The following is a 71,225-nucleotide window of genomic DNA, read 5'->3' on the forward strand; positions in this document are numbered from 1 at the left end:
AAATGAGAGTTTACCAAAAAAGATCTGAAATGAGATTAAACCAATCGACCCGCAGGTAGTAGTCCCATATAAAATTAAGATCAAAATCAACAAGTGCATCTATAGGATCATTGAACCAAACATATTCTAATCTGGCTTCTCTGCTAGCTAGTGTATAGGCATTGGAACGAAGCAGTTAGAATAGAGTATGGTGGTCATTTGTTAGTCTCCTCCTGCTGTCCCTTCACTCATGCTTCTTTAAAAACACAGATTTTCTTTGTGAATCCTTACCCTCAAGTCTCATCTCACTTCAAATCCAATTGGGGTCAGGGAACCTAGGGAACCTGTGCATGAGAGAACTGTAAAGAAAGTTTATTATTGCCCTCCTATCTTTAAAACTTCAAAGTTAGCTTTGAGTCTATGGGTTTCAATTCTGGCCATCCCATCAGATTCAGAAAGGCAGATGAAATTTCATCCTATTAATTTGACAAGAGTGTTGGTGGGTCCAAGTTCTTTACATCAATCATAATATATATTATTCTATCAATATCAAAGTAACAAAGTATACATTATAAAATTCACAATGGTAATGATATGCTGGATTTAAATATTCATTTTAGTAATCCACCGAAAAGGCTAACTGTACAAGTGAGAATGTGAGATTGTTCACCTCTTTTAAGACTACAAGGACCAACACCTCGCACCAAGTTCATCAAAAACCCAGTTCTTATCTCCTTCAATAAGTGATGTTTGTAAGTAAAAGATGCAAATAAAAACCAACTTGAAACCCTATTACTGTTGTATTTCATCATAATTTGGTGAAAATCAATATTTTCCGTGAAAGGGGAAAAAGGAAAGAGATATATATGCACTTATGCAGAGAGAATGGAGCTTCATGCCTTCATCGTCCATGTAGCCTTATCTCCTAAATCCCTGTTTGGGTTCTTTGCCTTTTTTATAGGGTAAGATAAGAAGATTTTATATTTTAATTCCTGTGAAAGAGCGTCTTGTCTCTCACAGACGCCACGGATCCAGTCCCTGGTTTCCGGCAGACCTACGGAAGCGTAAGCACCACCACCACCACATCTGCAAGAAACTATGAGAGATCGGAAGCTTCTGAAGCACTTCTGATAAGCACTTACTCCTTATTTTGCTGCTGGGCTTGGTGAATAATGGAAGGATATAATAATAATAGTAGTAACAATCAAGTGAGTGATCAGAATAACGGTATGAGTTCAAGGGGGGGTTTTCTATATGGAGGAGCTCCTTCTGTTCTTGCACTGGATTCTTCAGTATATGGGAGAAGTAGAAGTTCTTCTCACGTGATAGATCACCAACAGCAGCAGCACTCACATGCCCAGCTACCGATGAACGCTTTCCATCTTCATCAATCTGCTGTGTGTTTTCCTTCCAACACTTCTCAGATCGTTAAAACCGAAGGTAGTGGCGAAGCTGAGGCAATTAAGGCTAAGATCGTTGCTCACCCTCAATATTCGAACTTATTGGAAGCTTACATGGAATGCCAAAAGGTACTTCTACTCCCTCTTATATGACCTTCTACCAAGCTTTTGCGTTCGGTTTGAAAATTTGGTTGTTCTTTGATCGGTAAAAACAGATAGGAGCTCCTCCAGAAGTGGTGGCTAGGCTTACTGATGTTCACCGGGAGTTCGAAACACGGCAAAGATCATTCGTTACTTGCAGAGAGTCTTCAACTGACCCTGAACTCGATCAATTCATGGTAATGTCTTTTGATTGAAAATAGTTGAAGAAGAAATAAAATTAAATTGGGTAATATCACATGATCATTGATTTATGCTTTTCTGTTTTCTTTTTTTGAGTTTTTGAGGTTCTTAACAGTAGTAAGTTGTAAACATTAAAGATGACCATTTTCGGGGTCTAACAAATGTTTCTGCGTTGGTAATATTGCAGGAAGCCTACTACGACATGCTGGTGAAGTATAGGGAGGAGCTGAGGAGGCCTATAGAAGAGGCCATGGAGTTCATGCAGAGGGTCGAGGCTCAACTTAGCTCTCTCACTCATGCCCCTGTACGGATAGCATCCACAGGTTCTCTCTCTCTCTCTCTCTATAAAAGATCTGACTACCTGAGCACAATCTGGTCATTGGGTAGAACCGTAGAAGTAGAACTGAAGGAAGAACTAGACTTGTGTGAGAGAGGGTCTAAAATCTCAGCCTCTCAGGTCTGAATTAACATGGTTACCAACCCCAAAAAAAGTCTAAATTAACATAATTGTTGCTGAAGATGGAAAGGTAAAGAAACGCGCCCGAAAGCACAGCGAGATGTGTGTCGTAAGTTTTGGGTTTTGCGTGGTTTATAGGGCAAGTCCACAAGCATGGAGACACGATCTGAGAGCTGTAGTCAGGGAAAGTGTCAGTGAGTAGAGAAGCCTTCAAGCTAAGCCCTAGTATTTATTTTCCAACCAAGTCTTTCAATTCTTTCCTTCAGAACTCAGAAAACCAGAAAAACAGAAAAGCTTAGAGAATCATCTAAGGCAAACACTCCGTTGAGACTTGAGAGAGAACCTTCTTTAAAGAAGGAAATAGTGAAAACACGTGTGAACATCACTCCAGTGCTTGATTAGTTCAGAGTTCGGTGCTGACAGGGCTCTGGCTCTTCTTAGGGTTCCAATGTTTCGGTGTTCTCTCTCTTTCTCACTCTGGTTGATCGTGTTTGGACTGTTTGTCGGTCGTCTGCCATGTCTGCTTCAAAACTTCTCACTGCTGCAAACGTAATTTACAGGGCTAGCTTGAGGGAATTTCCAGCTTCTCAAGGCCAAATAATGGTTAACAGCTAAAGAGAAAAGGAGAAAATAAGATCACTGGTTCTGGTTATTTCTCGATTTCTTCCAGTTTCTTTTTTTCTTTTAAATAAAATAACTACACTAGATTTATTGAAACCTAAAGTAATAAATAATTTAATTAACTAGAGCTACCTCGGGACCTTGGATGCTATTCAAATCAATGCTGTAACCCATGTAGCAGCTAGCTAGCCTGCTACACGTCCCGTCTCAGCTCTAATGGTTTCTTTTCAACTTCTGGTCCTCTTTTTTCTCCTGAATTCCCTCTCTATCCCTTTTTAAGGTTACTTCATTATTTTACCTTCGTTTCTTCATTTCTTCTTCTTCCTCAGTATAACCCTTTCCGGTGATTACAGTAGAATCCTTTCATCTTTTCAGTATGGCTTGTTTGTTGATTCCACTTTGAGTTAAAGTATGAAACCCTACATCTCACGTGCATTGTGCTATAATGGGAAGCTGCTTTTAGGGCCCTTCATGTCTAGCTAGGTTTTTTTTTAGCTTCTCTTGATTTGATTTTTCTCATTTCTGGAAGTGCAAAAGTTACTTACAGGAAATTATATCTACCATTTAGAGACTCTCAGTATATCATGATATAATGTTGTCTCTTAAGTATTCTTTTAATGCTTGCTTCTTGTCTTCTTCTTTCTTTCTTTCTTCTTTTTTTTTTTTTTTCTTTCTGAAAAAGAAAAAAATTCTTTTTAAGTTTTAATATTTTTCGGGGAGGGATAGGGAGAAGCAAAGGAAGAAGAAATATCTATATGTTTTTATATGAAAAGAAATTGGCAGTAGGAAAGTTACAGTAGAATGTAGTGGATTCTTCTAGGTTTCTAGGGTTTGCGCGCACAAGGTCTTGGAACAAAGCAAAATCAATTCCTACGTTAACTGCATCTCTGGGTGAGCATAAGTCTTAGATATTTAAAAACGAAATAAAACCCTAATTAATGTCTCAAAGTCTCTAATCAGTCATTCGTATTGGCAGAGAGATTTTATAGACATTGAACCTTATCAAGGTAGGTTCCTTGGTACCAAAGACATTAACTATTATAACCAAATTAAAGGTGGAATGAGATCCCAGCATTTGCCTGGGCTGTATGCTCCCTTAGTAGCAATCTCCAGCAAGTCCAAATGTTGACTTCTTCAAGTTTCACTTTCCAAATATAGATATGGGTAGTGGAATTTCTTCATAATCTTCCAAATTCTGATAGATGTTGCTGAGATCAATTTGCACGCTTAAGAATAGGAAAGTTGTATTCCCCAAACAAAAGGAGTTAAAAACTAAGCTACTAATACTGAGTAATTGATCAACCTTTGAAAAATAATAATGGGGAAGACATAATATATTTCCAATAGGTCAAAGATTTGGATGAATCCTTGATGGGTTTTCCAATTTTAGAATGGGAAGATTGATGATATCCATAGCTCTCCTAATGGTGTAGAATCCCTCTGACTGATCGACATAATAATAATTGAAAGGATCTCCTGGACCTTGCAATCTTCTTGGAGCTTTTGTGAGTAATATACTGAATTGAATTCATATATAGTTTCCAAATATTACTTCATCATCAACTCAGGGGGGTCTTGAAGCATTTAATTTGTACGAGGATGCTAAATCTATTGATAAATTTCAGGATGGCTATCCATTCTATAAGATGAGAGGGAGATTTGGCTAGGTGTTACTTGCATTAGTGTATCTGGTATTCCAACTAGACATGAGGTCTGTGTTACCAACCAGGCTCAATGTTAGACGGCATCAAAATGTATTAGTGCCTTCGAATATGGATTTTAGTGCAATACCGAGATGTGATGAGCTATCATTAAGCTTTATGAACGTTTTTATGAAGATTCTAAGTACAAGAAGGTAAGCATGCCTATGATCAATAAGCCAAAAGGTTTAAGATTTCAAAGTTTACAAGCACTTTAAAATTTTAACTTGATTAGCTTATTTCCAGATTTAGGAGTGGTGGTGAACAAATAATGAGGTGATTAGCCATGATCGATGCTGCAATGGATGGTGATATTTTTGCTTGGAAATGATTTTCATGTTGATAAAGCTTTAGCGTGCAACGTGCACTATTTGTTTTATGGCTGTACTTCTTCAATTCAAGCAGGAGATAAACTTTGAGAATGGAGCATAAATTTTCTGTAGTTCCTTGGGTGTTTGTTCGTAGAGATTGTCTGTGGTGTTATAGTGTTTCCTTCAAAAACTGGCAGCAGATGGCCCACCATATTCAATCTTTTTTTTGATGAATATTTATATACACCCCGAAGCATATATCACTTACATTCAAACCTTAGATCTACTTATTGTCAAACTGCTTGATTTCAAGGATTATGAAGTGGGGAATTTTGATGAGAGGGAGAATCCCCAAAATGACTATATTTGGGATTAGTTGTTACAAGGACAGTGATAGATGATGATGATGCCCAGAGGATTAAAGTAGGGTGGATGAACTGAGAAGATGTGTCTGATGTTATGTATGATCGAGTGTCCCTTTAATCCTCAAAGAAAACTTTGTAGGATGATCGTTAAACCAATTATGGCTTACTTGCCAGGATGCTGGACTGTGATGAAGTTCCATGTAAATAAACTTTCTGTTGCATAGAATAGAAGAGGATGTTGAGATGGATGTGTGGGAAAATGAGGAAGTATACAAAATGAATGTATTCATGTTCAATGCAAGCCTTGACATAGAGCAGCTTGGAAGAGTGACCTGATCCAATTGAAGGGAACCAAAAGGTCCTGAGGCTGGCCTAGGATAGCCATAGAGTTGGTAAAGAGAGACATGCTTAGCTTAGGCTTTGCTCTTGATATGACATGATCTCAAATATGGATAATTGCAGAACAAAGATTAAGTGGTTGACCCTTTAGTTGGACTGATATTGAGATAATGTTTTTGTAATACACTCCATTCCTGGCTAGGAGAAGATTGTTAGCTAGTTATGAAGCAGTGTATTTAAACATTTGATGTCCTAGAGTTTGGGTTGATGGTGTCTTCCCCCGTGGCCCATGCTATACTTCTTTATTATTAATATATTGTCTTTTCTAGGGTCATGCATCCAACATCATTAAGTTGGGATGAGGTGAAGTAGTTGTGTTTTCTATGGAGTGGATGCGGATGTCTAAGGTGGCTGCACTAGGTAAACAATCCAAAATCTAAAGCTGTGGGAGAAGTAATGTCACATCCTCTCATGGGTTGGTTACTAGTCTTGAGCACCCATGAGCCCAAACTTATTATATACAACCCTACCAATGAATGACCCCTACAAAGGGGTTGTGTCCTCTCATGGGTTGGTTACCTGTCTTGAGCACCCACCACCCCACACTGTTTCTATGGGTCACTTGGTATTAATATCCCTGCCGATAGGGTAATAACATGACGGGGTGCCTAACCATGTTTCATCTAGACAACCTAAGGATGCCACCTATTCTATATGTTCCTTTTAAGGTTCATGGGGGTAATGGTTAACCCACAACCCCAAATCAATGTCCACTCTTATTCTGTCTCAACAATAACTCCTATAATTCAGCAAACAAACACAATTCCACAATTTCAGATCTTCACAAGAATATAAAAGTCTCCAATAGTTGTATATAAATCAATACACAAGTCCAATATCAATTTAGGAATTTAAGATAAGCATAAATATATGAATGTCCTTACCTTGTGAATGAGTTGTACTTCATCAAAAGAAACAAAATGTGCTTTATCACGTCCCAATTAATCCTATTTAAATTATGGTTTAAGGTTAGAAATAACCCTAGAAGTTCTATGTCAAAAAAGGAAACGAAAGACAAAACCACTGGGTATGGGCCTCTTGAATAGTAACAGGTATGGGTTGCTTGGGGATACCTGTGGTCAATCAAACTAGGGGGGTACGGGTTGCTCGGGGAGACCCATAGTCAATCAATGCTGGGGGTACGGGTTGCTCGAGGACACACATGGTCAATCAACCTAGGGGGTATGAGTTGTGTGAACAGTGCCTGGTAGGTGTTGATTGGGAAGACCCCTGTTGGGAGACCCATGGGGGATGTGGGTCTCTTGGACAATACCCTATATGGGTTGCTTGGGGAGGCCCATACCAAGAGACCCATGTTCGAGTAAGGACAAAATATGATTTCAGCACTTTGTTGGCTACAAACCCAACCCTATACATTCTAATCTACGCCCGTTACTACCCTGATCTTAATTTAGGGCCAAGGATTGTTGTCCTTGACCCTAAGCCCTACAAGGCCAAGCCATGCTCATTCCCGCCTTTATTGTCCCTGATTGGGCCTGGTCGGGACGGGTTGGTTCTGACTCTGGCTCAATTAGCCCTGATTGGCCCTGGCCGTGGCCCTAATTGGCCTAATACTTGACAAAATATGTTTTCATTCAATTGTTCTATAAATTAATATACCTATTTTTATTTTTATTTTTTAAAAAAAGTCCCTATTCAGAACCTTGTTAACAAATAAATCATGGTAATTTAGTCTTCAATAAGAAAAATATATTTTATTTGTAGTAAAAAAAAAATGTTAGTTTAGTTATAAACATAACTATCTGTCCTTGATAAGGTTTTTTTTTAAGATACTACATTGAAGGCAAATGAAAGATTTCAATATTTTTGGGAACTAAAAATGACTTAGGTCAAACCTCAAGGGGTCTAAATAAAAATTATCTTAAAAAATAATATAAAAAGTAAACTCATAGTCTAATATGATCAAAATGACTCAAGGTTAATATGAAGATTAAGGTAAAAATCAAGGTCAGGATTAGGGACAAAATTATGGCAAAAATCAGGCCCAAAATCAAGGCCAGGATTGTCACAGCCACCGAACCGTTATCCATTACTTGAATACTCGAGTGAGTGATCCAAAGTCATAAGATCCGGTTTCAAGTCACATCCATACCATTTCACACAATAACATAATTAAGAGCAAGAATAAATCAAGTGTCTAATATTAAAATAATATATATCAGGAGTAAATTCAACGGATCTTAGGACTACAAATCAATAAACGATAGCGAAGTTCAAATTTATAACACTACAGTTCCTCAAAGGGAAAACTAAACTAGAAAGGAAATAAATCAAACAAAATCTACTTTCTTCAATGTTTTGCCTTCTTTTCCAAGCATTTACACACTTGCAACTTCAGATCAATATCCAACTCATAAGCCCAACGGCAAACTAGTCAGGTTCTTGCATTGTTGATCGGAGCCGTAAGGGTACTCCATATCGGTATTCGAATCGTACCACGGGCCACAATTAGTTCTCATTGCTTCCTCAGCTATATAATCATAGGGAAATGACTCCGAACACGAATTCGAGGTCTCTTCTTCACCTATGAATACATCTAAGACAACAGTATGGGAGAATAGGAATGTAATAGAGGCCTCCCAATTTGAAAAGGCCCTATAGGAGGTGAATAGCATGAAGGGGATGAGAATCCTTCCCAAGTATGACAAACATCCACCTACCTGCCTCCATTATTGAATTGATAAGTCCATAACATAATAGTTATGCAAAATGCAAGTTTTCCCACTAAGCAGGGCTGCAAAAGGGCTGGGCTTTTGCAATCCCAAGCCCAACCCTATATATTCTAATCTAAGTCATTCCCGCTCTGATCCTAAGCCCTATAGGGCCAAACCAAGCCCATTCCCGCCCTGATTGTCCCTGATTGGGTTTGGTTGGACGGGTTGGCCTTGGGCCTAGCCTTGATTGGTCCTATCCCTGGCCTTATTCTTGACAAGTATGTTTTCATTTACAATTGTTCAATAAATTAAATCCTTATTCATATATAAAAAAATAAAAAATAAAAATAAAAAAATAAAAAAACCCGTATTCAAAAGCTTGTTAACAAATACATCAACGTAATAGTAAAAAAAAAGGTATTTTAGTTACAAACATAGCTATCTATCCTTGATAAGTTTTTTTGAGATACCACATTCGAGAAAATGAAAGATGCCAATATTTTTGGGGACTAAAAATGACATAGGTCGAACCGTCCAAATAAAAATAATGTTAAGAAATAATATAAAAAGTGAACTCATAATCTAATTTGATCAAAATGACTCAAGGTCAAAATCAAGGCTTATATCAAGGTTAATATGAAGATCAAGGTAAATATCAACGACAGGATCAAGGTCAAGATTGAGGACAAAATTAGCGTCAAGATTAGGGTCAGGATCAGGGCCAACATCAGGTTTAGAATCAGGGACAGGTCGGGACGGGCCCGATGGGTCAAAGAGTAATCCCAGGCACTAGTCAGGGCTAGAATATTTTGGCCCTGACCACCCTCTGGGCCAAAATCTTGAGCGCAAGCCCTATTCGGGTTCAAGGCGGGGGCTGTCAGGGCCAAATTTGCACCGCTACTACTCAGTCACATTAACTACTTCCATTGTCGAGATAATGGTTGAAGTTGCAATCAGAGAATGGGTGTTCTATCTATTCCATCTCAATCTAGCACAAGTCAAGACCTTGATTGACCTTGCCTGGTGTAAGCTGAGAAATGGAGGATATGCCAAATTTCTCACCAAGCATTGAAGCTGTGCTTTCAAATAATTCTTGGGAATAAAACAAGTCTGACCTAAGGATTTATGGCCACCTAGTATGAATGACCTCCCATATGGAGAAGAAGATTTCTGATCAGCACAATCTCCACAGCTACATTCGTCCCATTGGAATAGTGGTAGAGGGCTACATAAGCTGCAAGGAGGAGACTTTAAGGGCCATAACTAGTGCAACAATTGCCATCTACTTAGATAGAAGAAACTAATGCCCTTTGATCCGCCTGTATCCAAACTAGTAGACCCCCATTCCTGTTGAGAAGAATCTTGTGAAGATGCACCGTCTGCATCTTCTTCAATGCTTGAAACTATCACACCTTTTGCAAAGCACGAAAGCTTTACTATTTGCTTCCAAACTTTGATGCCTTGGAAGCTGCCTATTATACAGATCAGTCCTTTGTGAGATGATGATCGTACATCTAATTTAGGTTAGGACAGCCACCTTGATACATCCTTAACCCACCAAATGCTGAGGCCTCTTTCCACTAAAGATATACATGCTGAATTGCAAATGGTATGAAAGAACTCATCATTATTGCTTCCACTTCACAAAAACTCCATTTGATGGGTAATGGTCAAAAGCAATTGAAACACTCCTGACCAATAAATGTAAGAGGGTTGCATTAGTGATCGAATCGACTCTACTCTTCTAGCATACACTGAAGCTTAGCTTTCCATTGCTTGAGTTTCTTTGTTCTGCAAATAATCAATCATAGGGTACATTGGACTATTGGAGGGTCTCAATGTGCAGGAGAGTGGAAGACCCAAATACTGGATGGGGAGATGTACCAAGGCCACACCCATAATCCTGCTGAACTTGCTCTGCTTTGAATGTTCCACCCTTATCAAAAACCTTAAGGATTTCTTTTTATTGATCAAGAACCCAGATAAGGCCGAGAAGGATTTCACCAATTGACGTAACACGGGAAAGGAGACTGCTTGCCCGTGAACATAAAAGTTGTCATCAGCAACACAGGATGAGTCAGTATTACACTTGTGGGAAGGTCTCAATCTGATTCTACTTGAGTTGGATCTAAGGCTTCAGGATATGGAGTACTCCATGACAATAGAGAACAGTAATGGTGCTATGGAGCACGCTCGGCAAGTCTTTGACTGAATTAGAGACAAATCCTACTTTACTATAGCTGCTGGGGGTTGAGATCTTCTATTTGAGTCTCTAACTTCTTCAGAGCTTAAAAATGCTGTCTCTGATGCATCTTCCTTGGGAACGTTGATTACTTTTGCATATCCAAAGTGGCCACAACTGTAAGGGGCGCCAGTGGGTAATTACTCTAGAAGGCTTTGTTCAATTTGTCATGTTGAATTTACGTTGCTTTTTGGTGACTCAGGATTCAACTTACAATATTGATCTCTAAATAGCTGTATTTGGTGGAAGCAATGATTGAGCACAGTAATTCCCATGGGGAGTTTTCCTGTTAGAGAGAACCAACAAATCACAATTAAGAGGTCAAAACTCTCCTTTGGGCCTACCTATTAGAAATAAGAGAATGGGCACTGTCTGTGGGAACCTTTATGAGCTGAGAATATCTGCAATTATACTGCACCTATAGGTTTAGATACCTAGATAGAAATGAGCAATAAAGTGAATGTACATGTGAAATGCATAGGATAGAGACAACCTACCCACTAGCACTAACTAGAACACAATTAGTCATGAGGTTGCATTTTCTTGCCATTTGATTGAGTTGGATGGCCATAGGTGTTTCTGTGTGACCTGAAGCCCATCTCACTGGTCAAATTTCACCTTGGGCAAGCATAGCAGGTGGTTTAAAAGTGAGTTTCTAGAGTTCTATAAACTAACATGAATATTTGTTTTGAAGTAATGAAACTGCATTTTTATAATTTTGTCGTCTGATACTCACCTACAGCCCATTGAAATTTGATGAGTTTGACATGGATAGGACATCCTCCCTGGCATTGAGCCATCCCATTATTTCTGGTGTGGCATCTTTATTTTAATCACAATTTTGAATTGGTGCATGCAGATGAGAAATGTGAAGGCATGGCCTCATCTGAAGAAGAACAAGACAACAGTGGAGGAGAGATGGAAGGTCCTGAGATCGATCCACGTTCTGAAGATAGGGAATTAAAGAATCACCTTTTGAAGAAGTATAGTGGCTACTTAAGCAGCCTTAAGCAGGAGCTTTCCAAGAAAAAGAAGAAAGGGAAGCTCCCAAAGGATGCTAGGCAAAAGCTGCTCAGTTGGTGGGAGCTACATTACAAATGGCCATATCCATCGGTATGTCTTCTAGTAATTTCATGATTAAGCAGACAGATGAAAATTAAGTTCCAATTAAGTTCGATCTTGTTATATTTTTCTTCGTAAATTCACAATGCCACCTTAATAATAATGGAGCAGGAGACAGAGAAAGTTGCCTTGGCAGAATCAACTGGTTTGGATCAGAAGCAAATCAATAACTGGTTCATAAACCAAAGGAAACGACACTGGAAGCCATCTGAAGACATGCAATTTGTGGTTATGGACGGGTTACATACCCCGAATGCGGCTCTCTATATGGAGGGTCATTTTATGGGCGACGGTGGTTACCGTTTGGGTCCATGATCACCAGCTGAAGGGAAAATATAAAAATTCTTTACTCGTCTGTAGTAAATTTGAAGGCTTGTTTAGTTTCGAGTATTACTGTCTCTTGCAATGTATTGCATCCCTGCCTGGCTTCATTTAGATCTTATCGGAAAATTTTATTATGTTGTTATTTCTCAGGTGTATATTAGTTTTAAGTTTGCAATATCAGTTCATTTCCTGAATCGTAGAATCTTGAATGTTTGGTTTTCCAGCTGCTATACCTTTCATTGAGGGGATGCATGGTTTTTGGTCTGACTTGATTAAGAATTCAAAGGCGGGACTCCCTCCTAACATGCAGTGAAAATAGGGGAGGAGAGTATAAACCTCTACCAGTCAAGTCTGGATCGCCTCCTCGTCAAGGTAGGGGAGAACAATGTTTTCCCCAGACGCTTTTCAACCAGACAAAGACGGTGTAACCCATTAGGGATCTTATCTCTAATCCCATTTTGTTAGTATTTAGAGGTGGGTTTAACTCCTGTTAGGTGATTGAAAAATGTTAGGACAGCACATTGTTCTTTCCTGAAGAAGAGGTGATCCAACCTCGATCAATCTCTAGGGTTGAGAATCTTTACTACTTAGGCACAAGCTATGGTGGTCCTAAATGTACTACGGTTAAAAATTATATATCTTTTGTAGGGAAGGGCGCATTATGCTTGTAATGCATTTACCTGATTTGATTAAGAATTCAAAGGTGGGCCGGCCTCCTCTTAATATGTAATAAATAGAGGTGAGAGTATTAACCTCTATGTGTCAAGTCCAAATCACTTTTCCGTCAAGAAGTACAATGTGCTTCGGAACGTTTTTCAACAATACAATAGAGATGTTACCCATGGGGTTCCATTTCATATATGTAGAGAATATAACTTCTTAGACACAAACGATAGTGGTCCCACATCTAATACGATTAACAATTAATACAATATATCTCTCGTAGAAAAATTTTGGATGAAATTTTCTTTTGACCATTAAACAGGAGAATTATTTCTATCGAGAGTGTTGCTCCTGAAAACGGTCTCCTGACGCCCTAATGGGTTGAACTGAAGCGGTGTGTATATGCTTCCAGTCATTGTTGGACTTGTTTGTGGGCGGGCCTGTGGCCCATAAAGTAAAACTCGTTTCAAGTTTTGCTGGGGCAATGGGGTTCAGTAATCAGCAAATGGGTCATTTTTTGCACGAAGGATAGTGCTTCAGTGCTGCGCATTACAAGTCTAAAGTGATAGTCGAGATTTGATCTCGACCACCCGTTTGGTTTTTTGGTTTTTTGGTTTTTTTTTTTTTTCTTTTTGAACTACACCACTAAAACCCAAAAAAAAAAACGTAGATGTAATTGATTAAGCAGTAAAAGAATATTTGTAATATTAGAAACATACGGGTCTATATGTAATTGCCCTTATAAAAATGTAAAAACCTCTCAATTTTCTAGTGCAAGTAGGTCTTAAACTACAAAATTAACCATGACCTTTCAATAGGCAATGGTCTTCCTGTGGGTCCTTCCTGACCTCCTTGGTACTTCAATTTCACGACAATTTTGATTCAGAAATCTATTGCTTTAACAAAGCTAAAAACTATTCTTAAGTGTTAATTTACCCTACTTAAAGAAGTATTAATTAAGCTGGTCAATGATCCAAATGTTAGGTTATTCAATTTATTTAGTGTCTTTGCTTTGTCTTGGTCAGGGAACCAGACTAACCGACAGTGTAAGCAGTGTCATAGCACAGTGTCTCCAAGGTGTTTCAGAAATAATAGAAACAAAATGGAATAGTTTATGGTTAGCAGTTTACGTGTGGTTGCACGAGTGTGGGCATGGCCGCATGAGATCACTGATCACAGATCACCTTTTGTTTCTCATTTTACTTAAAGCAAATGAACCAACCCAGATCAGCCCACGCAAGAGGTGATGCAGATATTCATGTGAGGAGTTCAAGAGAGTAAAGGCAGACAAACAGATTTGCAGGCTTTGGGGTTTGGCCCTTGGCATGCATTTGTAAAAGCTAGCAACTAGGGTTGGAAACTCTTTCAAAAAGAGTAGAAAAGGAGAGGCAGAACAGACAGTGTTGACGATAATGATAAAGATGACAATACTACTTTCCAGGAAGGTTCCCTGTGATTTATTATAGTTGGGCTTTTCGTTTTCTCCCATCATTTTCTGCTTGAATGAAGTCACCACCATTCATTTCTATCTCTTTCTCTATTTCATGTTTCAGGAGATTCTATAGTTTCTCACCACATGGCCAACGCAACCCTAATCCAGTGCTTTCTCCGTCTGGATAAGCAAATTCCAACACCAACTGATCACTTTCAATGTTGTCGACCATAAAATGGAAAAGAAGAACTCAGATTATTAATTTCTTCAAGCTTTCATCATCTTTATATTGATGGGTTGTGGACCTAATCCCGTTTGGGAAGAAAATATTGCTTCTGCTCCCAATCCTAATGTAAACTTGAACTAATTAATACCCATTCCTTGTGGATTCGTAAATATACTTTTAAGATTTTTTGTTTTCTTATTCAAATACCTTTCAAGCCTTTAAGACTGCATTTACAAACTGGGGCACGACGAATATGGCTATAATCAAGAAGAGCCAAAATTTGTCTTACCATTGGTTCAATCAATTTCCGTTTTGCTTATCTATTTTTGAAGGGAAGTTTTCTCTGTCGGAAGGACTTTTCCCCGTACGTGTATACATATACTGGAAACATTAGTTGGATCGACATTTCCACATTTGATGAAGGATGACAAATAAAGAAAGCTTCCTTTCCCCTCTTGAGTTTGGACTCAAGGGCCATAATCTCCTACATAAATCATTTATATACCCTTTAGTCAAATTTTGATATACCCATTGATGTTTCTAGGGCTGTAAGTTTCGCCTTGGTGGCCTTAACATACTCTGAGCTCATTCAAGGCATGTAAGGGTTTAAATTGTGTACCAAAACCGTTCAACTGTACCGAACTGCGCCGTCTAAAATTATGCCATTCAAAATTCGGTATGGTACTGGCTTTGATGGAAACATACCGCGGTATGTCCCGAAATCGTATCAAATTTGCATAAAATTGTGTGGTACCGTATAAAACCATATGTCGTATCAAACAGAGGCTATATATGTAAATTCGCACTTAGAAAATACATTTCTACTCTGTGAGAGAATCATCTAGTGTTTAAAGTCTACATTAAATATTCTTTGTTTGGTGTTTCAAGTCTAATTAGCCCCTTGACGCTTAAAGTACATGCTGTTGAAGGTTCCTTGGTGTATAAACTCTAATTCTCCAAGTCTACTGTGAAACCACTCTTCCACTTCAAACTACAAACTGCTACATTAAAGATCATATCTACGATAACCCAATAAAAATCATACTCTGAATTATGCTCTTCTTAGATGATACAGGTAAAAAAACGTTGAATTATCTTCATGATCTTACAATCATAAGCACATATATTGCCACTTTGGACAATAAGGACTTTCCTTTAGAGCATAGGATCTTAATAAACCAATAATAAAAGTGGAATGGGTTCTTTGTTACCAAAATTATACCGCATTATATACCGTGTAAAAACCGTTTTCATACTAGTACCATACCATATCGTTTTTGCAAATACCAAAACCATACTATACTGTGTAAATTCGGTACTGTATGGTTTCAATTTTCGGTATTCAAAGTTGTTACCGTTCCGATTGACACCCTTAAAGGCATGGACTTAAGATGTTGGCCCTGAGGGTAGTTCAGAGTCAAGAGCAAGCCTGAGATTAGTGTTTGGCCCACCCAACCCGTTCCTAATTTTTATGTCTTGGACCCAATGAGTACATCAACTTGCAAAGAGATCGAGAAAGGAAATATTGCCGAATTGTTTTTTTTTTATTGTTAATTTTATCTATATTTCTTTTTTCTTTTTCTTTTTTTCCCTAGGTTTTCTATTATATCAGATTTATTAGGGCCAAGGTCAAGATAGAGGGGTCAATCAGGAATAAGGACAGGGACAAGGCCAACTTGTCTTGACTTGGTCCAAATAAGGACAACTATGGCAAGAATAGACTTGGCTTGACCTGTCAAAATTCATTTCTGGAACAAGAATTTAAAGCCTTAAGTTAGAATAAGGTAAGAATAAACTAAACTATGAGCATTCAAGGTTGGAATTGGGATTCAAAAAACCCAACCCAACCCACCATCCGGATTGCAACCGTAAATGTTTCCTTATGAGGTGGTTAATTTCTAACTTGGTTTTATTAGACCAAACTCATATCAAGCTAGTAATATAGGAGAGGGAGGTTCATTACTCGAATTTGAATCCTCTCTACCCAATATGCACATACAATCATACAGCCACACTCACATGAGTGTGAAACCCACACGGCTCTGCTCCGAGTGTGATTATGTAGCTATGTAAAGAGGATCTGAACTCACATTATCCAATAACCATTAATTAGTGGGTTGAACTATAGTGGTTGGAAGAAGATAGTCGGAGAAACCCTAGCTGCTCTAAGAAACCCTAAGGCCCAAGCAACATTTTGAGGTGCCTCTTCTTCTTCCTCTTCCTCCTCTCTTTGCCTTTTCTTCTTCTTCTTCATCTTCCTCCTTTCTACTATCTCCTCTTCACTTCTTAGAAATCTTTCTCCTTTCTCCTTTCTCCACTGTTTTCCTTTTCTTTTCCGTTATTTCTTGTAGATGCCATATTTGGAAGCAACTCCCTCGGATCTGGAAGTTCTGATGTTGTGTGCCCATGTTGTAACCTTTGTATTGTTGTTTGTCATCACCATTGCAGCCCCTACAACTTCCTCAGCCAAAGCTCCTTCCGTAACATCATCCGGCCATGATCTGGAGAAGGAAAAGTCACCGTTGTTGAAGCACGAAGTCAAGAAGCGAAAGTTCCCTACACATCCGACTTCCCACTCAATCCAATAGTTGTTCAAGTTGTGGCTGCTCTGCCCTTGTGGTGTGTTATCTCTCCACCCCTGTTTGTGGCATGTTAGTTTCCACCTTTGTGGCGTGTTTTTCGCCTATTTGGGCGTTTGTGATGGAGGATGTGTATTTCGCATCTTTTGAGTTTATTGGTCGCTATTGTATTTACAGTTTTATGTATTTTTTAGATTGACACATACCTTAGCTTGGATGACCTTGTCTATTGCATGTATGACAATTCGGTTGAATGCTGCTCTTAGACGTGTAAATAGATAGTCAAAGTCCACCTCCGAATTCGCATTCGTATTTGTTTAAGAGTGTTCGTATCCAAAAATTTTCTTACAAAAAAATATCCATATCCGTCCGTTAAGCAACCAGATTCAAATTCAGACAATTGCTTATCAAATTGGATAATATTCGGATAAAATTTTATCCAATAGAGTGAAGTATTCAACATTTTTTTCTCTGAAAAAGAATGATAATGGGATTCAGAAACCAGTAATTGGAAACCGGATAATCGGAAATCAAAAATTATCCGATTAGAATAAAATATTAAACACTTTTCTTTAAAAATGGGCTAATAATCGGATTCGAAAACCGGTAATCCGTAATCGAAAATCAAAAGTAAAAAAAAATGATAATCACCAATCAATAATCGGATAGTTTATCAAATCGGATTATTATCAGATATCTGATAAAGTTCCAGATTCGAATTCGTGTGTCTTCTCTAAATTTCTGGCAGATTTGGATTTGAATTCGGATAGGGTTTTGTTGACGGATTCAGATATTAGTGTATCCAAGCCAAATCCGCTTACCGGTCTAGCTACTCTTTGGCTTTGAATGTTTCTCTTCAAACCTTATCTTTCCATGTATCTATCTTTTTGTATTTATGTATTTTTTTTCTAAGTCCAATGAATGAAGTTCTTTCTTCTGACCAAACAAAAAAAGCAAACTATAGTGATTAGGACTGTGGAGTTTTTGAAGCTTGATCTTGAAAATTAAGGATGAGAGAGAATGTGTGTGAGAGAGAGATCACGTGGGAGAATGACCCACTGGTCCCGTTAAAGATGGAGGATTTTGACCCTAAACCCGATCTCCCTTAAATCTCTCAATTCCTTTCTCGGCCCCCACGCCTCCAATCATCTTCATGGTTCCCCCACTCCATTCTCTGCTTCCTTTTTCTTATTCCCTTGATTTCCTCTCATCATCTCTCTAACTCTCACCACTGATCACATCCTTCATCGAATCTGACCCAACCAACAACTCTCTTGTAAGATTACTTAATTGGTTACAAATGTGACACATTTCCTGGTCTTCCATATATCATGTTAACTTCAATATTAATCTTCTCAAACATTAAATAATACGCCCAAATCACTTAGTAGATAGAGAAATCTAAAAAATAAAATTTGCTTGATTGAAATATTATTGTTATTCAATTTCCCATTACATAACATTTACAAAAACCAGAAAGAAAAAAAAAATGTAGGGACCTAGAAGTTTCCTAGTTTACTACTTTCTACTGCTCATGCTTTAAATTTAGTACTTCCATCTTCCAACTTCTATAAGGGAATACAAATTAATTACACTAAGAGAAATAGATACATACGAAGCCCTGAACCCAAAAAAAAAAAGGGGGATTGTGATGATTTCTTGTTGCATTTCTGGGTTGATCCCTTTAACAAGCTGCAGATGGATGGGTGAATGGGTTATAGAAGTGGGTCTTTGGTGCCATTGCAAAAGGGCTGTTTGTCTTGGATGATCCATCTCCTCCACCTGCCATGCCGCCGATCCTCTCACAGGAAGGGCACATAGTAAGGGTGGCCGCAGGGAGCTGCATGTACAGTGGTGAAGCTAGTTTTAATGCTTTCAGTTCTTGAAGCTCCTTCTGTAATCTTCTGTTTTCGTCTGTTAATGTCTCACAACACTTCTTCAAGAACTCACAATCCACCTCGGTTTGCTTCAGCTTTGTTCTGTCAGAAGACCATCCAGTTTAGTTTTGGTAAAATATGACCAGACAAATGGAATCTAATATAACATTCAAGAGAGAGAAAGAGAGAGGAGCAAACCTGGCTCTCCTATTTTGGAACCACACTTCAACTTGTCGGGGTCTTAGATTCAATTGTTTAGCCAAAGCTTGCTTTTGCTTCTGATAGGAATCCGAGAAAACCCATTTTAGTACAATTTCCAAAGAACAAACCCATCCAAGAAATTAAAAAAAGGAAAAAGAAAACGATTTCATCAAGTAAAGTATACCGGATTGAGAGTGCTGTGCTCTCTGAAACTATCTTCCAAGAGGGCAGATTGTTCCTTGGTAAGCCTAAGTTTCTTTCTTGCACTGCCTTCTTCCTCTTCATCACTAGCCCTGGAAGAAACCCTCTCAGTCTCCATCTCTTCACTTCCAGGGTCTCTCTCCCTCTTAATGCTGGCGTTGGAGAAAGATGAAACCCCACTGTGAGGAGAAGCTTGTCGGCATGGATCTACAGGTTCTTCGCACACCTTGTTCATGTCAATCTGGGCTTCTGCCGTTTGATAATTACTGTCGTCCGAGAGAGCCAAAGTGAGGGAAGGCTCAAGATTGGTGGTTAAACACCTTTTGTGGCGTTGTTGATGATCGGGTTTAGCCAGATTGCTACTCCCCTCGCAGCCCAACCCCAGGCCAAGGCCTGTATTACACAGATCGTCAAAACCCATTGCTTCTTTGAGGACTTCAAACGAACAGTTGCTCACGTACTCTTGGAGGAGAACAAGACGAAGATATGTTATAGAGATATAGAAATAAATCTGATTGCAGCAAACAGAGAAGAAGAAGAAGAAGGAGAGGAACGAATCTGGGTTGGATGAATTATGAAATTCCCCATTTATATATATCTCTTTCTCCACACAGGTTGACCATGAGAACCCCACTACTGTTATGACCATTGGTCTCGACAAGCAAGCATAGAAAAAAAGATCTCTTTCTATTTCTCTCTCTTATGTGTGATTTGTGCATAGAAAAGAATGGACGGATGGATGAATGCTGCGTGGATTCACATGGAAGTGGATTACGGGTATAAACACAACACAACAAGAGAATGACTGGTCCTCACTTGTTACTAAAGCTTGATTATAAAAGAATAATCTCTCTTTTTGTGTTCCTTTATCGTATGTATTATGAGGTTGTTCTCTTTTAATTATTGGCTTTGTTTAGCTTACGTTGTAACCACTTTGTTCTTATAATTATATCTTTTTCATTATTTAATCTTTTCAAATAGTGTTGTTTACATCATGCTGTATTCATGGTATCTACTATCTAGGTTTGTCATGCATTTGATCTAGAGGAAATTCTTGATATGTTTGATATATGATCAGTGATCTTTCTCCAAATATTTCATGTGAGATAATTTTAAGGGGAAAAACCTTGCTAAAGAGCATGATTGGAACCCCCATTTCATCTTTGTCCACCTTGCCCCAGACCACACGAAATGTTTCCCACCTCATCAAGCACACCTCTTCTCTTTCCTCCTCTCAGTTACATGGCATGTCTGAGTGGTGATTTTTTATTTAACTTGTTCTTGTAAAATATCAAGCATAACCCTTCATATATGGACTCTCTTCTCTTCGGGAAAGTTTTATAGTGGTGGAGCTTCTCCAAAGCCTGGGGTCATAACCTTCTTACAATTTTTTGAAATTTTTCTAGAAGAACAACATTTCTTTTAAATTTTAAATTTCCTCTCCCGAAGACTCATCAGTATTTAAAACCTCTTTTATTATTGTTTTTATTAAGGAAGAGGGTTAGAAAACGATGTGCAACAGAAGGTTTAGAGATTTATTATGGTGTCTTTATTATTATTTCTCCTTGTTTGTATAGAAATGGTGAAAAGAGAAATTAAGTAGGTGGAAGACACAAAACCAGTTTCAAAGATAATTATGATGGTGCATTAGAATTCAAAATAAACAAGAATCCGGATCTTAGCTTAAGTAGAAAGCTGATGTCGAGTGTTCTGGACAAATTGCCCAATCTATCTACTAAGCATCCATCATTCAATAATGTTTTGTCTCCTACGCTAACTTCCTAGTTTTCTAGTTCACCTATAATTAATTATACATAAAATCACCATTATCATTATTAAATCTAAATACCTAAGTTATTGACACTTTAATGAACACACATAGATATCTTTTATCAATTCTCTGACTCTAGAAGAAAACATGTATATCTATTCTATGGTGGAGGCTCCCAGTCCCTGTTCATATATATGAGACACAGCTCATCTTCTGGTCCATCTTACCATTCCATACATGCATGGGTCATGCATCATAACACTAGAAACACTTGCAAAATGTGACTTATGTTTAGATATTAATATTAGATATTCAACTAGCTAGCTAGGACCTAATCATGAGTGTATGTAGATACAAATTTGTTGTTCTAGTGTAATAAGCCCCTTTAATTAGGTAGTAATCCATGAATTAGGGATTCTAAATTAGCTTAGATCAGCCAATCGAGGGGATATGTTGCATGATTTACGCATTCAATTCATGCATGTTTTTGGATGGTATATGTAGAAGAATAATACAATAATGTCTACCAATGTATCACTAACAATATATATAGGTGCATGCACAAGTTAGACATTCAAAAAGAAATGATAAATTAAATTATTGGTGAAAATCTTATTTTTTTGAGGAAATTTAGGATCTTTAAACCATGAAGAGTTGTTTATTACACTTTGAGGAAGGATTATCGATCCTAATCTTTGTCGACAAGTATCAAAAGTAAAAGAAACAGATAGACATTGACTTTGATATAGTGGAAAAATAATCAATTATGAAATGGTGATTCTCTCCCAAACTCACTCTCTATGCGGATGATTGGGAATAATTGTAAGATCAAATTCAATAATCGTGCACTTTAAACTAATCACTTATTTCATCTTCACACCTCACCCAATGAAACCAAAAGAGAAGTATATTTTAATAACACCAACACTAAAAACAATGTTAGCTAGTAGTAGCTAGCTAGTGAGTGGGTGGTTCTCTCTCTTGGGTCATCCTTCATCACTCATTTCTTCTAATGGATATTGGTTGGCCCCACACCCCATATACTCTGTGTCAGATGGTGATCGCCGGCGATCGTCTATATTCTTTATACGTGTGGGGTGTTAGGTTGTTTGCTTAGCTAATACCGCGTCATTACATAGTCCATATTAGCTAAGGTTTTTAAGCCAGGAGTATTGCTGACCTTAATATTGAGGGAGTGGTTAAGATTAAGATTTTGTATTATGAATAGCATCTTAGGTCTTTAAAGCCGTAATTAAGCATACTTAGATATTACATATGTGAGGTGTGATATATTGAGCACGAGCGACACGCGTGACGAATAGACGAGTATCGGAGTAAGAGAAGGAATTAGACATGTGGACCCACCAATGATTTGGTATGATGGGCATTTGATTCCGTGGGGGATGATTATGGGGGTGTAGAAGTTGGCAAATGATGGAGAGGGAGAAGTTGGAGATAAGGTTAAATAATTGTATATGTATGTGTGCTATGGACTTTACAGCCAACCGACATCTTTGAAGATGTTGCTCTTCTTTTCACTATTTGAGATCTCTTTCTCTTCTCTTTCTCTTTCTCTTCTCTTCTCTTCTCTTCTCTTCTCAACTCATCCCATCTCTTCACTTTGTTGAGAGGCCCCAAACACTCCCTTGGTGTTTCCTATCTTTTCTAAGCTGCTTTTTCTTTTAATAAAATTTCTTCGTTCCTCTCCATACCAACCGTCCAAATCAAGGAAACCAAGAGACTTTTGTCTTGAATAATTGGGTTTTGGGTGTTCATCAAATTGTAGTCTACGCTATCTTGATTACTTGAATTGAGCTTTTGATGGGAGAGAAGTTATTATCAAAGAAAGTTAAGGGACACATGACATGATAAATGCTAATTAACAAAAGTATATATACAATAATTATGCAGGAGGGATGAATGGGTTTATGTGATATGTGGTGTGGGGTAGTGTTAGGAGGAAAGGAATTGAAAGGAAAGTCGAATTACAGAAAAATTTTCTATGTTGATATATATGTCTTTGATTTCATAAGAGAGAAAGAGAATCATCATTCATATCATCAATGCACCGACTTCCTGAAAGTAAAACCTTTAAGCTAGCTTACCCCACCACAATCACACTGTTTGGAGACTAGTAAAATGTGGGAATGGGCTTTCTTTCATATGGGGAATCATCATCCATAGGTTTGAAACTAGACAAGAGATGGGGGAGCCCACTTCACCCCCATTATGGTGACTAGACAATTTGACATTCTCTCTCTCCCACTTCACTTCACCCCATTATGGTGACTAAATTTGACATTCTCTCTCTCTCTCTCTCATAACCAAAGTGTAGTTGACATATGGGCTGTGGAGAACACTGCTTGAAAGGCTTGTCGGGCTAAGCTAGGGCACAAACTTAAGGCATTGGGGCCCAACCCACGATGCTCCATATGAATGTGGCCAACACCCAACTGCCCTTCTCTCTCTCTCTCTCTCTATCTCTCTCTTAATGACCTAGGGTTATAGGGATCAAACCCTAACCAGGAATTTAATCCTCTTGGGATTGTTGGGTTAGCTTCAATTTGACCCAGATGAGATCAAGACCATTTCAGCCACTCAAAAAACCCAATAAGTGAATACTTAGGCACACATGTAGCAAATCCCGCGAATCTTGTTGATTTATCTTGAGGTTAAATTAAAGAATCAATGTTGATAAGAAAATTGACTGGACATTAAAAGAAACCTTGGGTCTGCAATTTGCAGATTCAAAAATCAAAAATCCAATCATAAAGCCGGCAACTTTGCCCCCAAATAATATTGTAGCCTTGCAAGTGGTCTAATCTTTAATCATCATCTTCTATTTTTCATTCCATTCATTTTCTTGATGAACATTAATTTCAAAATTTCAATTCCTTGCAAACGGATCTTGCATTTTGCTTCAATCCTGCGCATTTACTATTCAACAGACCGTTAGTTTAATCGAGATTAATTTGGACCAAAATTTTGATCTCAACTATTGATTTTCAACAGTTAAAATCTTGATCCGACGATTGAGTGTTCTACTGAACGTGTCCATGTCCTTACAAGCAAGGTTCATGGATCTTTCAAAAACGGACTTATCCAAACTTGGTAAACCAATCAACCAGTTTTTCTTCACCTAATCTCCCGACCATGGAGTCTATCATAATAATACAATAAAGGGGGGGAAAACTATTAAAAAAAAAACCTTCTAGGTATACTTGAATGTTACTTCTGAATATTCTTGTCACTGAGTGCAATCGATATTTCTTTGTTTTTCTTCTAATATCCTTCTAGACATTCTACGCCTCAATCTTCATTTCAATAATTTTTCCAGATACTAGAAAAAAAAATCTCATAATAATCAATAGATAGGACTCACAATAATTAGTGTTATTTATCATTTTCATTAGTTCCATAAATTTCAAATCTTTTATTAAATGCTTGAAGCCCTCAAAATGTTTGTCCTTCCTGTCCAATTTATTTATTTTATAGTATTTTCTCATTTAAAATCATTTGTCTGTCCTAATCCTGTTATTGTGAATCAACGAATCACAGATGTAGGAAGCAAAATAGAATATTGGTTATCTATCTTATCTTAATGCTAAATGTCAAGAATCATAACTATTTGGCCCAATTTTGATCTGTTCCGCGATACCCAAAGTTGTGTATCAATCTTGAACTAGTGCACTTTGATTTTTTATCAATTTGACTTAATGTTTTTTAATTAGTATTTTGGCTTCATAAGATTTATTATTTGATTTTTTTTTTTTTCTTCTTTGGGCCTAAGACCACTAAAAAATTATTAAAAATAAAAAGTTTACATGATTAATATAAATAGATAGAGGATTTGGAAAAGAGTACAATATAGTATTTGTACACATAAAAATATTCCAATCTTTGGGCAAAAATAATAATACTCCAATACAACCACAATTCAAATAGGAAGATGATAATATACAAATTGATTGGAATAATAGGAAAAAATGTATAATGAAAAAGAAATGTAGATGTGACAGAAATTAGGTATTCTAATAAAAGACTACATTTCAAAAGGAATCGTTCCCCATCACAATCATCAAATCCTATATCTTGACATAGGCCCTCATTATATTAAAGTTCTATTATTTCTTCAACTTTCCCTTTGAAATTTGGGAAAAAAAGAAATAAAATTTTGACAAGATGCCACATTCTAGTCAACGACAAATCATATCCTAGCCATTTCCTTTAAAGTCCTTTCTTTAAAATAAAAATAATACTATTCATTAATTAAAGAGATTATCATATGTTAATTTTTGAGCCTCAATTGTCTTTTGAAATAGAAAAATATATGTAAATGATATATATGAATTTGGAGATCAATACAACACGAGAAAAGGTATCACACCATAACTAAACTAAATGGAGAGTTTGGATCCATTAGTCTTGACGAGCTTATCCATGAATGAGAAACAAACTATATCTTGACTCTTTTTCTTATTTTTGGTGCACAACCATATCTTGACTTTTATCCACACTTGCTGATTAGGCTAAGAAACAATTTTCCCTTTTCAAGTCTCCCCTAATTTTAAGAACTGATCTTTGGATTTAGATGCAACATGCTACATTGATAGCTGCCACAATACTGTTCAATAATAGACCCAAAGGTGGTGTAGTGCTAGTTTCTCTTTTCTCATCTATCCATGTCTTCACGGCAGCTCATTCTCTAGCTGACCTGGGGCTTAATAAGCTGGAGTTGCATCTAAGGTCCGAAGTATCGGTTGGTGTCGCCATGTCGGTGGCCGGCGACACCACCGAAACTCTGAAAAGTCGGCGAAAGGTCGCCAACATTTAGTGGGGCGACTCCGCGAGAGTAGAGTGAAGAGAAGACGGTAGCACCAGGGTCGCAAACCGAGAGAGAGAGAGCGAGCTCGAGAGAGAGAGAGAGAGAGAGAGAGAGAGAGAGAGAGAGAGAGGGGCGGGTCATGCCGATGCGGGAGGGAGAAGTGTTGCAGGCTGCCGTAGGAGGAGAAGAGTTGGAGAGGGAGAGTTCGTAGACTGAGGTAGTGAGGTCATGCGGGAGAAGAGCTGCAGCCTTGCAGCAGTGGTGGAGAAGAGTTGGAGAGAGAGAGAGAGGAGAGAGAGAGAGAGAGAGAGAGAGAGAGAGAGAGAGCAGAGAGGGTTTTGGATTAGTTTTGTTACCATCGAATGGAGAGATGACCAGATATTCAGTCCATCGAAAATATTGGAAGACCTACGGCTTGTATCAGTTATTTTCTTCCTCTCTTCCGGCGGTAGAATGCACCAGCAATGGTTGTACTCATGCCGCCGGCGATAAAATCATTGATTTTGTCAACATTTTGCTGGTTTGACGAAAAATCACCAATTTCCGGTGAAATTTTGTATCTGTCGTTTCGATTGCAAGTTTCGTATCCGACTTGGGTGACACGGCGATATATCGCCGACATGAAATATCGTGGTTGCATCTATGATAGGGGCTTTTGTTTTATTTATATTTCTCAACCGCACATTAGGAGAAAGACCCATGAAAGACTAATAAGAGTCTTATCTCTATTTTATTTTGTCAAGATTCAAATGTCAACTCCATTCCTAATATGTGATAGAGAAGTGTAAAGAAATAAAAAATCTTTCATACCCTGATAGGACTTCCCAGATGATTCCTGGGAGTTTACGAGCTTAATCCCCCACATCTCCGGTCAGCATGTCTCAGAGCGCACTTAGCCAGTCTCTAGGCCTAAGCCTAACCCTAACCCCATTTACTTGCAGACTACGTGGTGCTCATCCGCCATTTTCATCGATTGTCTAGTGATATAAGTGAGAGTCTCTGTCAAAAGTGCCTAACCCCACTGAATTTTGCTCACTACATTATGCAATTATGCAGTTATGGAGATCCACCGTTTTCTTTGCCCAACAAGCCTAACCCATTGACTAGCAAAGCAAGCTTTGTCGTCCACTATTTTCTTTGCAAGAGTTGTCCGGTAACACCCCAAAAGGGGAGCATTGCTCTTGACGTTTATTTTCTCTGGTAGTGTACCGCACAAAGGGGTACACCCCCTTTGAAGTATAGAGCCTTCAACCAGCCGTGACGTGCTAAGATATAATTGTGGTTCTTCATTTCAAGACGCTGATGTGTACCATTTTGTAATCTTTATCCAGAGATTTCAGTCAAACCGCTTCCTTCTGTTAAAAGAATAAAATTTCATAATCAATGGTGCAAGTTACACAAGCAAAAATTTTCTCCAGTGACCAAAAACAGTACTTGCATCGTCAATCTTAACAAATATGAGTTTGGATCCTCTACCCGTCAACATAGAGATATATGATCTCTTCACGTTTTTTCCACCACATAATAGGGTAAGACTCACCTCTAATACGTGAATCCTGCTCTGGGAAATAATCCAAACTATCCGATCAGTAAATGTTCAATACAAATGGACGAAGCATTTACAGATCCATTGACAACTGCTTTCTATACCATTGACAACTGCCACAAACTCATAAGCTATCCTTGGCGTTGCACTGCACATCTGTTACCAAAGAAAAAGATCCGACACTGATCTCTTAACTCTATTCACAAGCAGCAGTAACATTCATATTCACATACCTACAATCCAGAAACAATGTTCTACTGATCAAGATTCACATGCCTATTGATATTCTTTTCCTGCCAAGTCTTGGTTCTTAATTTTATCAACTTTTCCACCTTTTTCTGGCTTCAACCCCACATGAACATTGAGCATACGACTGCTCCTCATAACTTCAGGACTGCGAAAACAAAAGACAATAAAATTCAACAAGAGGAAGAAGATGATATGGAATGAGAAGCAACATCAATAACAAAGTCAAAATACAACAGCGAGTGCTTTAAGGCAAAATATACTAGGAAGATAAGTGGAAAATTACGACTACTTCAGCATGAAATAGTCTCATCAGAATTTTGAACTGAATAAAAAAAATCCAGGACACTAAATATCTTATCAGCCGAAACCACACAGCATTTAATATCGTTTGTTCTAGCCAAAAAAATAAATTTGAGCAATCTTATCTTAAAACCTTAATTAAAGATTACCAGATTATGTTGCCTCCTTAGTTCTTCATCAGCTTCCAATACTCCTTCTTGTACCTTTGGTGTCTTCAAGCCACAAGATGAGAAACCGTTCCCTATGCAGTGAGAATTAGCATGCTTTTCCAGTTATCCACTGTGAATATTATCCTCTTCAAATTGTGGTGCTTGATCCTCCAAGCAGACCTTGGAGATCTCCTTAAATTGTTCTTCTGATCTCTCAATATTATTATTTTCATCTGGCGAGAGTGGAGTTGTTGAGGTTGCACTGAAAAATAAAATTATTTAATGATGCACCCAATAGCATAAAGAAGCTAAAGCATGGATGCACTGTAAAACCATTATTTGTGGCAACAAACTTTTTGTTAAGCACATATTGCAGGACAAATAATTGGGGGGGGGGGGGGAGCCAATACCTCTTACCTTAGTGTCTCGGTGGCAAAATTTTGTTGCTTCTGTTTCTTATTATCTTCCAATTGTTTTGATTCTCCTTCAAACTGTTCACATGAGAAAGCAACCTGAGGTCTTTTTTTCCCAGCCAATCTGTCCACTTTGGCAACCGAGTAGACAAAGTTTTCAGCTGTCTCTGTTCCACATTCAGAGGCCAAATTATGTGGACCTCTACCATCCTTACCAACAGCCAGCACCATGGTCCTGTTCCTCCTCTCCTCTGTACTATCATTTTCTCGAGATTTCAAACCTTCAACATCTACAAACTGTGTTGACAAAATTTTCTTTGTATTCTGGGAGTACTTTCTCTCTTGCAACTTCAAATTTGCATCCTCAAACTCAGATATAGAAATACCTTCTCCATGCTTCACTGCAGTTTTTTCAGGAGACTGTCTGAATATCAATTCAGCACATCTTTTGAGCCATGACAGGGGGGTAGAGCTATGAGGTGAATCATTATATGCTCCTTGCTTGGAAAGCAACTCCAGTTTAGAGGTATCACAAATAGCTTCTTTTGGCGGATGGGATACTTGCTTGGTAAATTGTGAAGTACCTGGCATATTTAAGCATTTCTTGGGATCACCATGCTGTATCTTGGATAATACGTTTTCTGGTTCAATTTTCAAGTCCTCCAACTTTTCAAGATGTTGGATTTGGATATTTATTGCTTCTCTATCAGCATGCAATAATTGCCGCTGCTTCTGCAATTTTCCCTTTTGTTTGTGCAGTTCTTCGATGGCATTATTGATCTCAGCCCATTCCTTCTCCCTTTGCTCCCAATCAAGCTTGAGCTCTCTCCTTTCATGATCAAGTCTTTTCATTTCCAAAGTAATATCTTCCCATTCTTTTGTGACCATTTCTTTCAGAGAATTGATATGACGAAGTTCTCTGGCCTTTTCTTGCTCAAATGCTTCTTCCTTCTCTCTTAAATAATTTTCTATTTCATCCTTTCTCCTGTCAATACAGCATTCTAGTTCCTTCTTCTGCATCTCAATATCGAGTAGAAAATCTGCACGCTCTTGCTGAGTCTTCCTAAACCACTCTGAATGCTCAGACTCCATTTTTGTTATGAAATCTTCCCGCTCACGAGATAGGGATTCCACATCATTTTTCAATTGATCTTGAAATGCATCTTTCTCCAATTTTAGGCTGCTACGTTCTTCTTTGAGCACCTCAGAGATTACTTTTCTCTCCTTAGAAAAATGTTCTGCTTCTCTCTGTAGTTCTTGCCTTTTTTCTTCAATCATCTCCCACTCAGTTTCAAACTTTGCCTTCTCTGCTTTTAGTTCATCTGCTTCACTCATTAGCTGAAGCTTCTGAGCCCTAATACAATCAATTTCTTCTTTTAGTTTCATCTCTAGGATCGGTAACTCATCTCTTTCACACTTCTTGGCTTCTAAGTTATTATGTTCTTGTTCAACTTGTTTCCTTCTGTTTTCCAGTGAATCCATAGATTTCTGAAGGTCTAAACTCATCTTACTGATCTCTTCTCTTTCTTTCTCCAAATGTATCTTCTCCAGTTCTACATCTTTTTCAGCTTCAATACATCCTTTTTGTTTCTCCTCAAGTAACATTGATCTCTCTGCCACATCCTGCTCCTTTTCCACCAATGCTCTTAACTGAACCTCAAGATCATGCTCCTTCTCCTGGATTAGTTCCTCCTTTTGACTTAGATCAACCACCCTCAATTCATAACCCCATCTCTTGGTTTCAATCTCATCCTCCATTTTCTTGCGCTGTACTTCCAGCTCTACTTTGAAGGCAGACTTCCTCTTCTCGAGAACAATTTCATTTTTAACAGAAAATCTTTGAATCTCATCCTGCATGGTAGAAGAATAAATCTTTAGAAAGATAGAATATTGCATTTATCCTCAACAAGTCTTACCTGCCGTCCTAAACATAAATAAATAAAACTGTAAAGCAGCAGATGGACCAAAAAGGAAAAAGTAGAAAGACAGCAAGACTGAAGTAGAAGGTCCACTTGAAGTTCATTCAACCAACCATATTTAACCAGGCATGGAATGAATCCAACAGGCAAGACTCACATATTCCTTGCTTGCAAGCTTTTCCTGTAGAACCAGTAGCTCCTTATCTTTCTTGTTGAGTAGTGCTTCCCTTTCAATGGTAGCCTGTAAGCACCAAGAGTAGTTATATTTAACCTCCCGTGCCCTGAAAATTATAAATATGGTACGATGCTCAGAATAAAGAAAGCATAGGAGAACACACCTCCTCCCTTTTCAGAAGGGCAGTCACCTTTAAGTCGAAACTCAATTTTTCTTCATTAAATTCCTTACATTTTTTCTCAAAATTTTCTTTTAAGATCTCTATCTCTTTTTCACAGCGATTTAATTGTTGCAACCTTTGAAAGATGTATTCTTCCCTTTGGCTAAGCAGGGCCTGACCTTCAAGTAACTGATCTTGTCCTTGCTGCAGAACTCTCTGACGTTCAGATAATAATTGCCTCTCAAGTCTAATTTCCTTCTCCTTAGCATCACAACTAGCAAGGAAATGCATATCAACTTTTCAGGAACTCAACAGAATGATAGTTAACTTCAAATTCCACATTTTACGTTTTGCCCTTTATTTTTATCATTCTTCACCCATAGATCCATCCTAATTAAAGATGAATGCGACGAAATAGAATACAAAAGCCCAATGAAGAATAGAGAGAGAGAGAACATACTCTGAATTGAATGATGAAGTAAACCGCCGCAGCTCATCTTCACGTGCTTCAACTTCCTGGAGTTTCCTTTCTGCATCACGATGATACTGACTAGCCTCTGCTCGAAAGGATTCAGCAAAACGAAGCTTCATCTCTGCTTCAGTATACTCTTTCTGAGCATCCTTTGTCATACTCTCTGCTTCAGCTATTTTACTCTCAGCAGCAACTTTCAGTTCAGCGGATTCAGCACGTATTTCATGTAAGGTTTTCTCAATCTACAGATCAATGATAAAAGAAAATTTGGCTAAACAAAAATAAAGCAATACTATATTTCAGACCAAACAAGTAACACTTCATAAAAGAAGGGCCATTTTACAAGCTTACATTTATTTTACATTCTTTCTCAACTTCCAAAGCCTTCTTCAAATTCTCTTCTTGTTTCCTAGCTTCAGCTAAAGCAGTTAAATGTGCCACTTTTTCACATTTATTCTTAATTTCAGCTTCTTCTGCTGAAGTTTTACTTTTCTTACACTTGGATGCCCATTCATTCCTTTCCAATAAGAGAAGACCCATGTGATGCTGGTAGTTGAAAACCTGAACAAAATGTCATGAGATGAAATATATGTTGAGACATCAGTTAATGAACGAAGAATGTGGGGACAAGGAGACAAAAGCATGCATTTTGGGGTACTAGAAGAAAATAGCATAACATTATTATCATGTCCAGTAGTTAAGATGTACATGGCAGCTCTATATAACAATACCAATATTCGGCAGCTAGAAGGATCAGATTCAGAGATTCTAATATTCTATAACAACCCTTACCCCAACTGAACAACTCTACAATGGACAGTTCAAGGTGAAATGGGTTCAGCTCAGCCCATGTTTCCGAAATTGGAGTGTGGGTTGGGAATCAGCCAATTCGTATTGGCTTTTTCCAATCTAATTCAAAATCTTCATGCCAATATTCCCAGATTTTTACTGTTTCAGGCAGATTCAATGACTTTTTGGACCTCCTCTGGCAGATTCCAATTAAGCTCCAGGTCCAGCGACATGAAAAATTATCGCCTTATATGGTTATACCTATGTTCAAGTAAAATTTTATTATAAAGAAGTTTTCAGAATATATAAACCATTAACTCATAAAATCAAATTAGCCAGAAAGACCCAAGAGTGGAACTTGTTATAAAAAATTACATCTGATTGGTCTGTCAAGTAATAACACCTTAAGGAAAATCAAAATCAGAGTGTTGTTGTGATACTCCCGTTGTTATATGACGGAATGCATGACAATTCATTATTGAAGGAACATGAGTTCTGGGTTTAATTAACATGCTTCCCATCATTATCACAAAGAAGAATTCTTAGCTTCTTTGTCCAAACTTCAAAGTTGAAGCAACTACAAACACCGGAAACCTCTCCAAAGTTGAAGCCAAACTAAACACGCCTATGACCAAGAAAAGAAAACTCAATCAAAAAGACAAAAGAGAGCAAAAAAATGCACGAAGTAGACGAACCTCAGCTTCGAGAATGGCGATGTAAGCAATTAGAGCTGCCTTATCCCTACGTTTGATGGATTCCTCATCAAAACCTGCCTCATGGAGACGCTTACAAATGGCTTCATCGGCGAAAGAATCGCCACCATTTCTTGCAGCAGGAGTGGAAAGATCTAAAACCCTAGAGCCAGAAAGATATCCAACTTCACCACAGGCGCTACCAAGAGGAATCCCCATTCCTAGTTGTTGAGAACTGGCCATCTCTTCCTTCAATCCAAAGAAACCCTAGCTTAGAATTAATTCCGCTATTTCACTCTTTCTTCCACTTTGTTCTTCCTCTGTTTTCTTTTTCTTTTTTCTTCTTTTGGCTCCTAATCTCTCTCTTACCCTTTTGGGAGTGAAAGTTGAACAGGCTATAAAGCACTCTATGGCTTGAACGTTAGCCCCCACGAGGGCATGCTTTTAGCCAATGGCCAGAACTCAGAGAAGGATCACGAAGGCCACGCTCTTGTCAATGGCCAGAACACAGAGAAGGATCATGAATGGATCCCTTCTGCATCTCAAATCGTTCTTCACGGAGACAGAATCAAGAATGCACAGGTCTTACTCACAGCACAGGCAGCTCCTTCGGACACTTTCTCGAAAGGGTTTAAGGAAGCAGTGACTCGCACTGAAGTTCCAAATCAAACCAACAAAAACCGTCTTTCTGTGTGGCCACTTGGAACTAAACACAGTAGTCTACAGTGAGAAATGAGGATGCTGTACAGTAACACTTGGATCGGAATCTTTGATTTTCAATTGTGGTGTGATAGATAACGAAGTCTGTGATCCAGTTTGAAGCATTGGGATGTATCAAGCATTGGTTCTACCCTTCCCAAGATCAAACATTTCGTCTGGTGGGCCTTCCCCCATTCGGATCGATATGTATGATTTTGTCGGTTCAGATTAGCGTAGTACATACTAGATTTAAGCTCTTTTTTGTATCAATTATCATCCTCTATTATGAGGTTTTTTCATTATTTTAAGTTGTTTGGCATCCATTATGAGTTTTATTTTTAGTTAAAATAATAGAAAAACTTCCAAAATCCACAATGAACTTTTTGTCTATTATGAATTATGGTGAGAATTTTATTCTCTTCATTTATTCACAAGTTTACTTAAAATTTTATGATTAAGATAAAAGTAAAATAGTCAATACACATTTTTTAAAAATCACATTTCCCCTTTTATCACTTGCTCATTATTATTTACTAACAATTTTTTATTTTGACACCAAACTTATTTTTCATTCCATAATTTATTTTTGACAAAATTCACCAAACTATTTTTCATTGTTGACCATTAATGAATTATTGTACTTATTTCTTTTAAATAGACATAATAGAGAATGAGAATTGATACAAAAAGAGTCTAAGCTATTGTGATGATTTGGATGTCGTGGATATTTTGTGGACTATTTGGTGCGTTTGGAGCTATTGCATATTTGCATCTACTTTGAGTTGGTTTTTTGGTTAAGCTCTAAAATTCAACAATGTGGTCCTATGTCATTGGAGAGACCACTTCACCTAGTGAGGCCATCCTGCAAGGAGATGAGGATGTTTATCAAATATACACTGATGGTGATGGAGCATAGAGGATGATAGGAGCAAGAAAGGAGGTTGGGGAGTTTTGATTTGGGACTCCAATGGCACTTTTTTCGTAGTGTAATGGAAAACATGCAAGGTCTCTCTCAGCTTCTATTGCGGAGTAGGAGGCAATTTGAGATGAGTTAGGATCATCTTCCCCGTCGGAGGAGCACAACGGCTTCCCGACCACAAAAACAGTGGGGCTCACAGGTGAAAAACATTTTTTAGAAAAGAAAAAAAAAACTGAAAAATGCCTTAATTAAGAATTAGACTTGGACCCTAGTACTGGCTAGTACAACTCACTACGAGTAGGTTTTTCATATTAAGCAAAAATTTGATGGTCCTATAAAAATCATTACAAAGCACGACTTGTTGCCAAAGGGTTACTTCAACGCCCTGGTTTTGACTATGAAGAGACTTTTAGTCCCGTGGTTAAGCCTACTACAATTCGCATCGTTGTCTCTCTTGCCATCGCCAATAAGTGGCCCATTAGACAACTTGGCGTGTCTAAGTTTTCTTACACGAGAATCTTGTTGAGTCTGTCTACATGCAACAACCTCCTGGTTATGTTGATCTAACTCAACCGAGACATATTTGTCTTCTTCGTAAGTCCCTCACTAGACTCCATTAGGAGCCTCGGGCTTGGTGTCTCAAGCTTAGCATCTATAGTACCTCTCATGGGTTTGTGGCCTCACGGACTGATACTTCTCTCTTTTTGGCAGAAAAGAAAAAACCCGTCTCATTCAGAGTTGCAGACAAGAAACCAGAAAAAGAAACAAATCAAAGAAAGAAAGAAAAAAACCCCACCTGTGTTGCTATTATTGATTCTTCTTCTGCAAAAGGCATGGAAGAGTGGATGTCATCGTTTCTCAGCAAGAAGAAAAGCATTTCATCCCAAGTTTTCAAATTCCAAATATAGAGTAAGCCCACATGATAATAACTTCTCAAAGAACAAAGAAAAACTGACCAATCATTCACAGTTACCAGTTCTCTTTACATGATCAAAAAGGTTAATTACTATACACAAGAGGGAAGAAAATCATTATTTTTAAGGAGTAGAAAATTTCTTCTTTCTTTTTCTCTCTCTTAATGTTGCGTTTGTTTGCAAAGGTGGGGTGGGAAAAAAAAACATGTGTAGTGGGGTGAGGGAGAAAAAAAAAAAAATGAAAGGGTTTTGTGGAAAGTGATAATGGTGGGTCCCACTTTTTACTTTTTCCCAACTTTTCTATAAAGTCCTATTAATTATGTAGGGTTTTAAAATGGCTTGAGGTGGAAAAGTTGGATGCCACATCAGCAAACAAATTTCTTTGAATCAAAGAAACTTGACTCTCACTTTCCCACCCAATCAACCAAACAATCTACCATTTTGGGATTTAAGGGAAAAGTAAGAAATCTGCACTCTTTTCAAGAATTTTTCCCACCCTTTTTTTCCCACCCGACCTTTATTCCAACAATCAAATGCAACCTTAGGGTTTACTCTTTGCTTAACCAACCAATCTTGAACCCATCAATGATTGAATGAGTATCCCATCGAACCTGGCCAGTAACTCATATAACATTTGAAAAAGTTGCAGTTAAACGAAGCAGAATGAAAAAAATCCTTCTAGTTTAGTTTTTTCCATAGAAAAAACTCAATGAAATATCGAAAAAAAATGAAATTGTTTACATTTTCACCCTTGCCTATTTAGGAGGACTCGATGAATATTGGAAAAAGTGGACTCAATCAAAGATTATGAATTGTCATTATTAGTTGATATCGATATGACATTAGACCAATATTCCTTAATTGTCAAATATTCTGTTCCATGAATTTTAAGTAACCGCTCAAGAATCCTATGTAAAGCTTCACACTCCTATCTTAAATAAATTTAAAATAAATAAATAAATAAATAAAAGCAACGCTTCGATTTATCCATCAAATTTTAATGAATTTTCTACATGAGCTCCCTTCATTTTCATGGAAACAAATTGCACCCCCTCTAAAATCAAAACCTTGTAAATACCCCCTCCACCATTAACCATGTTACTTAGGATTGTTAAATAATTTTAATATGACCCTATTATCCTCAAATATGGTAACGTTTGAACTTCTTATTTTCAAAACCATACCACCTCATTCCTCACAGTTACTCACGATGCCCCGTAATCTACTACTGCCAATTAACGACCACGATTACCACTGGAGAAACATTTGAGGAGAAGCAGTGCGTACCTTATCTTGAGGAGAAGAAGAAAAAAAATGCAAGTGATGTATGCACAGCTTCTCCTCAAATGTTCCTCCGGTGGAATGGAAGGGGTATTTGAAAGGTTTTTTATTTTTATTTTAGAGGAAGTGTGCCTTCTTTCCCGTGAAAATAGAGAGGATTCATGTAAAAAACTCTTGAAAATAAAAAGTTCAAATGTTACCATATTTGAGGGTAATATGGTCATATTAAAATTAGTTAACAATCCTAGTAACGGGGTTAATGGTGGAGGGGATATTTGCAAGGTTTTGATTTTATAGGGGGTGCAATTTGTTTGCCATGAAAATGGAAAGGGGTTCATGTAAAAAACTCAATTTTAATTTATTATCTACCAAAAAAACAACTTTATCTCTTTATGAGACATGTCACATGACAATAATATGCTCTTTTGTTTTAGTGGTTTCAAGTCACAAAGTGATTGGCTTAATATAATAGTGATTTTTTTTAATTTTATTTTTATTCGTGGGTCTTTTTAATAGATCATAAATTAATATTGGGTCTCCTTAAAGCTATATATAATGTCTGGATCCCAACCAAACAAACACCGTCATCTACCATTAAGTGTTTTCAAATTTCAAATGTAAAAAGACAAAAATACCCCATTACGTATCATAAATACCAACATTCCTAATACCTTAATAAAACTTAATGCTTTTGATCTTCCGACAGGCACTCCAACTTTTGAGATCGTCACTAGCACTTTCTCTCTCTCTCCCTCCCTCCCTCCCTATGCAACTCTCACCGCAGCTCCACTCAAGTCTGCAACCTTCATTGCGGATCAATAGTAGATGATTACAGATCCATCATCCATGCCTTGATTTGTAGTAACCGGTGTTGGTTATTGCTACTACTGGGGTTGTATTGGCATTGACAAATTACTAAAGACTAGAAACCAACCCCATCGTACCAAACAAAAAAAAAAAAAAGAAACCAACCCCATCAGAAACCTACAAAATCATAAGATTTTTTATAAAAGAACATTGGAAGCATATCACCAAAGGTACAAAGAGCAAAGAGGTATTTAAAAAATTAAAGACTATAAATCTTAAAAGAGAGAAAGTTTAGTATGTTCATTTCAAATTTGCTGCAAAATTCATCAAGAAAATCACGAATAAGGATAATCACTAGAAAACCTCTCTCAATAAATTTTTTTATAATAATAATAATAATAATAATAACAGCACGTTTAAGATGTATCAACCACCATAAGACTATGATAGGTCAAGTGGGACTGATTTAATAATGTCTGTCTATTTAAAATATTGAGAAAACGTTCCATGAAAAATAAAAATATCGAGTAAACGAGACTCCTAGGAATGTCCGTTCAATACGCCATGCGCTAGCTTCCATAAGTTGCACGTTTTCCACTTTAGCATATTTTGTACGAAATGCGAATCTTAATATATGTATGATATTCATATAAATTTATATAAAACTAACCATTCATCGATGACTTCATCAAATTTTCATATAAATCCACCATAGTGAATCAGCATCTACGCAATCTTTGTGTGTTACCTACCGTGTATTTGTCTGTATGCTATCAGAAAGTCAGATCTAAGTCAAAAATAAAAAATAAAAAATAAAAATATATATTTTAAGAGCTCTGAGTCCCATTTAATAATAAATATGAGATCCACAAGGTTATTTAAAATGATAAATCTCAACTTTTTACTTAAATCTTAGTCTAATGGGCGAAGATCCCATTCCTAACTATCAATAATGTTCGAGATATGAGTGGGAAGGGTAGTGGAATCGGTTTCTACCTGTTTCAATTCTTCCAGGTTTAGTCAGAAATCATTGGTTGAACCCAAAACTCAATATTTCTAGCAACTGAGTTCGATTTGTTCAATTTGATTCCACTCAAATCGACTATATGGGGATTAGGGACTTCCATTACTTAGGCTGCGTTTGTTTGCAAAGGTGGGGTGGGAAAAAAGGGGTAGGAAAAAAAAAATATGGGTCCCATGTGTAGTGGGGTGAGGGAAAAGAAAAGGGTTTTGTGGAAAAGTTATGGTAGTGGGTCCCACTTTTTACTTTTTCCAACTTTCCTACAAAGTCCCACTAAATATGGAGTCGGATCAGCGATCCCGACGAGGAGCTCAAAGTGCTCTCCCGCGCTTCGTGACCACAAATATCAGTGGGGCCCACGGTGAAAAACACTTTTTGGAAAAGAAAAATATATATATATCGGTGGGACCCACTGGTTTTTGTGGTTAGGAAGCCATGGGGGAGAAGATCCGAATTCCTAAATATGTGAGGTTTTAAAATGGCTTGGGGTGGAAAGTTGGAGTGCCACATCAATAAACAAGTTTCTTTGATTTGTCTCTCACTTTCCCACCCCAAACAACAAAACAATCTACTATTTTGAGATTTAAAGGAGAAGTAAGAAATCTACACTCATTTCAAGAATTTTCCTGCCCTTTTTTTTCCATCCCACCTTTATTCCAGCAAACAAATGCAGCCTTAAATAAACATAAAATGTTAAATCCATTCATTTTTACGTAAAAATATGAAAAGTTAAAGGTTTTTTAATAGAAACTATAAATATTTAAATAAGAAAAGTCACGAAAAGATAAACTATGAAGTGTCTGTGAAATATCTAACGTCGTGGCTTAATGGTCTCAAGGGATTGGGTTAATATAATAATGAGTTTTTTATGTATGGGTCCTCTTAGTATATCATAAACTAATATTTGGTCCTTTTTAGTGCAATATATCGTGTCTAGGTCCCAACCAAACTAACACCATCATATATTGTTAAATGTTTTTTAAATTTCAAATGTAAAATGACAAAATACCCTTCAAGCTATTTAATGACCAAAATACCCAATTACATATCATATTTAAACTCCGACCGTCACTCCAACTTTTGAGATTATCACTATTGCAACTCTCACCGCACCTCCATTCAAGTCTCCAACCTTCAACTTTAAAAAGTAGGAATATTTGTTTTGGCCAAAACCCTAGAAAAACCCTTTCAAATCAAGGGACTTTTTTCAACATCCTTTTTCAGTTCCAAAACAATCGTGGAAAACAACATTGATCTAGTTGATGTCAAAATTGAAAAACCAAAACGGTTTGGCCCTTTATAAAACTAGAAGCAAAACAACAAAAGATGGGTAAATAGCATGGAGGTTGCAAATTCGAGTGGAGGTGCGGTGAGAGTCGCAAAGGAGAGGGAGAATGATATTAGAAACATTGCCACTAAAAAATATATAAAAATTGTAAATGGGGGTATTTTGGTCATTAAGTATTAATTAATATATAGTTTAAAAAATATTATGAATAGTAAAAGGCATTTTATTCATAACATATTGTATTAAATAATCTGAGAGGTATTTTAGACCCTTCAGGCAAGGAACATAATATCGCCGAATTTTGGTGATATCGGCGAGTAGCGAATCGAACCCCACCCCGAAACCGACATATGCGAGATATCGCCATTTTATCGCTTTACCACCGAAAGTAACAATATCTCGCTGATATTTTCATGAGCACAAGAACCGGGAATTATGGCGACGACGTCCTCCATCTCTGGCCGTCAACCAGTAATGGAAGTGAACCCCCACATTACTCCTTTGTTGTTCTTTTCCCACGCATCTCTGTCGCACGGTCGAACCATAGATGTCATATCTCGCTGAAATATTGGCGAGATATATCCATATCGCTCGTCGCTACCTAGCGAACCGGCAATATGGGGCAAAACTTCGCACCCTGCCTCCAAGTTTAAAATTTAAATACATTTAACGGGGGTTGAGAGTGATAGTCTAGATGAAACTTATGTTACACTAATGTGACCAACTTCATTTATGATCCACTCAAAATATATACGTAAAAATCTTTATAATAATAATAATAGCAGCACGTTTAAGATGTATCAGCTACCAGCTAAGACTATGATAAGTCAAGTGGGACTGATTTAATAATGTCTGTCTATGTCAAATATTGAAAAAACGTCCCATGAAAAATAAAAAAATATGGAGTAACGAGAATCCTAGGTATGTCTTTTTTTTTATTTTTTTGGTAATAAGGTATGTCCATTCAATATGCACGTTTTCAACTTTGCCATATTTTGTACGAAATGTGAATATTTTATATTCCCATAAGAAAAATTGATTCTTAATATATGTATGATATTCAAATATAATATTAACCAATGCCCTACCCATATATCGATGACTTTATCAATTTTCCATATAAATCCACCATAGCAGATCAGGACGTACGTCTTTGTGTGCCATCTACCGTTTATTTGTTCATATGCTACTAGAAGTCGGATTTAAGTTTAATTTTCTTTTATAGTTCTAAGTCCAATTTAATAGATGCGAGTGCACTTCTAGAACATTGGGAGGCAATCTCTTATTAGAAGCCTAAAGTCTTAGGAAGTCTGTGGTTCGATCCTCCATTCCCTCTAGTCCCCCCCCCCGGCCATCACATTCCCAAAGGGTTTGTTCTCTGTATGCCCTCATTTACAATAATATATGAGATCAAGATACATTATCTTGTTAGGGATAATGGATGCACAACTCTCTGCCCCCAATTCTTATTCTCGTGATAGGTTCTCCAATCTCCTACAGAGATTGATATCTATAGATTATCCCACGAGATTATTTATAAGAAAACCTAAAACCCTAATCCCAATGTAATTACGATTTTACCTCAGTATTAGTAATTAATTGACTCAAACCCTATTTGAATTACAAATACAATCAAAACCATAATTACATGGACCCACAGAATACAAGACACCTAAACCAAACAACATTATGAAGTGTTTGAGAGCTAGAAACATCTAACATGGTGGTTGTATGGTCTCACCAATTTTTTTTACTAAATTTATTCTATACATTATTCGATGAGATCAAGAACCTTCCATGTGCCTTTTTGTCTATCTTAAGAAAAGGAAGAAAAAAATTGGTATTTATAAATTATATCAATTACAAGTATAAAGGTTCATTTTTTTTTAAAGGGGCCATGAATGGAACTAAGTAAAAGGGTATCTTTTCCATATAAATCCACCATAGTAGATCAGCACCTATATATCTTTATGGGTTACCAACCATGAATTTGTTTGTATGCTATCAAAGGTCATATCTAAGTCCCAATTTTTATTTTCTAAGGCTCTGAGTCCAATTTAATAGTAGATAAAAGATCAGATATGAGATCCCAAGATTATTTAAAATGATAAATCTCTACTTTTCAGTTAAATCCTATTTTAATGGACGAAAATCTCATTCCTAACTATCAATAGTGTTCAAGAAGTGACTGAGAAAGGCACTGGAATCGGTTTCTATCAGTTCCATTTTTTCAAGTTCTAGTCAGAAATCATTGCCTGAACGGCTGAACCCAAAACCCAACTGAGTTCGATTTGTTGAATTTAATGCTATTCGACCATGTGAGAATTAGGCACTTTGTCGCTTAAATAAGCATAAAATGTTCCACCAATGGATAAACTAGGAAGTGTTTGAGAAATATCAAACATGATGGGTTGTATGGTCTCGCTAAAAATCTTTACCAAATTTATTCTATACATTATTTGATGAGATCGAGACTTCCATGTGCCTTGTACATATATATATATATCTATCTCTAAATAAATAAATAAATAAAAAGGAAAAGAAAAAGAAATCGATGTTCATGAATTTTATAAAGTATGGGTAAGAAAATTCAAATATTTCAAAAAGGGACCATGAATGGGAATAATTAAGTAAAAGGGTATTGATATAGGAGCTCAGTTTTGTGATAGCTTTAAATAGTAATGAATGTATTTATTTGAAGTTGAGCTTCATTGCTGCATAATAATTGTGCAGTGCTAAACTGTCTATGGTCCAGATTTATTTTGGCGGTCAAGACAATTTTTTTGAGTTACATCACTAAAAAAAAAAAAAAAAAAAAAAAAAAATTAATTTATTTATCTCTTTTAGAGTAGAGATGGAAGATAATACAAGCTAGAATGATTGGACATTCTTCATGCATTAGTATTTCTTTCTTGAAAGAAATTTGGATTCAAGTCTCATGTGACAATTTTTTGATCAAATAGAACTACGGATACTTCTAAGTTCCAACTGTTCCAACCTTGTTAAAATGAGTTTAGGACATCAAAGCCATTGAGTGTGGATCATCTCCCTTGATTGGAAGTACTATATGCTCTCCCGACAGTTTTACAACCACAAACAATGTGATTCCCATAGATAAAAATTAATAAAAATAAATAAAAATAAAAACCATCACCTTCATTTTGTAGGCCTCCTGTAATTTTAGGCCTCCTGTAATTTTTTTTATCAATAGCCATCAGAGGGTTGCTATCCATCAAAGGAGATGATTAGGACTCAAAGCCAATTGCTTGGCAAATCAAAGTCAGGTTTCCTTGTCTTCACCCTTTTTTTCTTAGTAAAGTCCTTTCTTCCATTTTCATTATATTCTACTAATGAGACAGACTATCACGAAACATTAATTTTACGTTTTTATGGAAAAAAAAAATCAAAACACACGCTGCATTTTTTTTTTTATGAAAGAACATTTCAGGGTACCTCTATAACTATTTAAAGCAGTGGAGTATAGAATAAGGATTTAGAAGGCTTCAACCAACGGGAGTTGGTCCAAGTGCGTATCTATGTTCGCCTTTGTGATAAGGTTTTTGTATTAAAACCTTTTATATGCAAAATAATCCGACCTTGGGAGACTCACCCACTGTTGTTGTGGTTGCTAAACCACTTTTCTAACACCGAATTAGTTAGGCCAAAGCCTTGGAAACCTGGTTTAGCAACAAAAAAATAAAATGGGAATTGCTTCAAATCAAAGCTTCATGTGGGATCCATGGGATTGACTATTTATTGCTAGTTCCCTTAAAAATCATGACACCGATGTCGATCCTAAATTTGTTTGTGATGCAAGTGAATTAAGCTTTGCGATGATAATACAAAAAAACATTTGGAATTCATGCGATCTGAACTACTCAATACAAAGGAGGTCCTTCTAATAATTTCTCTATCTCTACATTTTCACGATGTGATATCTAGTGAAGCTACTAAGCGATGGCATTTGGCCTTCAAGGATTTTATTTTAGATCGATGATTTATATTCCTAAATTTGTTTGTGATGCAAATTTTTTTTTGGTTTGTCAACCCGGTTTATAAACTTGGGATCGATAATACAAAAAGCATTGGTTATGCTGGGTGAGTCTCTCAAACAAAGGAGGTCCTTCTTGCATTCCTCACAAGGATTTCTACGATATGATATCTTGCTTAAGCAATAGTGATACATCAAGCCTTAACAGGATGTTATCAACCCCGCTGGTTATCATTTCTCTCTGTGTCTTTACTGATAACTAATCTGTGACTTCTTTTTAATTACTCATAATGAAAATATTCATATTGAGGTTGGGGGTATTTTGGAGGATGCATTACTTCTATCCTCTACTTGTGTTTCTTCTAATTTCTTTCATGTTTGTCGGGATGCCAATGGTTTGGCAGATTTCCTAGCAAAGAAGGCTCTGTCTATTCCGAGTAAGACAATTGGGTTGTTTTCCAATCCTTGGTTGTGTAGTCTTTTGCCAACTAGGTGGTTTAATCGATTGTTTTTATTCTTTCTAATAAAATATATATTTACTAAAAAAAATAAAATTAACAATTTCTATTTTTCATTTATATTTTCATAATTAATTTTACTAGGAAAATTACTAATCTGACCTCCACCATGCAAATCCTTGACGCTGCAGCAAAACTTCAAAGACGCATGGGGAAATCCTCTCTGGCATGGGCTCCACCTGTGCAGTAATGGCTTTACTGCTTTTAGCGTTTTCTTCCTGCATAAAAGTATAAAACTTTCGTTCCCATCCTCCTTAGAAAAAGACTAAAGTAACCTTCTATGAAGTCTACATTTACCTACCGTTAAGAAGTTGATCAGTCTTACGGCTCTTACGCGATACAGCCAAGCTTTGGCTTATGTGCGCCAACGTAGCTCGTCTATCCAAATCCATCACAAAAAGTAGCAAAGAGGCAACAACAATTAAACAATAACTGTTTCAGATTCATCGTTTTCCTTCAGTTATTTCTCCATTTTCCATCCGTCCTCCCCTATATAACTCTTCTTCATTCTTTGCATTCAGTGGAATATCATATCACGTCGTAAATCTATATTAATTCGGAAGCTCCATCACTACACGGTTCTTGTAATTCAGACTCTTTTCATCTTTTTCTTCTCTTTCTACTTGATTTTTGTCTCTGGTTAACCTGAATTTCGGTTTAAATCGTACTGTAGTTCTTCAAGAAAAGGAGAAGCAATCATGTTGCAGAGGAGTAATTCAATCAATCCTACAAGTTTGATTTCCTTGTCGAGATATGGTTCTTATTTTTCCAAGGTTAGTTCTTCTTTTATAGTTCATTTTGATTTTGTTTCTCCGAACTCTTCCTGTTACGATTGCTTATATGTTCGTATAACTTACGTCTTCATCCGATTGTTTAGTAGTTAGGCTAAAAGAGCATTGTTTTCCTTGGTTTTTCATTGCTCCATCTTTTCGCTCCCCTGTTTTCTGTGCTAATTAGTTCTTTCTCTGGAGATCTTGTTAATATACGATTCCATGTAGAACGGATTAGTTCTTCTCTACATTCCGACCCGCCGGAGAAGAAGCGTTAAGAGTTCAACTTCTCTGCCTTCGGATAAGTTCTGAACAAGCCAGCCTTTGGGACCGCAAAAGTCGCCGTAATAGCTGTAGTTTTCCTTTTTTGGTCAAAATCCTTTGAAAAATCTTTCACATCGGATTCCGGAACATCATTGATTCATTTTTTTTTTGGGTAAGAAGAACATTGGCTAGGAAAATCGGAATTAAATAGGCTCATCGATCCCGATTCCAGTTGATTAATTTAACTGCAGGATCGGTTGACCGAACCGAGATGACCCGGACCAAGCCGAGACAAACGTCCATGGCTTTTTTCGCCTCGTTCTCATCGTCCATCCCTTCCCTGGAAATTCCCAAAATTTCTCGTGGGGAGGCTCCACACTGCTAGCGCCCTCGGCGCCAAACCCCATCTGAATTTCATGGCACGGTGTCGTGACATCTCGTTTCTGCCGATGAAGATGATTCGGTGGTGGCTTTATGCCCTAGACGGATGTGGCTTATCAGTGATCGAAAAAATGAAACCTGCTTTGCAGGGGAAGACCCGGAGATTTGGAGGTTACACGCCTATAAGATGTGGTTAACGATGTTATACTCAACATTCTCGCAAAGATTAAGCGTTTAGAGTAGTTACAGCAGGTGCTCGACGAAGTGTCTAAGGGGAACAATTTACATATATCATCATGGATGGCGTGAATAAAAGGAGTTTTTCGAGCTACTCTGGCTGATTTTTTTCGTCCAAGTTATTACCTGTTTCTCTTATGCTTTTTTTCCTTCATATTCTGCCAGCATTTTGCTTTAATTAGAATGAAAATGTGATATTGAATTTGACAGGCAGTTGACTTCCTTTTTGCATCCTTGCAGTTCTTTACTTCTCAAGCTGCACCTTCTCTACAACAAGTTTGTGAACCTGCTACTTTCAGGTATATCTGATATGTAAAATCATGCTATTTGATCCTATAGTGATGTCGTGCCTCCTTCAAAATTTGTTGCTATTTTTTAGCTCTAGAAATGTTTAAGTAGGCACCTTGAGAGGTGATATGTACTTTCTGTACTCATGTTTCTTCGTGCATATTCTGTAGTGTGAGGATTCCTAAATGGATCAGCAGTGATATTTCCTGGCTTTCGACCTTTTGACTGAACTTTAGATCCCGCTATGTTTGTAGGACTTTTCATGAGTCAACTAGTTTCTCCCATGCACTCGTTGTAAATTTGTAATACATAAGAAGAAGCCATAATTCTAAATGGCCATTTATAAGACATCAACTAGTTGGTTCTGGGGCTTTAGCAAACAGAGTTAGTGGCTCACTGCCCAACTTATTGTTTTAGTATCACTCTATTTGCAATTTTACTTTGTAGTTGCTGGTTATGTAAAATACGATGGTTTCATCCATCCCAACAGATGTCAATTTGAGCCCATCTTTATGTGAATTTCTTTGCCTGCATTACATTTCAACTGTTTCCTTCCAGTGAATGCACTTCTTTTCTGGAACTAATATATCTTGGTGAAATTGTAACAGGGGAGATGATGAATATGCTGATTTGGACTGGGATAACCTTGGATATGGTCTTGTGCCCACTGATTATATGTACATGATGAAGTGTTCAGCCAAGGAGAAGTTTTCACATGGTGAACTCAAGCGCTTTGGGAACATTGAGTTGAGCCCTGCGTCCGGAGTCCTAAATTATGCACAGGCTAGTATCCATTGATTGTTTTCAAAATATAAATTAGGGATTCTTTCCCCCCATCACTCTCCCTAGCGTACAATCTTTACTATTTGTCACATGACAACACATGGCTAGTCCTTGTAATAAGAGGGCTAAACAATCATCTCATTGGTACAATTTCAGCTAAACTATGCAGAGAAAGTGGCTAGAATTATAAAAGATGCCATTTTACATTCATCTCTGTTTGATGGCATTTTGGTAATCTCCTAAATAACTTTGAATGAGAGTTTGAGCAATGCTCCTTGCTTATTTTGGGCTAAAATTTGGCCATTGACATGTGTGTGTGGTCCTCTATTAGATGGACGAACCCAATATTACCATGTGGCAAATGGTGAAGTGTTGTATTTCACTTGCTTAGTTAAGTCCAAACAGAGTTCCTCAACAATAATTGTAGCCTTGAAAAATGGAAAAGGTGTGGTGGGGAATGAAGAGGAGGAAAACAGTGATCAAAACCATGGTTCAAGATCTCGATCGAGTTGGCGAGATCTTGGTCGACATATGGTCTTTTTTTTTGGGCCAACTCGATGGCCCATCTCAGTGAGTTTTAGGGTCTAGATTAGGCTCAAACTTGGTAGTAGCCTAATTTTGGCCTTCTAAACACATTGGTGGATGTTGGATTTGTGAGAAAACAACCCTAAGTATGAGTTCTAAGTCGACCCTAATTGTGAAACCGAAATGCTGTAGGATTGGAGATGTAAGGTTATATAACATGTAATATAGAACCTTAAAGGCATATAAATAAAAAGCAAGTGTATTAAATACATCAAATAACTTAAATGTCATCAAAATTCCATTCATATGAATCTCACAATCTTGACTATCGAGAATAGAACAATAAAATTATTCAACCATTATAACTTTTATATAAGTCATAACTCATAAGTTCATAAGACAAGCATAGAATGGTTGATCTTCCTTTGGTGTTGTAGATGTGCTAATAGTAGTTGCAAGTGAAAATCCCGCTGAAATCTGCAAAAAATTGGGAGTTCTAGTAAGATATGGTGAGATCTGAGGAAAGTTCTGGCGAGATAGGCGGGATCTCGAGTGAGATGTGGGAATCTGGCCCTTCATCTCGTCTTGCCTTCTTAAAAAAATGAGATATCTTGAGATCTCGCGAGATTTCAAACCATGATCAAAGCAACCTCCAAGGAACATCCCCTACTAGGGGTCCGTCCCTTCCTCATTTGGGATAATTCTTCTTCAATCAGATTTTCTGATTGAATATTATGAAGATTCAGAATTATACAAGCATATCAAAATCCTGCTTTAAACTTTTTACTACACAAGATGAGCATACTTTTTTGAAACTTTTTTCAAGATCCCATGAAAACCGAAATGCAGCTAGGTTTCCAGACAGAGGCTTTTCGTATGGTGTCATAACAATTAGGTTTACTTGCCGACCTAGTCATAATAGACTTTTAGCATATAAAGTTAGAATACATGGTGCTGTGTTTTACTTTTCAAATTTTAAACAGGGATTATTTGAAGGTCTAAAAGCATTCCGGAAAGAAGACGGTCGTATGCTTCTCTTTCGCCCAGAACAGAATGCTATGCGTATGATAACGGGTGCGGAGAGAATGTGTATGCAGTCACCATCTGTTGAGCAGTTTGTTGATGCCGTGAAGCAAACCGTCTTGGCAAACAAGCGCTGGGTAATTTTCTTTTTCCTTCTGGAAGGAATGCATCTACCACTTAATTTTTTCTTCTAGTTTCTCTTTTTGATTTGCAATTTTGGAAATAGGTACCTCCTCCTGGAAAAGGGTCTTTATATCTTCGGCCTTTGCTTATGGGAAGTGGAGCTATGCTGGGTTTGGCACCAGCACCAGAGTACTCATTCATCATCTATGCTTCACCTGTTGGAACCTATTTCAAAGTAAGTTTACTTCTCCTTTTTATTTATTTATTTTTCTTTTCCCATTTAAATTTCAGAGTGAGGTTTTCATTGATAAATCAAATTTCTGTCTGGCAATATTGTTTTATTCTGGTATAGGAGGGTTTGGCGCCCATTAACCTGCTTGTGGAAGACGAATTTCACCGTGCCACCCTTGGTGGAGCTGGAGGTGTGAAATCCATATCCAACTATGCTCCGGTAAGCAACACTTTTGTATATTCTGGGTCCCTCATCCTAACATCCTAACACCATCCAAGAATTATTATTGTGTGAAAGTGCTGATACTTAATTAGTCTTATTTTACCTGAAAATGGTAAGTTCTTTCCAATGTCTTTTCAGTACTGTCAAAGATCAACCCTGTGACCTAAAGAAAAAGACTTTGGTACTGCCCCCAAAAAAATCTCAGTAAATATTTCTTGAAAATTCTCTCTGTAACTCCATTTTTGTTTCAAGGCAGAGTGCTATTGAAGCTTTTCATCTCAAGGTGTCTTTTTGCCTTCCATAGTCTTGTTATCTTAATGCCTATCTTTGAATTTCTTGCCTGTGGCATCTTTCTTGCAGGTTCTGAAAGCACAGTCTCAAGCAAAGAGTAAAGGATTCACTGACGTTCTATTCCTGGATTCTAAGACAAAGAATTATCTGGAGGAGGTTGCTTCTTGTAATATTTTTATTCTGAAGGTATTACTAGTTGGAACAATTGGTAGTTTTGGTTCAAGTTCCTGTACCTTAGTATTGTTCCCCGACAGAAACTATCCTGCAAAAGGATAAAATTGTCATTTTTCGCTGGGGGCCTCAGTGTTAGATCTTTTAAGTTGTACAGCATCCTGTATGTCCTCGGTAATAGATAGAAATGGGCCCTCATTGGAAGTGATGAATTTTCCAACTAAAGATAGGGGAGAAAATGATGAAGCTCCAAATTTGGAGATAGGTGAGTAAGTAAGACTCAATACATTAGAATGGACAAAATGGTAGACCTGGAATGTAATAATGGGTCATTGCTTATGAGATGGAGGAATTGTGAGGACATTTGAGAGGACATAAGGTCAATAGTTGGGGATTGGCTCACAGCTAATAAAGGTAATGTAAAATATATATATAAAAAAAATAAAAATAATAACTTAGGGTTCTCTTTGCAGATGATTAACTTCTTAGCTTATGTGAAGTTTTTTTGGTGTTCCAACTTTTCTCCAGCCCCATCTGACTGGTTCTTGTATTCAGACAAGTCTTAAGTACTTCGCTGTTTCTATTGTTGTAGGACAAAACTATTTCAACACCGGTTTCTGGTATAACTGTTTTACCTGGAATCACAAGAAAAAGCATCATTGACATTGCTCGTGATCATGGATACCAGGTGATCATTCTTACAAATTTTGACACTTTTATGAACCTGGTTTCCTTTAATTGGTGTATGGAGGTCTAGATTGAACATGTGCATTATCATGGGAAAGTCTACTGAAATGGTTGTTAGCTACATATATTGTGAAGTGTAAATCACCTAAGTATACATCCATGTCTAAAATGGAATTTTCTTTCTGCATTCTTTTGTCTGGTAGATTCTTTCTTTCTTTTCTTTTCTTTTCTTTTTTTTGTTTTGTTTTGTGTGTGTGTGTGTGGGGGATGAATGAATAATTAAATTAAAAGCCAAAAAGGAACAATGGATGAAGGGGGGGGGGGGGGAACCAGCCATCAAGGAGACCAGGGAGAGTAGCTAAGGGTCTAAGACCCCTGGAGACAACAATGAGCTTGTTCCTTGTCATGTCAATAGAGCAAAAACATCAAACCGGATGACATTCCAAATCATGTCAATAGAGTAGGATTTGGATGTCCATCTTCTAAGATTGCGTTCCCACCACAGATGATGGATAGTGGCACAAAAAGCAAGCTTACCAATCCAATCGCAAATGGAGGAACCTGAAGAATTTCTCAAATCCCAAGACCAATCCCGAGCAAAGCCAAAAGAATGCTGCAAGTGAAGCCAAATAGAAGCTAGGGCTTGTCCTTAAAGGGAATTGGAAAAAAGGCAAGAGAAGAAAAAGTGCTAATGGTCCTTTGAACCATTCCAACAAAGGATGCAATTGGGGCTAACTGGGATATGGTGGCTAATGAGGAGGGATTGGGTGGGGAGGGCAAGGTTTAGGGCTCTTCAAAGGGTTAGGGAGTGACAGAGGGATATTACCTTTAAACCAAACCAAAGGGAGCCAAGAGGGTTGGGGGGAAGGGGAATGAAGGAGGTTCCAAGCTGAGGAAGTGGAGAAGATTTTGGAGGGGGACGGGAGACCTAACAATGAGGTAATGGGGGGGAATCCAAAAGGGTAGGAACTAAATCCCAGACTTAGTGTGAGATTAGGGTGTGGGGAGGGGGGACCAGGAGCCAATGGAGATGAAAGAGGAAAGAGGGGTGGACTTGGGGGATGCAAGTATCATAGACAGTGTGACGGCCAAGGAGGGTAAAAGAATGCCCATCAGATGCCACGGATCGAGCTAGAAGAAGGTTGAGGAGCCACTGGAAATAAGGGTGGAGATCGCAGAGAGAGCGTGTGGTCTTAGCAGAAGGAGCTTTCTCCAAGCCCAGAAAGAGTTGGAGGGTATGGAGGCGGACCAAAAGGAGTCCAATCTAAGAAGGTAAGAGTAGACCCAATGGACTCAAATGGAATCCTGCTTGGAACAATTTTATAGATGAGTTTAAGGAGATAGGTTAGATTGACATCCAGGATATGACGAATACCAAGGCCACCTTCCATAGTTGTTAAGGCGTCACCTAGGCGTCCGGGCGTCCTCCGGGGTCGTTAGGCGACCGTCGCCTTATTGTTAGGTCATAAGGCGGTCACCTTTTATTTTATTATTATTATTATTTTAAACAAAATCAATAATGCCAAATTGAAGGCAGAGAATCAATTCGCAATTAGAACCTAATGATCCATAATTAGTAACCTATTCCAATTTGAAAACTAGCATGTTAAAGCCTAATGATCTCTACCTAGGACCTTGTTTGTTGAAAAACCAATTTTCTTCATTACTGTTTCGTCTTTTTCAGAATAGAAGGTTCATTTGCTACCTGAAAAAAGAAAGAATAGAAGCTTTATTATCACCAAGACAGATGAATTCATCAATGTATGCCATATAGGATGACTAGAATATTATCTTTTTTTTTCTTTCTTCCATAATACATTTTCATTTACAATCACAACCAAAATTTCACTTAAAATGCCTCGACCACCTCAAAGCGCCTTGGAGGGTGCCTTGTCGACTCATCGCCTCAACTAGTCTAAACCGCCTCGCATCTCCTCATCACTATGAAAACGATGTCACCTTTGGATTTTGGACGCGTGGTGCCCTAACGGTGGGGCGCGGCTTCTTGCTCTTTCAAGGACAACACAAGAGTGATTCCATGCTGGTGGTGGTTTGGGGTTGGAGATACCACACCATAGGTAGGATTGGAGGCGGTGATGAGCATTATCGACTGTGGGGAGCTTGCCCTTCCAAAGTTGAAGCTTCTTGCGGATGTGGTCGAGCATGGGGGCGGTGGTGAGGGTTAGTCTCCAGGATAGCGGTGACCGGTAGCGATCGGGAGGACCGGTTTGCCGTGGCCGGAGGGGAGGTGCACATAGTCCGATACCGGAGGAGTGTTTTATCAGATTGACCCGAGGTCAAAGGGAGTCGAGAGAGGAGGAGAGGGGCTTGGGATGGGGAGATGGTCAAGTGATCAGCTTTGGAGAAAATCATTAAATCATCAGTGAAAATAAGGTGAGTGAGATTGAGGGACTTAGAGATTTGGGAATGGGGGAGATGAGGAGCTGGTCGGTTTTCAATTGGAGGATACGGGAGAGGATCTCCAAGATTAAGGAGAAAAGGTAAGGGGAAAGGGGGCACCTTGGCAATACCAACAAAGAGGGAATACCCTGCGGGGGACCATTAGTGATGTGGAGGTGGGGGGGGGTGAATATGTAGATCTCAGTCTAATGGATAAATGAGGGTGTGAATCCTATGGAAGATAGGACATCACTAATGTAGTCCCAACATATAGAATCAAATGCTTTATGGAGGTCAACCTTCAAGACACCAACAGGGGAGTGGGAGGACCTATCAAAGCCACGAATGATCTCCGCACAGAGGAGAATGTTATTTGCAATACTACGACCAGAGATAAAAGCGGATTGGTTGGGGCTCCCAAGTAAGGGCATAACCTTCTTGAGCCTATTCATTGGAAACTTAGAAATGAATTTATAGAGGAGGTTCCAAAGGGATATAGGGCGGAAATCCGAGAGAGAGGCAGCACCTGGTTTTTGAGGATGAGACACAAGAAAGTTTGATTAATGGAAGAAAGGTGAGAAGGGTTGAAGAAGAAACTACGAATGGCTCTCACAAGGTCTCCCTCAATTAAATCCTAAGAGGCAAGGAAGAAGCCCATACTGAAGCCGTCAGGCCTTGGAGCACGATTAGCTTTATGGGATTGGATGGTCAGGAGGATTTCTTCAGAAGAAGGGATGACACAAAGAGATGAAACAGAGGAAGGGTCAAGGAATTATTGAGGAGACCAAAGGGAAAGGGGGGGGGTGTGGGGAGGGGAGGGAGGGAGGGAAGAGAAGATTCGAGAAGAAGGAAACAACTTCAGACTTGATACTAGGGGGATCGGAGATCCAAGTACCGTTGCTATCTAGGAGGCTGGGAATGGAGTTATAATTTTGGCAAGCTTTGAGGGAGCGATGTAAGTAGGCAGTATTGGAGTCCCCGAGCTTAAGCCATTTGATTCTAGCTTTCTGGCGGAGGAAACTTTCCTTTTGGGAGACAAGGGAGGAGAGATCCATGGAAAGGGATTTCTCATTTTCCGCCAAGGAAGAGTTGAAAGGGTCAACTTTAAGGAGGGACTGGACTCGGAGGAGATCCGAGTGACAAGAATTGACCTTAGAGGAGATATTTCCAAAAGTGGAAGAATTCCAAGTACGAAGGGATGCTTTGGTATTCTTGAGCTTACGGGCAAAAGCTATGAGGGGGAGAGAATGACAATGGACAGGCTTCTCCCAAGCCTTCTTAACAATGGGGAGGAAGGAAGAGTTGGAAGTCCACATATCAAAGAATTTGAGTGATTTAGTACCCAAAGACGGGGGGGGGGAAGGATATGGACTAGACATGGGGAGTGATCAGAAAGACTAGAGGGGGAGAAGGAGACATGGGAAGAAGGGAAGCAAGAGAGCCAAGAATCATTAGTGAGGAAACAATCAAGTTTCAAAGCAATTTTGGCAGTTCCTACCTTGCGGTTATTCCATCTAAGGAGATGGTTCGACCAACGGAGATCAGAAAGACAAGAGTCATTGACACAAGAGTTAAATGCATCAATCACGGTAGGGTGAGGAGGATAACCACCAACATGCTCATTGGAAAACCGGACAATGTTAAAATCCCCACCAATGCCTCAAGGGTGACCCGCAATGGAGGAGGAGATTGAACGGATATCCGTGATTGATGATGGCGAGAAAGAAGGGGGGAGAAGTGGAGGAAGTGGAGATACTGAGATGCATAAATTGTGGAGAGGAATTTTGGAGAGAGATTTGGAATTTAGAGGGGTCTTAAAGAATCCATATACGACCATTGGGGGAATGAGCATAATTAAAAAGAAAGGACCAAGAGGGGGCAATAGCTTGAGCAATCCAATGGACATTAGCACAATGGACATGGGTCTCAAGGAGAGCACAAAGGGAAACTTTTTTAAGGGAATTCTTTACTTCCATTTGTTTAGCAAGGGAGTTGATATCCCTGACATTCCAAATAAAAATGTCAAACATTGTAACAAGAAGGGGGTGGGGCAACCATATGGCTATTGGGGCTGTGGTTAGCATTGGGTGGGGGGGGGGGTGAAAGCTACTTCCAGATGAGTAAAGCAAAGAAAAGGGGGGGGATCTCACATAAGGTGGAATCCAAAGGGGAAGGGATTTCAAAAAGATCTGGGCCTATAGATGAATCGAGATAGGAGAAGATGGTTCTGGGGAGAGAGCTTGGGCCAAAGTGGGGGTAGCTGTGTGGTTATGGTGGGCTGTTGAACAGTTCAGAGGACTAGAAGGGTTAAAGAAATTCAGCTAAGGGATAGGAGGGTGGGTCCATTAGGCGGAGCAAGCGGAGGCCCATTAAGGGCAAAGTTGGGGCGGTAACTAGGCGTGGGTCCAAAGAGGTTAATGACACAAGGGGGGTTAGAAGGTTGTGTGGACCCCACACACGGGGTTGGGGGTAAGGGTAAAATGGGCAAAGCGGTAGTGGGGTTAGCTGAAGTTAGGGATAAATTCAATGGGACATCAGGGAGGTTTTCAGGTTCAGCGGAAACGGCGAAAGGGGAAGGAGGGGTAGGCAGCAAAGGGTCAGCAGCATTATCGTCTTTGAGGTTTGCAAGATTATGGAATGTTAGAGCTCAGTAGTCAAGGGTATGAGACAGGGTTACCTGCAGTGACCGGTCGGCAGCGGAAGGACCATCAGTAGCAGAGGGTGAGGCAACAATTTGAGTAGTAACAAGGCCTGCCTTCAACTTCAGGTAGCAGACTGGTAGAGTCAGAGAGATTCTGTGCTTCCTGGGGAGCAGAGATCGTGGGACATTGCTTGTGACGTCTTTTTCTCCTTCGGTAAGTGTTAGCAATCGAAGCTTTTGGCGGCACAGTTGCAGTGGAAACAAAGATACTGTCAAGAACATCAATAGTTTTTGGCGGAGCAGTAGGACTTCAAGGGGCGTACGGTCATTCAATGGCGTTGGGTTAGCTGCAGGGCTGAAGTGAGAACAAGCTGGCAGAGACGACGAGTAAACATTAGAATCATGACCAAAGGAGGAACAAAGGGTCGCAGCGAGCAGGCACCCAGTTGTAGACAATAACTTGATCGTACTTCAACCCATTATCATCTTCGATTGAGAGGAAAGATGGGAGGGGCTTAGCATCAGGAAACTCCAAAAAAATCCTAGCATAAGAAAGTCTTTCCATGTTGAGAGTTTTTGCATCAAAGTGAAGGGGCTTTATAATTGCAGATCCAATGCGACTCAGACAATCATTATTCCAGAATTCTAGCGGGAGACCAGGGAGATTGATCTACAGGGGAAGGATTCTGAAGTCGACCTTGTGGAGAGGCAATGAAGGAGCCCAAGGTATTATGAAAATAGGAGAATTACCGACGAACCAAAGGGGACCTTCCAAGGCATGGGGCTTGCAATCCGGAGAGGCAAAATTGAAAAGATAGATATTCGAATCGAGAAGGTGAGTTTCCATGAGGCCTTGAGCTTTCCACTGTTTGGCAAGAGAAGATTTGAGGATACCCGTGGGGGGGGGGGGGGACAGGACCAAGGAATTGGCCAAGAATGGCAGATTGCCATCGGAGGATTCCAATGGCCATAGAGGAAGCGGGGCAACAGGCTAAGGGGACAAGGTTTGCAGAGGCAGGGGGGAAAAAGTAAGGTCTAAATCAGTAACAGGGGGATTGGGGGAGAGGAAAAGGGAGCTCCAGGGTTTAGCAGGAGCGGTGGCAATTGGTGGAATAGTCTCAGTAGAGGTGGGAGACGAAGGGCTGGAGGGAGTGGAGGGGGGAGTAGTGGAGGGGGGAGTAGCTGAGGGTAAGGGAAAAGGAGATGCCATGTGCAGTGCCCCTTCAGTACCTTCCAGTTACCAGGTTCCTGGATGTTACCAACAACAGAAGTTCTTCAAGGGGTAGTTTCACATGTCTGGTAGATTCTTTTGTGAACCTGATTTCCTTAAAAGTTACTTGCGACTACCTCGTGGAAGTAAAGAACTCTGCTGTGGTTGTGTTTTTTTTTTTTTTTGATACAAAAAAGATGTTCACATCTTTAATGTTGCCTATGAATATGAGTCTAAGGGAGCAGTTGGGGACTGAGGAGTGGAGTGATTCTTGTAGCAGATCAAAGTTACAAGCATTTGTCGACTGATGAATATATCATGCTTTTTCTCCTTTAACAGACTGCTCAGATGAAGTGATCCCCCCCTCTCTCCTCTCCTCTTTTTGTCCACTGAGATTAAAATTGACTTTACCATGCTGGCTGTCAACATATTCCATGCATTTTCAATTCCATATATGGCTGGTTTGATGTTTCTTTATTGTGACTGTTAGCTTTATTCATGTTTTCGATTTTCCTCTATAAGGATGCAATTGAGAACTGAACAACTTTGCAATTTGATCAGGTGGAGGAACGGCCTATTCCAGTTGAGGAGCTTCTTGAAGCAGATGAAGTTTTCTGCACGGGAACTGCTGTTGTTGTGTGTCCAGTAGGCAGTATTACATATCAGGGTAAAAGGTACACTGCAAAACTTTTTGTGCCTTTATTTTGTATATGTACATGAAAAAAGGGAAACTGCTGAAAGAAAACACATCAAAGAATTAATATATGTCTGAGTAGTTAGATTGCTGTCTTTTGCATCTCACTATTCATTATAAGAAATTTTGCTTCACATACAGAGAAGCGCATCATAGCTGTAGAATTTTCCTTAATGGTGATTGAAACTTCAGTAGTTTTCTCTAGGTATGTGACAATACTTTAATGTCGCATTTTCTTTTATGGGTGTGGGTTCTCTGAGCAAGGATGTGCTTCTGTTTTGTACATACGAAAGCAGTGGAGTCATCTCATAAAAGGAGGAGAGAGAGGGAGAGGGTGCTAGTCGAAAACCCTCAGCTCAGGGAAACTTTTCTCTTATTCTAGGTAGACTTTTCCTTTTTTTTTGGTAGAGATTATTAGGTAAAACTTAGAGGTGACAATTATGTGGCTTAAAAGAAACTATATCCAGGACAGCTACTGTTGCATTTTGACATTTCTTGAGTGTCTAGAAATAAAAACAAAGGATCTGAAAAATAAGTTGGTTATTCCTCAAAAATAGATACTCTGTTCTTGTAATATGTAGTCACTTCTGTTTGCTCATGTATCTTTTCTCTAAGCCATAAGTTTTTGACTATCTACCAATATCTGTGCAGGGTCGAATACAGAACTGGAGAAGGTTCTGTGTCTCAGGAATTGTACTCAACCCTTACAGGCATTCAAATGGGTCTCATTGAGGATAGAATGGGTTGGACTGTTGAAATTTGAAGTTCGTCTCCCATCTTATGTGGAAATGAGGGACTACAAGGGTTTTACTTGTACATAGTGCTGCTGCTCTTTTATCAATACCTGATACACCCACTTATGTTTTCTTGTCCGTGTCCTTGAGTGCCATTTTCTTGTGGGTAAGATTCCATGGTAGTGTTGTACTTCCAAGTTAGGAAAATATATATTAGAAACAAGATATGTTTCCATCTAGGGAGAAAAACTTTTGGCTAAAAAGGCTGGTTCTCAACCAAATTAGAAGTTCCATTTAGATATGTTTCTGTTGAGCCAAACTGGAAATTGTTGCCTTGGTGGCGCCAGTAAGGTTCTCTTCTTCGTCTTCTATAATGCCTGTATCATATTATACTTAAAGCTCTTCCTTTTACAAAGTCGAAGTTAAATTTATTTATTTATTTATTTTTTATCAGAAAATTTTTTTTTTTTTTTTTTTTATTTTTTTTTTTATCTCCCTCTCCCTCTTGTTTTTTTTTTTTTTTAAATTTATTTTATTTTTTTTCCCGAAGGAAAACCAATCCACTGGGTCTTCATCAAAATCTATCAGTTGTCGAATACAAAAACAAAACCTGTGGTAGAAAACTCAGGTGGAGAACAATAAAGATCAGTATTCAAATTGCAGCAAAATTCATACTTATAGGGTTGCAGCCCACCACCAAGTTCCAGGGGCCAGGCTTGAAAGCCCATTGACATATTCCATTGGAGTAAGACAATGCCTCATTACCTAGAACTCTCCATATAAGGTGATCTCTAGAATGTCTATCTATAAGCAAATAGAAGGTCCCAGAGAAGATTGTCAAGCCAAGGCTGCGAAATTTCTTTTTAGTAACTGAGGTTCGTTATTTTGACTACATCTTTAGGGAGTTAGCTTTCACATATAATTTAAACATAAGGCGGGATTTTGCCCCCAATCCCGAGAAAATACGAACTCTTGTGCGAATCTTTTGTCAACTTAAGCAACCCCCCCTAACCCTAAAGCTTCGATTTTCTCCAAATTTATAATATCTTCCACTGAAAGCATCTTAGAATGCATAATACTCGTTTTAGTCACCTCTTGATGATAAGGGATCACAATATTTCGTTTTTTAAGATCTCAACATTTGAATGCCGTTGGTGCTAATGTTTGCCTTATTTTTGTCATTCAGATGCATTCAGACTCCGAAACAAATCCCCAAAAATTTCTTATTTGGTGAAATTTAGCTTCACCAGTAGGAAATTCAATTAACCAAAAGCTTTGGAAGAACCTTGAGGGCCCTAATCGTACTAAATTGTGTCTCCCTTCTTCCTCATCAATCAAATCACCTGAAATATGATAGAGCTCTCACAGTCTCCATCAACCAAATCCCCACCAACCTGTAGAAATGGAAAATTTATATTTTGACGCCCATTTCCATTTTTAATTTTATTGGAAAGGGAGAGCTACACTTTCTAGCTTTTGCAAAGTCCACCTCCGGCAATCATCAATTAGATCCATCACCTTAATAATCATCCTTGGCTGCTAGTGACTATTGGTTTAACCACCTGCAATCAATCAACATCAGTTAGGCTATAATCCCAGCTGTAATGGAGAACCCCTTGTAATCCAGGCTACATAGAGCTCTCAATTTCAACTCAGTTCATGCACCAAGGATCTTAGAGACAACCCACAACCCAATTTGTGCTGTGTTTCGTGTGTCTAAGTATTTTATATAATTAGGGTTTGCATGTATTTATAATTGAAACACACAACTTTTGAGTAAATTACTCGTACATATGTAATCTTGTAATTATATAAAAATTAGGGCTTTGAATATTGTCTTTGTAAGATCATCTAAACAAAAATCGCACTTTGTAAGAGCTGAGAGCAGTGAAGTTTTCACGAAAGAGAATTGATGGATGTAGATAATCTTGTTGAATCATGGGTAAATTTTTTACTATTGCAAATGTGTTTTGCTTGTATTCTTCTTTATGTTTGCATAACCCGTCTCAACACAAAGTGTGGTGTGATTCATGGCCTTTGAATGGTTGAAGTATTTTTGACTTTTGCCCTCTAACGATTGCCTTGTTACATACATCTCTTTAACAAAACAGTAAATTCTCTATATTCAAATCCTCAAATGTACAGTAAATTCTCAATATTCAAATCCTCAATTGTGTAGGGCCACCATCTTATTGTCATAATATAACTTTCAAAATATCTCTCCAAGGATTTGTTTGGTTCCTTCTATTTTGTTGTTTATGGAACGGTTGTGATGATGGCTTGCGTCAAACATCCAACTTAAAATAAACCTCGAGAAAAAAGTTGGTTTGAGCTGTTTTAGACTCTTTGCAAAGATTTCTCCCTTTCTCTTCAAAAAAGCTTATTTCAAACATGTAGGTCCAAGTTTGGAAAATCAGAGACAATAAGGTAAATTGAGAGGGAAGAAGGGTTGGGGTTGGCCTACCATGAAGACCATTTCGTTACTTGCGTGTTGAAAACGTTCAGTGAAGATTTTGCTTTAGCTACCTCTGAAACCTTGATGGATCAAGTAAAAACAAGAAATAGAGAAAGGGAAAGGAAATCAAAGGGCAGCTAGCACAGCTAATGAGGAAGAAAATGGAAATGGGCAGGAAAAGAAAAAAAAGAAAGGAAAGCAAAAGGTTAAAGGAAACTATCTTATCTTTGATGACCTTTCTACCTGGAACCAAGTCTTTCTCTCGCAGGCAATGATACCAAGCAAGAGCAACCCAGTGGTTTGGTTGTTGTATATGGGAAGAATGTCTATTGACTTTTAAATTGTAGCTCCTTTGATTCCCTTTTCATGAGACTAGGAAAAGTATGCCATGTTAAACTAAACTATAAAAAGATGAAAAGGAAAGCAAATAATACACAAGTTGGGGAAAAGTTACTTCATTTTGGAAGAAGATTATAAGCCAGTCATGGGGCCACCCACACCCACACAAATACGAAACTGCAATAAAACCAAATTGGTCAAATGGGTGACGCCAAGGATGTCGGCACCTCTCATTTCTTTCAGTCAAAGTTTAAAGTATCAGTATTGAGTGTCCTATCAAGCAAAGCGAATTTTAAGAGACTTATAGCTTTGTATCAAGTATTGTATCAACATATCGTAAAGTGAGATACTTTAAACTTAACTCTTTTTTTTTTTTTTGCATTGAGGATAGTTTTGTACTTTCAAGGAGTAGGGATTCTTTACAAGGTACACAATATCACCGAAATTTGGTAGTTTCGGTTCATGGCGAACCAAAAGCAAGAGCAAACCGTGAACTGGTGAGACATCGCCTAATTTAAGCTATATTTCGCCATTTTATTGCCAAACTAGGCAATTTCTTGCTAAATATCGCCGAAAAGGGAGATCAATCAGAAAAGCAATGGAAGCGACGGTTAGTAAAATAGCCGCTCCAACTTTGAATGAACCAACACCTTTATTTGGTGATTCAGGACTTCCTATTGGAGTAGTAGCGATCAAAGGAGATGGTGCAGATGGTGAAGTTGGAGACTTAGAAGATGGAGGAGGTGATGGTGGAGATGAAACCGGTGAAGAAACTGGAGATGGAGTAGATGCCGGTGGAGGAGTCGACTTAGGAGAAGGAACGACCGCTGGAGTAGTTGCTGGTGCTGTAGTAGGTGAAACAATCGATGCTTTCATTGGCACCGGCGTTGCTTTATGTACGGCTCCTAGAGCCTGTGCAAAGGTTGATACCACCACCATAGCCAAAACCATCAACACTATAGATCTCGAAAACGCCATTGATGGATGGATTTACTTTCTCTTTTTCTCCTTTAGATCTGAACAAACAAACAAGCAACAAACACGAAACTTGCCGATATTTCGGCGAGATTTCACCATAACCCCCGGTTTGCTGGGTAGCGAACTAGCAATACCCAACGAACTTTCACACCTTGATTCTGTATCTTATAAATCACCAAAACATTACATGTGTAAGTGAATGATTAGGGGTTTTGGATTTTCTTTATAAATACTTGATTGAACTCTCCTGTGGACACTGAAGAAGCTGGATTAGTATCAGGTTTTAATGCAGTGTTAGATGCCCTTTTCATTCCCAATGACAACAAAAATTTATAACACTAAAAAAAATCCAGATTTAAAGTCTTGATATGTGTTGTGAAAAATAGCAACACAAGTGTACGCCATTGTTAACAAGTAATACAATGATGAAGTAATGATCGTTCCTTTGAGGACTATCAATTGATTATCAAACTAATTATACCAATTTTGTTCAAACAATGAAAGAGAATTATCATTTACCAAATCGCAAATTGAAATAAATTGAAATTTGTTAATAGCTAAAAGCCTAAGGATTAGATTTCACCATAACTAATCCTTCCCACTTTTGATCTATCTTTATAATCTAAAATAATTTTTTGATTGATATTTGAGATTCCCTTTCTTATTTACTAGTCTCTCTTGAATACTAATAGAAATTCTCTCAAATTGTTAATCCACTATATCTCTACGTGAATCATTACAACTAAGAGATCATTAAGTTCTATGAATTCCCATATAACAACTGCACAAATCATGTAAGTATATTTCTATCCTACATATAACAACTACTCTAACAAACTAAACACATAAACCCTCTTTCAGTTCATTATGATCCGTCCATAAAATCTACACATCAATATGGCCAAGCTTGCTCAAGGGGGTGGGAGGGTGGGGTGTAAGGATCACTAAATTGTGTGGAATGAACTCACCATCCCCATTGCTGCTCCTAATTTAGTTTTTCTTGTGTTTGCTCAGGTTCCATTTATTTCATATAGTTTCAGACCTTGAATCCCCACTTTCTAAAGGTATAGAAAGAGGAAAGGAACTGCTCATTATGGAAAGTTAGGTTTTCTGTGACTCTTAAACAGTCTTCATTCAAACATCTCATAAATAAGGACCCACTGGTCCAATGTCATCAACAGGTTCATTGGAGAATTATTTTCTTTGCCTGATACAATTTTTCTTGATGAGCCGGCTCTGAATTAATTTAATTACCTTATTCACTGTTTTCTTTCTCTCATCAATCAAGACTTTTGAAGACAAGTCTCATTTTCGGGTTCGTTAGAAGATCATTCAGAAATAGCATTGCTCTCCCAAGAGAAATGATTTTCGAAATATATTTATTTATTTTAAAAATTTTCTTACTTGGCTGCATGGAAATCTCATATGCATATGACTTAGATTCTTCCATCCTTCTCATTTGTCATAGAGTGCTTTATTACTTGGTCTCAATTTGGTCACCAACCTACCAGAAAATTAACCTTCTTTTCTCCACGATAATTTTGTGACTCTTCTAGATGAATTGGATTTGAGTGTAGCTTCTTCTGATGATTTGGTGTTGATGATTTCTGATTTATACTCCATGGCCCATACTAGCTAGCTAGATCTCTATATGCAACTCACTGTGTATCTCTGTCTCTAGCTACTCTTTCTTTTGGGTGCATATCTTTGTTTCACACTAACCAAACAGTTCCATCAAGATGTGCATCATATGTATGAAAGAGTCAATATATTGGCGAGATGACCTCAGTTCATGGGATTTGACCCTTCGATTGAAACTGAAAAGATTGCTTGGAAAACTTTCTAGATGTTAGCTGCGGTCAATTTATATTAGATAGATGAAGAAATTTTCTCTTCAGATGTTGTGAGGGACAGCCATATAGCCAGGCTAGTTTAAGTAGGTTGGTCCCACTTTTTGCGATTTTCGTGGGTCGGGCTTCAATGTTGAGGAGTACTGTGTAGTCTACAGCAGAGATCAAAATCTTGATTAAAATTTCGATCTTGACCGGCTATTTCGTAAAAGTAAGTTTTAAGACCTTTACAAAACGGACGGTCGAGATCATACCATGGGCGTTGCACATTAATAACGCAACGCCTAAGCAAAATCAAATTTCCGTACAGGAAGCAATGATTCAAATGTGCCAATAAATCCATCTTCTTAGTATCCTCTATTTAAAATATGGTAGACTGATTCACAAACCAAACTTTCTAACAAGATCACAATCCCCGAAGGTGAGTCCAGGGTTTGGACTTGTGAGATTCCAAAACCGCGAAGTACAAAGAGTCTAATGTAGGGTTGGGCTAGGTCAAGCTTTAATTAGGAGGGCTTGGTCGAGCTTCTGGATGTCCAACAAGGTAGAACCTAGTATATATTAAGACCACTTGATTAAACTTGTCAAACTTAAGCCTAATGTGTCTGTGCAATGCTAGTCTAATCTTTAAATGTTCATCAGGTCTGCAGGTTGAGCTTGTTAGGCCAACTTTGATATCGACAACCTTACACAGAAGTGTCCGTTTTCATATCCTACACCACACAACATGTTTTGAGAATAGCTTTCTTGTCTTACTTGATCACTTCCTCCAAAATTCCCTACCATACATCAAAATAAGTTACTTATTACATGCAAAAGCTTCTCTGCTAATTTTTTTTTTGGGTTTGCTGCTTTGGGGAAAGGCCTCAATAACATGATTCAATAACAGAAGAGGATAAGGATGATCAGGGATTCATCTGGTCTCACACTAATGTAGAAATTACCTGTCTATTCCTTCCCACCCCAAAACAAAAATTCTATATTTCTCTTCAAATTAATTAATCGATATAATATCTTATGTGATGCAGTGAATCTGTGTATGCCTGAGAAGCCTTTTTCTCTTTTATTATCGATCTAATTATAATAATGCATATACAGAAAGACGAAGTTTTATAATGGAAAATGGAATTACTTAATGTAGAAGGCTACGTATGAACTATAAAAAGTGGAGCCAACGCGGTGTGCCCAAGACCAGGTTAAGCTGACGCTTTGCACTGTAGATTCTGACTATTTGCATTCAAGTTCAATTCGTAGATTCTGGTGCAGGAAACAAAGACAAGAGGATAAAACCTGGTCTTCGATCTGTTCTGATAAATAATTAATTTTTTTCTTCCTTTCTTTAAATTCTGAATTCTCCACATTTATCCCTTTATCTATTCCTCCTCCAGGCTCTTCTTTCTCACTCTACTTTTCCAAACCTCCACTGTTAGAAGACCACATGTCTCTTCTTTTCCAGCTACTGTGAAAAATTCCAATGTTTTAACCCGTTCTCTCTTTCTCTCTGGTATAAGACACATTTACATTAGAACCCAGAAGAGAGAAAGGAGAAGTTAAGCTTCAGAGCTATCTGAGAACACAAAAGAAGGGATGGGGAGAGCTCCTTGCTGTGACAAAGCTAACGTTAAGAAAGGGCCATGGTCACCTGAAGAAGATGCCAAACTCAAGTCATATATTGAGCAGCACGGCACTGGTGGCAACTGGATTGCTTTGCCACAGAAAATTGGTACTTACCCATTACTTCTTATTCCTTGCTTAATTGATGTAACCCTTCATTTGATTCTCCTCCTCCTGTTACTTAACTGAATTTTCTCTTTCTCTTCTTTTAGGGCTCAGGAGATGTGGGAAGAGCTGCCGCCTTAGATGGCTCAATTATCTTCGCCCAAACATCAAACATGGAGGATTCTCAGAAGAAGAAGATAACAAAATTTATAGTCTCTACATCAGTATCGGAAGCAGGTGATATGATCACTCACAGGGTTTTCCATTGACTCCTTCACATCTCTGATCACTTACCAATTCTTCATAAATTGCATGAGTAACAGGTGGTCGATCATAGCATCTCAACTTCCAGGGCGAACTGATAACGATATAAAGAACTACTGGAACACAAGGTTGAAGAAGAAGCTTCTGGGTAAGCAGCGCAATAAGGAGCAACATTCTCGTAGGCTCAGTTGCCTTAAACAGCATGAGACCAAGAACGACTGTGAAAATCTTGTACCTTCAGAGTGGAGCAACCAAAACCCTTATTGGCCTCATCAGCAGATCACCCAAGACCCATTGCTCAACGATCATTTTTCTCTTGGAAAGTTGCTTATCAAGCTTGGTGGGAGCTCAAATCTTCAAGACCCACTTGATCTTCCAACTACCCAGGAGCCAATATATGAGAATTCCATCAATTTGCCATCCATAAATTGCTTAAACAACATGGATTCTCAATTCCAGAACACTCAATTCGATATTGACATTGCAGCTCCCAGTATGCATTTGCTGCAAGGAGGAATTCATGATAACCTGAACCAGGAGATGCTGGATGAAATGGTCTATAACAACCCACAGAGACTAGAAGGATTGGAGTTCCTATATAATGCTGGACTGGTGAACGACATGAGCTCTTTGGTTTACCCTTCACTAGTGCCAGAAAATGGAGTTTGCCAGCAAGCCATGGCACAAGAATGTGCTTTCGAGAAGCCGAGGTACATCGGGCCTCAGTAGCTGCACTGAATGTAAATTTTGTATCAGTAGATGTAGGGGGGGAGATGGTGTTTAGATTCTCATATGATAACCCTAATAATTAAACTCATTTCTGCTACTTGTTTGTAATTTTTGGCTTTAACTCCTCTTTGATAGTCCTGTTTCTTATATTTCCTACGCACATGGATTCACTAGTTTGAATCTCTTTTAGACTGCTCTGGGTTCTCATTTTTCTTAATTTTTGAGCTAATTTAACAGCAAGCATATCCATTTTTCTGGTATTTTTAGTGCATTAATTCTTGGCCTTGTCTGTGTTGGTTGTGTTGTTAATGGCGGTTGACAGAATAACATTTGAAGAAGCTTTTACTGCTTTCTCAGTTATTAGTTCCACATAAAAAGGCTTGTGGCCTGTTTGACACAGAAACACACACAGATGGCTATCTGTTAGAAAAGTTCCTCGGTGCCACTCAAGGAAAGCAGTAAAGTAGAAAAGGGCTTTTTGACAAGTTTGGCTATAACTTGCTCAGCTCTACCAAGTATGGTAAACAAAGGTGGCTGCTTTATTTATTATTTTTCTCCTTCCTATCTGCAATTAAGATTTTTTTTTGGTAATCTATCTGCAATTAAGATAATGGCTGTGAAATTACATCTCATCTCTCTCATATGCCTCCAATAAGAAGAAGAAGAACAAGAAGAAAAGCTACAGTGGGGTCACATTGTTCAGTACTGCAATATTTAACCTATTTAATGTGTAAAGAAATTAATGGTGGCGAGCGGACACTCTTTTTTATTTTTTATTTATTTTTATCCTATATCATATTTTGAATACTTGAATGGATTCTCTCTCCCTACACCAATTTGCCTATGCCTGATCTTTCTCTCTTACTATATAATCTTAGAAATTTTTTTGCCTTCCGATATTTTTTAAACATTGAGGTGTATTATTATCATCAGGATTTACAGATTTGGTTAAAACTCATACATGCCTTGAAGTGGAACTATTCACATTTGTTGTGGGACTATTATTTCTGCATTCTATGTGGACCGCTGCCTAGTGTTCATATACAATCAAAGAAAACTGCACTTTTACAGTGCGCTACTGCACTATACATGCATACTGGCTTTGATGTCTTGGATTCAATCACTTGCAGAAGTTGACTGATTTCAAAGGTGTCAACTAAAAGGTTATATAGTTATATATATCCATTTCACCATAGATGTACCAGGCAATCTTATCGAACCACGCAAATCTGTAAATAATTATTTGCTTTGTTTTAGTTTCTGTCCACAGATGTTACAGAATTTGATAAACCAGTGATTGGGGAAGCATGGCCATTAGTGCTACACTTTTACATGGAATCTCTAAAGAGTATATGAAGATAGTGGTGAAATCAGATCACAAAGGGTAACCTAACACACACATGGGATTGCATCTATTCGCCATTGAAGCTTCACCCCATTTGGGAATAAGATTTCCAAAATTGAGTTTCATGTTTCTTGTCATATATGCTTTTCTTATATATATTACAAGGGAAAACAGCAGTTTGGTGTCTTCTTAGCAAAGAGGATGTGCCTATCTACTTTCTACTTCCATCAGTACAGCATGTTAAGAAAATAAAATCCACCTCACCAAAATAATAATGAATTAACTTAAGTTGCATAAATTACGCAAAGCATGATCGAACATACCTGGTCAAAAACTTGCTAAAGAAAGACTAAAAAAATTTATCATTTTCAGAGTCAAGTAGATAAAGATTCTAAGCGGAAAATGGTGTTTCTGTAAGGTGAGGTGTCACAGTTGGAAATCCATGTCTTTTGGATTATTTTGAAGATGGGTTGTTCATGATCATGGATAATGGATCAACACATGCTTTCCACTCTTCTCGTCTAGGATTCATCACACAGGCAGTGATGTTGTTTCCTAATGAGGAAAAAGTGGTTTTGCGTGTCCCCTCTGTGTTTCTGTTTCTCCCACTAGTCGTAGTAAATGAAAAAGAACAAGTCTTCTTTTTGAAATAATCCTTCTGTAATCCATAAATGTGAAAACATTAAGTTTATGATTAAAAATCTTAGTTGGAAAGGGGGAAAAGAGGGAGCCACTGAACTAAATTAAAAGAAGAATTTGACCAAGTCTTGTGTACCCATTACGTAGCTATACTTAGATCCATGTTCTCAGAAAGCTCAATAAATCTCTCTCTCTCTCTCTCTCTCTCTCTCTCTCTCTCTCAAATGGGCACATTTACTGTTTCAGTGTTACATCTGCAAATGGCGTTTGATACAGACTGATACCTACCACAAGACTGAGTTGACACAGCAGCCAGGGTTCCTCTTCTTCCCTAATGTTTATTTTTTTCAAAACCGTAGTCATGTTGTTGGCTGCTAATTCCTCAATGGTTCCACGTATTTAGTACCAAAAATTTTTGCAAGCTTCTCGTGCTTTGTACTTTTCATGGCATACCATGGGAACAAAACGTAATTAATACAGAAGAACAGGAGAATTGGGTTCTGAGATACAGGTTTATAAGACACAAGCCAACTAACCTTCTCCTCCAAGCACCTAACACGTCCATCATGACACACCCAAATTAGTAAATTGCATTCTTAGTAAGAACTTGAAAAACCAAGGATTGCCTATCAAATTGAGTTTACAAGTCAATCTCAAGAAGGGAACCAAAAATTTGTATTATCTCACACATTGCTAGTTGTATCAGTGATCTACAATATTGTTTTTTTGTGTTGACTCTTCACTTTGTTGATATCTTAGAATTGGTGACACAGGTTGAAAGTAGAAGTTCTTGGTTTTGTTTGGTTATTTAGAACTTCAAGTCTGTTTGACAAAACCAGCTCTTAAATCTATTCAATAATAATTACCAAAGTAGAGTCTTATATAGAAAGGTAGCATTTTCATTGAATTATTATCATATAGTATTGTGCTCATCTTTAATCTTTTTCGTCGCTATGTAGCTAATAATGTTCGTTACCTTGACTTGATTAGAGATATCTATAAAGCAAAATGGCCTTTTTGACATTGTTAATTCCTTAGGTGGACTTTTTGCATGTCGTAGTATATGCCCTTTCATTATTTGTTTCATCTCTGAATAAAATGACACATTTCTCTATAGGAACCATATGTGTGTATGAGAACGTTTTCACTTTTCATGAAAAAATAGACTTGATCCAACTATCATCATATTACATAATTAACATTTGAAAGCTCATCTTAATTGGGGGAGATTTAGTTTTCATTGTGAAATTAATATAATCAATTTGATGAGAAGAGATCAAGTGAAAGATCAAATGGAAACTTTTAAAAATAATATCATTGTAACGACTAATATAAGGGACAATGGATCAGCAATTCATAGGACAATGGATCAGCAATTCATAGGATATAATTAACATAGAATGTAACAATCATTAACTATTACTGTTAGAATTGCAATCCATGTTTGCAAATGGAAAGTTACAGCATTGATGTGGTCCAATGAGTACCTTGAACAAAATCAGAATAAATAAACAAATCAATCAACAAAAAAGTGTCCACCATATAATATGGAAAAGATAAGGATGCAAGTAACTAGCTTCCTTTGTAAACGAAATTGAAAATTGGGGTTCCTTTCATAAGATTCCACACCAAGAACTTCATAATCCATTTAATGACACCCAATAAGGCGAATTCGAAGAAACTGCTAGAGTTGGCATTAATGGTACATAAGCTAGAAAACAAACCCTTTTCAATTTCAAAGAAGTTCTCTATTAATATAAGGGAGTAGGATCATGTCAGCAATGACATCAATTGGGAAAGAAGTGATTATTATTAACGGCACAGTTCATTAAGCTCTGAAATTTCAAAGATGGTGTTCTTAATTAGTGCAAGTTCGTGTAAGCTTCTGTGAGGAATTTCTGACTCATCTTCTAAGTGCATTTTTAAAGCTCTCAAACCACATCTTTATGAGTTGGTCTGCATTTTGAATGGAACAAAACATCTTGAAGTTTCTGAAAGTAGTTGATTTTACCTTCTCATCTTTCTATGGAAATCAGATTTGGTTGGTTGGGTTATTTATTTATTTGAGAATTGTTGCTGCTAAATTTGACCGACTGGTTGAATATATAGATCTATATCCTCTACAATTCCCACCCTGTGTATGCAATTCCTGTAATTCATATCTTGGATTGTGATACGTGACAGTTAATAATCCAATGGAGGATGAGATTCCTAACTGGATTTTGCACTAAAAGGAAGACTAAATCGGACCTGGTTCTGCCTATAAAACAAAGAGTCAGAGTGGCTGATGTATTGATCGGCAAATCGCCTTCAATATTGAGTCAAAATATATGCAACACCACTCAATTAGGGTTTTAGGAAACCAACGAGTGCTTAAATGAATTGAGAGTGAGAATTAAAAGTGCATTACCTTGCTTTGCTTTTGATGGAAATATTTGTACATTCTACTATACTACTAAATCCTCCATTGTATATACCAAACACTTGAGAACCATTAGTCTTCATGGGTGCTTACATATATAATTGTCCTTGCTCGGTAAGGTAGAGTGACGAATGTTAATCAATAAATTAATTTATCCTATAAAAGTAAGATCAGTGATAAGAAGATCCTTTACCAAAGAAAATTTGCAGCAGAAAAAGCCACCAGCAAAACACCAAAATTTCTTATAAATTAAACTTGATTAAGATATAAGAACAGGCATGTTCCTTCAACCCAGATGACGATTGTGAGCACCCACACCCTTCCTTCTACCGTGATTGAGGGTGGCAAGAGGTAGCCATAGCTGTGACAACAGCCAAGCGACGATCTTCCACCCTACTTTGCCCATATTTTTATCTAAATGAAACTAATATTCTATTAACCACAGCTCATTAGTTCTTAATAAACGACATTGACGCTCACTAGCATGATAATTAAGATAATCGTCCAGTCTTTCAAGATGGCAATCTTGTTTTTATTGCTTTTGTTATTGACTAAGGGAGTAGTAAACAAAGGTAGACTTGTTTAATGGAAAAGAGAGAATGAATTTAAGTTTGTTTTAATGCGTATCCAAGGAGAAGTTAGTCATCTCTGTGGGTTTCTTCTGGTTTGTCAAAAGAATAAGATTGGATATCATAGGAGATATGAAGATGACCAATTTCTTATTATATAAAGGTTAGTGTTTTGATGAAGTGAAGGTGAATTGAACACGCACCAACAAATAATACACTATGAATT

The 71,225-nt window shown here is 38.0% G+C and overlaps 5 protein-coding genes across 9 annotated transcripts; 3 read left to right on the top strand and 2 right to left on the bottom strand.

Moving 5' to 3' along the window:
- Positions 1-884: 884 nt before the first annotated feature.
- On the top strand, positions 885-12,081 carry LOC149017675 (homeotic protein knotted-1-like). The gene is made up of 5 exons (XM_089154211.1): positions 885-1,508; positions 1,595-1,717; positions 1,909-2,044; positions 11,351-11,604; positions 11,725-12,081. The coding sequence occupies exons 1-5, from the start codon at positions 1,152-1,154 to the stop codon at positions 11,926-11,928; spliced, it is 1,074 nt and encodes a 357-aa protein (XP_089010337.1). The 5' UTR covers positions 885-1,151; the 3' UTR covers positions 11,929-12,081.
- A 6,155-nt stretch (positions 12,082-18,236) lies between these two features.
- Positions 18,237-19,826, bottom strand: LOC149017676 (homeobox-leucine zipper protein HAT22-like). Its single transcript, XM_089154212.1, has 3 exons — positions 19,100-19,826; positions 18,913-18,992; positions 18,237-18,816 (listed from the first exon to the last, which is right to left on the bottom strand). The coding sequence occupies exons 1-3, from the start codon at positions 19,763-19,765 to the stop codon at positions 18,522-18,524; spliced, it is 1,041 nt and encodes a 346-aa protein (XP_089010338.1). The 5' UTR covers positions 19,766-19,826; the 3' UTR covers positions 18,237-18,521.
- An 8,136-nt stretch (positions 19,827-27,962) lies between these two features.
- On the bottom strand, positions 27,963-33,263 carry LOC149017677 (protein CROWDED NUCLEI 4-like). The gene is made up of 7 exons (XM_089151998.1): positions 32,580-33,263; positions 31,447-31,656; positions 31,084-31,337; positions 30,627-30,897; positions 30,446-30,529; positions 28,374-30,220; positions 27,963-28,218 (listed from the first exon to the last, which is right to left on the bottom strand). The coding sequence occupies exons 1-7, from the start codon at positions 32,817-32,819 to the stop codon at positions 28,080-28,082; spliced, it is 3,045 nt and encodes a 1,014-aa protein (XP_089008124.1). The 5' UTR covers positions 32,820-33,263; the 3' UTR covers positions 27,963-28,079.
- An 11,090-nt stretch (positions 33,264-44,353) lies between these two features.
- Positions 44,354-58,144, top strand: LOC149017678 (branched-chain-amino-acid aminotransferase 3, chloroplastic-like). Of its 5 annotated transcripts, none has more exons than XM_089152000.1 (11): positions 44,354-44,598; positions 44,688-44,787; positions 45,907-45,965; positions 46,563-46,737; positions 48,246-48,422; positions 48,512-48,643; positions 48,761-48,859; positions 49,223-49,339; positions 49,917-50,012; positions 56,824-56,936; positions 57,608-58,144. In XM_089152000.1, the coding sequence occupies exons 2-11, from the start codon at positions 44,713-44,715 to the stop codon at positions 57,717-57,719; spliced, it is 1,155 nt and encodes a 384-aa protein (XP_089008126.1). In that variant the 5' UTR covers positions 44,354-44,598; positions 44,688-44,712; the 3' UTR covers positions 57,720-58,144. The 5 variants fall into 5 exon arrangements, with proteins under 5 accessions (XP_089008126.1, XP_089008128.1, XP_089008125.1 ...); XM_089152002.1 differs by having other exon boundaries at positions 44,697-44,787; XM_089151999.1 differs by having other exon boundaries at positions 44,354-44,592.
- Positions 58,145-64,731: 6,587 nt separating this feature from the next.
- LOC149017679 (transcription factor MYB41-like) lies at positions 64,732-66,259 on the top strand. Its single transcript, XM_089154285.1, has 3 exons — positions 64,732-65,035; positions 65,139-65,268; positions 65,355-66,259. The coding sequence occupies exons 1-3, from the start codon at positions 64,900-64,902 to the stop codon at positions 66,022-66,024; spliced, it is 936 nt and encodes a 311-aa protein (XP_089010411.1). The 5' UTR covers positions 64,732-64,899; the 3' UTR covers positions 66,025-66,259.
- The last annotated feature ends 4,966 nt before the right edge of the window (positions 66,260-71,225 follow it).

Source organism: Hakea prostrata, chromosome 4 (assembly GCF_041222555.1).
Source record: "Hakea prostrata isolate BN-2017 chromosome 4, UWA_Hpros_2, whole genome shotgun sequence".
NCBI classification, from domain to species: Eukaryota; Viridiplantae; Streptophyta; class Magnoliopsida; order Proteales; family Proteaceae; genus Hakea; species Hakea prostrata.

Coding starts and splice junctions, on each gene's coding strand:
- LOC149017677 (XM_089151998.1), bottom strand. CDS start 32,819: ATGGCCAGTTCTCAACAACTAGGAATGGGGATTCCTCTTGGTAGCGCC. Junction 31,657..32,579: donor TCGCCATTCTCGAAGCTGAG/GTTCGTCTACTT, acceptor CATTTTGTTCAG/GTTTTCAACTACCAGCATCA. Junction 30,898..31,083: donor ACTTCATCATTCAATTCAGA/GTATGTTCTCTC, acceptor TTTCCTTGCTAG/TTGTGATGCTAAGGAGAAGG.
- LOC149017675 (XM_089154211.1), top strand. CDS start 1,152: ATGGAAGGATATAATAATAATAGTAGTAACAATCAAGTGAGTGATCAG. Junction 1,718..1,908: donor CTGAACTCGATCAATTCATG/GTAATGTCTTTT, acceptor GTAATATTGCAG/GAAGCCTACTACGACATGCT. Junction 2,045..11,350: donor TGTACGGATAGCATCCACAG/GTTCTCTCTCTC, acceptor TGGTGCATGCAG/ATGAGAAATGTGAAGGCATG.
- LOC149017679 (XM_089154285.1), top strand. CDS start 64,900: ATGGGGAGAGCTCCTTGCTGTGACAAAGCTAACGTTAAGAAAGGGCCA. Junction 65,036..65,138: donor TGCTTTGCCACAGAAAATTG/GTACTTACCCAT, acceptor CTCTTCTTTTAG/GGCTCAGGAGATGTGGGAAG. Junction 65,269..65,354: donor TACATCAGTATCGGAAGCAG/GTGATATGATCA, acceptor CATGAGTAACAG/GTGGTCGATCATAGCATCTC.
- LOC149017676 (XM_089154212.1), bottom strand. CDS start 19,765: ATGGTCATAACAGTAGTGGGGTTCTCATGGTCAACCTGTGTGGAGAAA. Junction 18,993..19,099: donor AGCACAGCACTCTCAATCCG/GTATACTTTACT, acceptor GATTCCTATCAG/AAGCAAAAGCAAGCTTTGGC. Junction 18,817..18,912: donor TTCCAAAATAGGAGAGCCAG/GTTTGCTCCTCT, acceptor GTCTTCTGACAG/AACAAAGCTGAAGCAAACCG.
- LOC149017678 (XM_089152000.1), top strand. CDS start 44,713: ATGTTGCAGAGGAGTAATTCAATCAATCCTACAAGTTTGATTTCCTTG. Junction 45,966..46,562: donor TGTGAACCTGCTACTTTCAG/GTATATCTGATA, acceptor AAATTGTAACAG/GGGAGATGATGAATATGCTG. Junction 50,013..56,823: donor CTCGTGATCATGGATACCAG/GTGATCATTCTT, acceptor CAATTTGATCAG/GTGGAGGAACGGCCTATTCC.